The sequence below is a fragment of the Ambystoma mexicanum genome, chromosome 6q (genome assembly GCF_040938575.1).
Source record: "Ambystoma mexicanum isolate Mex_15411 chromosome 6q, UKY_AmexF1_1, whole genome shotgun sequence".
Taxonomy (NCBI): domain Eukaryota; kingdom Metazoa; phylum Chordata; class Amphibia; order Caudata; family Ambystomatidae; genus Ambystoma; species Ambystoma mexicanum.
Window position 1 is genome coordinate 482,918,876 of NC_090937.1, and position 72,089 is coordinate 482,990,964.

Consider the following 72,089-nt stretch of genomic DNA (forward strand, 5'->3'; position numbering starts at 1 on the left):
AAGCACACAAGGGACTACATATCCCTACCACGGATTCCCCAGGAGATATTTGATACAAAAGTTGGCTTCCTTGCACTGGCAGGCATGCCAAATTGTATAGGTGCCCCCGACTGCACCCACGTGGAGTTGGTGGTCCCGCATGCCATGGAGGTGGTGTACCGCAACCGCACGCAATACCACTCCATCAATGTACAGATGGTATGTGATGCCAGCAAGATCATCACACATTGTTGTGCCCAATACCCTGGATCAACACACGACTCAATGGTCCTGCGTAACGCCATGATACCTCGCTACATGGCGAGACATTCAGGACGACATGCCTGGCTGCTTGGTAAGTTGCATTACAGGCACATGGCAGTGAAATGGGGAGATAGAGGCACACACCACCATGGTGTCATTGTTGATGTGACAGCACAATGTGCACATCACAAAACACTGTGGCCCAAGGCATCCCAAACTGAACATGACTTCCAAATCCCACAGCAATGAAGTAAGCTGGACACCTATCACAACATGCCAAACTTAAAAACAGCCCACATCCCACAACACGTCCACCAACCATCATCGTACCCCACCCTCCGTAACACAATCCAGCAACAAGCTGTGAATATTTCTATGTAAATGTCTGCAGCAAATCACTACACAGGTCAGGCATTCATGAGAGTGCACTGAGCAAAATCACCAAGGGAATCCACAGCCTGTCACAGGGCCGCCACCACCACAGAAGTGCAGCATGTCACCATCGTAATAATCAGCAATGAATGCCTAATATTGCAGAGCCTACTGCCAAGGCCGCCAGTTAGAAAATCATACAGAACACAACACATCACAAATTTGACACAAACACAGTGGTATGCACCCACAATGCATGAGCAACATCAAGGCAGTGTACACCGTGTATCACCTTGGAGATGCAACCCACACCATAAGTCCATGGCACAGAACACATTGAGGGCATTAAAATTGTGTGCATGCAACCACGGACATGTGCATGTGACCAACGATAATCTGCAGGCATGTGTGACTAGTACAGCTGTCCATCATGATTCAACTGACATATACCTTTTATTGCCTCTCATGCAAGTGATAGTGGCTATCCCTTGAAGCCGTGGCTCCTCACCACTCTCTGAAACCCACAGAACAGGCACGAGGAGGACTACAATCGTTCCCATACCCGTACCCGTGTGGTCATCGAGCAGACCTTTGGTCTGTTGAATGCACAGTTTCGCTGCCTTAGCTGGTCGGGTGGGGCACTAAACTATAGGCATGAGAAGGTGGCCAAGATCATCATGGCATGCGTCATGCTGCACAACATGTGTATCCGACGGAATGTGCTCCTCCCCCCTGACATTGGACTGCAACCACCTGGTGATGATGAAGGGGATGAAGAAGATGTGGGTGCACATCATCACGGTGCCGATGCACAGGAGGGACGTGCTGTGCCTCAGTCAGTGATTGCACAATATTTCGAACACACATGGGTGCAGAGGCTGACATGAAAGTTGGACAGAGGGCACTGGGTGTGGGAGTACATGTACAATATGCACTGTATATCAATAAATGACACATATGCAATAAGGACTGTCCACTCAAGAATACAACGGTGTATTTAACTGTCCAAAAAAGATTAAAGTGCTTAAACCCTCCACCTCACACACCCTCACCCTCCTCCCTCTCCCCCCACAACTCCCCAACACACCCTCACCACCCCCATCCCTCCCCCCACAACTCCCCCACACACCCGGACCACCCTCTCCCTCCCCCCACAACTCCCCAACACACCTTCATCCCCCTCCCCCTCCCCCACAACTCCCCCACAGACCCTGACCCCGCTCCCTGTCCCCTCACAGATCCCTACACACACTCTCCCCTCCCCCCACAACTCCCCCACACACCCTCACACCCTCCCCCACCCCCCACAACTCCCCCACACACCCTCACCCCCTTCCACATCCCCCCACAACTCCCCCACACATGGTGTCCAAGCAAATGCTTCATGTGTCATTCGCCTTCATCTACATCCTTCCACTTGGTGGTGGCATGTCCAAGCGGTGCAGGGTGCAAACTGACCTGCGTAGGGGACTGGTTTGGGTGGAGCTTGACAAAGAAGGGGTGGCCGCTTGCTCGATTCTGGGGGCTGGGCCCTCAACCTCCATGGAATCTGCAATGTGGGAGAGCACCTGCCTCAGGGCAGACACCTCCTTGCATAACCTATTGGTGCTTTCCACAATGACCTGCCTCAGGGACGCAGTGTTGTCATGTCCCTCCTGCCTTGCTTGGGCACAGTCTGCCACAAATTGCCTCACTATGGAAGTGAGCACCTCCTGACACTGTGCTGCGTGTTCTGCCTGCTGCACCCCCACCTGTACACCAGTGGAGGTGGAGGGTGCATGGGTGACATGGGCAAATCCATTTGGGTCCTCCGTGGGACTCATGCTCCCTTGCACGGACTCCCACACAGACTGCTCTGAGGTGGTGTCGTGGTTGGAGTCAACAGGTGTGAATGGGGTGGGACTTGGTGTTGCAGGTAGGTCGAGGAGTGGTCCTCGACAGGCACACACACCTGGCCCTGCACGTCATCATCTTCCAGGGTTGCCGTAGCTGCCGTCTCCCCAACAGAGCTATTTTCTGCAGATTGTGCCCCCATCGACTGTCTCCTGTGCAGGTGTCGCAGGTGTTGTGGGGACTGTGGTGATGGGCATCACCGGCACCAGTGCCGTGGCATCCTGGGCTGTATTGCTCTTCATTGCCTGTCGTGGCTTGTCTGGGCCTTTGGAAGTGGAAGGCATGTTGCCTTCATCCCTGGCCCTCTTCCGGGGTGTAGTCGCCTGTAGGGGTGAGTGATGGGCCTCACTGTCAGTATCTGAGCCTGTGGGGGACCAAGAGAGGAACGGCATGAGTGATGGTTTGACAAGCATCATGCATACACTTGCATCATTGCTTTTCTACACATTAGAGGGGATTAGGCAGTGCAGTTTTGATGATCACGTTGCTTGCTATATGGGTGGAGCATGCAGGAATCCGTCGGGGTCGCTCATGTTGGGGCGGGAGTATGCTATGTGACATGCATTTCTGTTGTGGTCTGCTTGCAGTGCGACTTATGCCATTTTCATATATGTGTGGTGTGTGTCAGGTATGGCATTGCCATGCTGCATGCATGTGCATGTGTCTAAGCTGCGGACAACATCTAGGCAGGGAATGTGAATGTATTGAGCCATGCATTGCCTCTTTAGACAGACAAATTGTTGGACTATCATCATACTTTGCATTACAGTGTTTTTTTAGAACACTCACCTCCTTCCGCCAATGAGGTGGCGCCACACTCCATCTCGCCAACACCTTCGATGGCCTCTATGCCAATCGTGCTGGCGCAGATCTCCTCCCGCCGGCTTAGCTTTATTGGTGAGCTTGGTCGACCACCAGTTGCATGGCCTGGCTCTTGTTTTCGGACAGGATGTTCCTAACTCGCAGGCGCAGGTCATCCCATCTCTTCCGGACATCCTTTATTGTGCGGGGGTGTTGCCTACAGCGCTGACTCTTTGGGCAACAAGTTCTGCAATTTCTTTTTTCTTTAGCACTGCCTCTCTCTTGGGGCTGGTTGCGTAAACAACCTTGGCTTGGCATTGTCAGCCAGGGTCTCAGCCAACATTGTTAGTTCATCTTCATTAAAGTGCTCTTTGTGCTGGCGTGAGGTGCCTTTTTTACTGCCTTGGACATGATTTTCTTGTGGGAGGTTAATGTCTGCAGTCCGCAATATGCTCCAGGTCCTGAGTGCTGAGGATGGCAATGGATTGTGTTTTTAAAGATGGCCGATGTGCCCTTTCCCGTTCCTGTGCGATGACACTACTTCCGGTTCCACTTATTTACAGTCACCGCTAATAGCGGTCACCGCTATTGGCGTTTCCATTGATGCCGGTAGTGCTGTCTGCGCTTTCCACGATGCCGCTAAGGGCCATTTTTGGAACTGTAACGGCATGACGATAATGTTGTTACCGGCATGGCGCAAAGCTGGTGCACGCAAACTCGTAATAGCCCTCTATTAGCGGGCTCTTTACTACACGGACCGAGTATTTGCTCTATGCCGGTAAGGACTGTTACTTACCTCCAAACTCGTAATCCCCCCCAATGTATTTAAAAAAAAACACAGGAAAATATGAATATGTTTTTATGCCACTGTGCCAACATGCACTTCGACCACTGGTCTTTTTCGAGAAAATTATATTCAATTGATAATAAATATGAACACTCCTGTTAGCAGTACATGTCCAACTTGCACACACAATTTGTTGAAAACCCTGCAATCTAATGTTCCAAATCAGATACATGTAACCCTTCGAACTCAATATAAACATAATGCAATTTTTGCTTATTATATTCATGATTTCTTTTATTCAAGCATGATTGTTCCATTAATCATAAAAAAGGGCAGAGAAGGACCAATAACAGCCTTGAGTCCTCAGTAAGGATTTTGGTCAGGTCTCTTACTATTCTTGTCCACCCCCAAAACACGTGCGATGTTGCTATAATGATAAAAAGCAAAGAAAGTGTAAGACCAGCTCATGGAAACAGCTGACATCTACTCTGAGTTGTTTGTCTCATGTATGTTAACAGTTACTTATCCTTGGTGATGACAGCTGATTTTTTTATTTTTTTTTATTTTTATTGAATTTAGCTGAGAAACTCAACTTTTATCAAATTTAACAATTAATTTACATTTTGCAGAAATAAAAGCAAGATATATAAAACATTTTTTTTTTTTGAGGGGAAAACAGATGCCAAGTGTACAAGTGTACAAAGTTCCAAAGAGGTACAAACAACAATAAATCTCACATCGAAAGATGATCACACACCTTAACCTAAGAATAGGAATAATCAATAATCAATTAATACACTCAAAATAAAAAGAGGTGCTCTAGGTAAAATTAGCAGACACCTACATGCACAGAAAATATTTACATTTAGATTAAAAATGCATCATTAGAAAACATTCCTATACCTGAAAAAATCCATATTAAAAGTCTGAAAGGTGTATGAACTCTCAGCACATAATAACACTTGGTAGCTTGATATGAATCTGGGACCATTCACGTTAGTCTTATTAGAACTTACACCTCTTATAAACTTAAAGTATTAGTTTGTCATTGAATCCACACATAAATTTAGCGCATTCACAAAGTTATATGTTGCAATGCGGATAATAATAACTTTTGTAGCTACAATAGTAGGCCATCTGTGCTCTGGGGCCATCCAGCCAAAGAAAGTCAGATGTTTCCAAAAGAATTTTATTCTTAGATTTATCAATGCTGGACATTCCACTATGAGATGCTTTAAAGTTTCCTTAATGTTCGGATCTGCACAAAATCTACAAAGGTTCACTTCTCCACCAAGGAGATGTCTTCTGGATAGCACATCCCTCGTGGGGATTAAATTAAAGCGAAGACGCAGAATGCAAGATCGTATCTGAGGTGAGGGAGCTCTATACAAATAGCTTTCCAGATCTCCTAGTTTCTTATGTACAAATGCATTTGCATCAAAATCTTTATAGCCAAGACACAGGTTTCTAGTTATGATCCAATCCCTCTTGAAGATTTTGTCTTTCGCTTTGGTCGGATTTGTGACAAGAGTTTCTATACTCACATCTGCATTAGCGAGAGTTTTCATAATATGCGTTGACCAAATCCTCACAAATCTGTGAGACGATGATAACATATAGACAGAAAGAGTTGTCAGAATATTATCTGTCCGTATATATGTTAAGCATTTGCGGAAAAGAGCGCGTAGCCGCCATTCATATTCTGTCATCATAGAGGTAAGGCCCAACTCATGTCTCAACCATGGTCCTGGTACGCACTGCGGCACATGCAAAACTGCCTGCCAAAATTTAGCTTCTAGTTTGTTTAGAATAGATGTTTTGATTTTATTTTTCATCTCCAAAACATAGAGTAATTTTGGCAGCACTTTCTGTCGCCAATATACAATTGCACAACTAATTGAAAATTTACCATACTTAAATAGTATCAATCTTGTCTGTGAAATTGCTGAAACTAATTTGCAATCAAGAGACCTCAACTGCGAATTCGTTTGTGCAGATCCGTCAACCAGAATTCCCAAATATAAGTAGTTCTCAACCACCTTCACACTAACATTTTTGATCTTCCAATCCATCTTTGCCCTTCTGGTCATTTTCGGGGCAAAATCCACTATCTGAGTTTTTTTCATATTTATCACTAACTCATTAGCATCCAAATATGAACTCAGAGAGGACAACAGAAGTTGGAGACCTATAGGAGTTTAGAGATTAACACTAGATCATCAGCATACCACAATGCCTTGATTGTTACACCATTCATCTTTGGAGAATCTGATGATATCTGAATAAAAGCCTGCATCACATCGTGTATAAAGAAATTAAAGAGGGCCGACGCAAGGATACATTCCTGTTTTAGCCCTCTTGAAGTGCAGATGGCTGCTGACAAAAGACCCAACACCGATAACCTCACTTTAATTGATGTCAATGAATGCAGGCCAAAGATAATATCGCACAGGGTGGCAGGACAATTTGCAGCTTGAAGTTTATCAAATAGCTTTACATGAGAGACAGAGTCAAAAGCTGAGTGGAGATCAACAAACGCAAGATAAATCGGTTGTCTTAGGGTCTGAGCCTGTGCTTTTAAGGCATTGAGAGTTAACAAACTAACCACCGTGCCCAACCCTGCGACAAATCCTGTCTGGTTCGGATCGCGCTGATTAGAGGCTAATGACCACTTCACAAAGTCTCTCAAGACTAGTCTTGAGAAAATCTTGCCTGGTGCATAAAGTAATGCAATCGGACGATAACTAGATGGTAAGGTTCTATCTCCATTTTTAAAGATGGGAACAATCTGGGAGGATCTCCAAGACGTTGGTATGGTCTTGGAGATCAAAATCTGTTAAAAGATTTTATACAAGATAGAGGCCCATCTAGATGGATTTTGCTTAAACGTAGCATTACTTAGGCCATCCGGCCCCGCCGCTCTAGAGGAAGAGGATTTTATTATGAGTTTTTCTATTATTTCCTCAGAACACTCTAGGCTCCAGGTATCTAAACTCTGTTTCTCGTACTTATAGCTATCAAACTTTGTATCTGCAAAAAAAGATTCGAGAAGTGTGCAAGCCAGGAGGCTTCAGTCACCCCACTCAATTGGTCACACGCTTGTATTGGGTTAACTGTTTTGTTCAATAGAGCCCATACTTGTCCAGAATCCATATTCTGTATCGTTTGCATGAAGATTTTGCTGTCGGACTGGAAGAGCCTCGCCTTCCTCGCCCGAGTCCAGTTGCGATATCGACACCTAATTCTTCTGCGAATTACGTTGCGCTCACTTATTGGCAATCTAGCAATAGCTTTTAGATCTCTCCTATACATAGCTCTGGCTTGTTGCACAACAGCATCAACGGTATGCCTATGGGACTGATGTGGTTTCCTATCAATATAGATGTTATGCAAAGTAGATAATCATCCACATATGATCCAGTCGTCATGCCAGAAAGCTGCCGCGTGCCCTCCTCAAAGTCATCAAGTGATTTCTTTGACCACCTAAGGCAAGTTTTTTTAGAGTTAACATCAAGATTTTGTGTATACCAATGTTTATTAAGCTCATGCACATAGCGATTCCATTGCCAAACCACTGTTAGTGGTTGATGATCGCTTGCAGGCTGATTATCAACCTCAAAATTAACCACCTTGGAGAACAGGTCTGCGGTCATGAATAAATAATCAATGATTGATTTGGAGGTCCCCTTTTCCATGTATAATGGGGAGGGGTATCTCCCAAAAAGGCTCCATTTGCCATGAAAAGATTATGATCTAAAGTGAATCTAAGCCACCGTTCTTGGACAATAGGAGTCTTTTTTGGGCAGAAGCAATCAAGGTTTAAATCACCAACCACAACCGTTGCAACAGCACTTTGATTTTGGGCAACCTTTTCCAAGACACTTGCCAAGTCTCTATAAAACATATCATCAGAAATGCCCATTGGATTACGATACAAATTTATCAGGGCCAGCAAGCCATTAGTGTCACTTATTTTAACCAATTGAATAAAATTATTGGGGGCAGCCCATCTGGTCATGCTCAAACCTCTGCTTGTTTTTACGGCCACCATAATGCCAGAAGTTGGTCTCCCCTTAGTTCCCACCAAAGCTGGCAGCAAGATTATGTCATGATCATCCCACAAAGGTGGCCGTTGTAACCACGTTTCCTGAAGGACCACTATATCAAATTGGTTTAAAAATTGACTAGAGGACCATTGCAAATGGGTATGTCCCCTAGTATTCCAACTCACTAGTGATAATGAACTTTTACTAGCCTCAGTTAATGGTTATGTCCTTGAGGGGGTCAAGTCTGCCTGGGGCGGCATATCAATGGGACCCAATGTGAGCATGAGCAAATGGGCAAACACCCATCAACATTGTGTTCCCCAAAGCCCTTTCGTTCTTCTGTCATGCGTTCAGAATCCTGCGCAATCATAAAGCCCATTTTGAAGAACTCCATTTTGGCTTTCCAGATTGAGTTCAATACCAAACCTGACTTTATCCATAAACGTACAATGGACAAATTCTGATCACATACAAACTCGACCTGGTCAATATCACTGGACGATATATCTTGCAGATCATGTACATCACCAAACACATTGAGGACGCTTGTTCTACATAAATCGTATTTCTCAAGGGGTCATCTCGACACTTCAAAACCAAGGAGTGACAGTTTGCAAAAGTGTTTTTGTGTTGTAGTCGACCATGTTTACCGGAATTGCTATTATTGACCGGTATTTTTTTTTTGCACAAACGACATCTCAGTTTTACCTTTTGTGTCAAAGGGTCCTTGGGGATGTGTGCTATCGGACAAATCCTTATTACCACTCAAAGTCGGCTTGGACCACCGACAGCTTGACTACTCTGCAAAACGTGTATCCTTTCTCACCAGCGATGAGATACATTTAGAGCTAATAATTTCACAATTTTCATTAACATAACAATCATCTTGTTTACTCGGTAGAATCGCAGGTTTGGCCAAAATTGCTTCCGACACTCGTTGGTTTAAATAGACATAAACCGCTGCTTTGATCGTATTCATTTGATCCTGCAAGTCTGATTCTTCCGCATGGTCATTTAGTGCTAATTTTCTCTCACAGGATTTTAATTGCGATTGAGTCTGAGTAATTTTAGTGGGGGCAAAGGCTCATGCTGCTATTCCACCACAATCCTCTGAAGCTGTTTCGATTAACTGCACAATTTCTCTGAGCGGGGCATAATTCATGTTATTTTATTACTGATCTGGAGGGAACTCGGTCTAGTGTCCCCTATAACAGATACAGGTTGTGCCACCACCGGTTTCAGAGGATGTAATGTGGAGGCTTGAGAGAGTTCTCTTCCAAGACTCATATCGATTGTGGGAGAAAGTGAAGTCAATTGTGTGCTTCGCTGATCTTGAGACACAGGTTTTGTCAGTTTTTTGTAGACCACCTTTGATTTAGGTGCAGCTCTCTTTATTCGGGTCAGGCAAATTATTTTTTGAGTATCACTCCCGAGGGACACTTGCATTCATACGATTTTTTTTCTTCGCACTTCTGTCTAGACTGATCCAAGAGTCATTTACAGTAATGACTTCAGGAACTGAGTGTTCAACAGGGCATATGATATGTGAGAACAGGGGTACGGCTGATGTATGCCGTTCTTGGTTTGTCAGTTTCTCTGTTTCTTGTGGTGGAATACTTGTATTGCCACTGTTCATAGAGAGAAGTATATCAATTGGCATTCCAGTTGTCCAATCAAGAATTTGGTGTATTTGATTTGCTTGAGATGTAATTTTAGCATCCAAGCCTTCAAATAGTTTAAAGAGGCTTGCTACTGTGGTATTTACAGCGGCCAAAGTAATTTCTATGAGAGCCAAGTTCTCTGTCGGATTATCCAGATGACTCATATGGATGCGTCGCCACGGCGTAGGCTGTAGAAAGGAGTCAATCATGGATTTTGCCGATATATCTAAGATATCCGCAGGACCATCATTTAGGCAAGAATCCCCATGTATGGTGCTTAACTTTCCAGCGCTCGCATGAATGTAGATATTGGACAAGTCCAGCACTGAATCCCTAATTTCGTTTACAGGCGAGAGTGTTTTAGTCTTAGTTTTGTGCTTACTTGGTGTTTGAGTTGATGCTAAGAGCGTGTTATCCGAAAGGATGGGGATACTGATGTTAGGTAGCCCCCCCACCACTTCAAAAGAAATGGGATGTTGTAGTGCAGACTCACTCGGGGTACAAAGGGGAACACAGTTTTCAGAACAGGATTTTCCAAAGTACATGGAGCATTAGCCGGTGGTATCAAAGACAATGACTTTGCTTTGACAGCAGAGGACAACATTGCATCAGAGAGTGGTTCAGAGAGTGACTCATCTAGCATGCACTCCTTCCGTTTTCCACAGAATGTGCGAATATCTCTATTTGAGAGTGGAGTTTGTAAAACTGGGGTCAATACAATTGATTTCCTCGACATGCAGGATTGGGGAATAAGCTTTCTAACTGCCCCAACCGGTGTATGTAACACGCCAGCTAACTCTAGCATATTAGATTTCAAGGTATATGTGTGCAAGCTCATACCGCACTGGTAGAGTCACAAGCTCCTTTAAATTTCCTTAAAAACAAAAAGAAAAAGCTGGAAAGCAAAACAAAACAAAGGAAAAGCAATGCTGAGTTTACCCTTTCGCTAGTAAATGTAAATGTGAGCTACAACAGGTCACATATGATTCACAAATAATAACAAGGGGAAACACTTAGAACACAAACCAGCAATCAGGGGTATTACAATCCTCAGCAAGCAGCCCCGCAGCAAAGCGGACAAGCGGGACTTCCTGGGTCTTGCTTGGGTGCGCCCGCGGTGCGCGCACCTGCCAGATTATATAGACACCCCCCCTAATTATGTTGCAAAGCCTGAAATAAAGATGAAACACAACAGTAAGCTGCCAGCAAAAGTCTCTAAAGTCTCTTATTATAGAGCTTTCAATTGTCTGTGATTTTTCACCTTCTGGAATCTGTAGTTCAAATGCAGTGAAGGTTTAAAGTCTTTTTCAAAAACGATCCAAACGGAGTAACGCGGACAAGCGGGACTTCCTGGGACTTGCTTGGGTGCACTCACGCGGTGCACGCGCCTGCCAGATTATATAGACACGCCCCCTAATTATGTTGCAAAGCCTTCTGGAAGCTGTAGTTCAAATGCAGTGAAGGTTTAAAGTATTTTTCAAAAACGATCCAAACGGAGTAACGCGGACAAGCGGGACTTCCTGGGACTTGCTGGGAGCTTCCTGGGAGCTGACTTCATGGAACCGTTGTTTAATGTGCTGAATGACCAGCTTATTAAAAATGTAAGGTTGTTACCATAGCCTCTTAAAGTTAATGGAGCAAAGGCTTGGATGGGCACAATCTCAAAGTTTGTGTCTTTGTGTTCTTAATTTCTGGAACCTAAAATGATATCTAAACTAATCGCCATGTCATCCTCTGTCTCCCCTGGAGTGTTACTTTAAGAGAGCAACTTTTAGTTCCTATGTCCAAATGTACTTACGTCACAATATTATCTTCTCTTATGATGGCTAATCATAGGTGGCACATATTGAAACTGTCCACATATACACCCAGGAACCTTCAGGCTCCTGCAAAATGTAGCAAATCTTTTCATTAACAAGGCCTGGTAAGGAGTTATTTGAAAGGTTATAGGCAATGGTGAAAATCACTATCAACGGTACTTAATGTAGATGCATTTAAATAATGAGGATACGTTATTCCGAATCTAGGCTTTTAAGCTCTGGAAACTTGAATTTAGGACTATGTGCAGGCTGGCCCTTATAGTTGGTAACTTATTCTACTGTGTATGCCCTTAACAACATAAAGATATGCTGTCATCTCATGAAAGTAATTTTAAATTGAAATTCTGGTAATGAGGGGTGCATAGAATGACCACTGTTGGGACATGTGTCATAAAGTGATTTTAAATTGTATTTATTGCGTTGAAGTATTAGATTCAGAATTATTGCGATTAAACCTTTAACATAATTGAAATGCATTGTAGTTTTATACTGGAAAATTCTAGTCCTGGAAAACTATGAATATACTATTAGGAACCTTGAAATGTATGGGGTTATTTTCTTGTTTGCCTTATCTTAATGGTGATTAGCGAGTTGGTCATTTGCCTGGAAGTGTGTTTACAATTATTTTATTATTTGCTACTATTATGGTCAGACTGTAGGTAATAGAAACCAGGCCAGGCTTCAGAAACATACATGGGTGAGGGAACATGACACCAAATCTTAGATGTCGAAGCTCCAATGAATAGCACTCATTATCAAGCATGAGCCATGCTGGCGAACAGGGCACATTGCCCCATTCTCACAGCGGTATTGTCATATGACCACTTTGTATGAAAGCCAGTAAGGTACTTTTGGGCATGGGGGACGATAGGGTGAAATAGGTCATTGCACCATTTAAACTCTGTGAACATTTCTATATTTTGGTTCCATCATCTGCAGACTGGTGGGTGTGACTCTGGTTGCCCTACAGTGCCACCATGGTACAGAATAGAGACTGCAAAAACATGCACTTGACTCTGACAATGCTACAGTTTCAAAACATTGGTCCGTTGTGCGGTTCACAGGCCGGTTTGGGCATTGCAATCACGGCAGGTAATTGAATTGGCGTGGATGCCAGGGAGATGCACCCAAACATTGTATATGAAAAAACTGGAGGCTGGTTGAAGCCATGGCGGTATAAGCTTACAACCTGCAAACACGTTTAGACTGTGTGAGGAAGGTGTGAAACAACAAATCCTTTTTTCAAGTTGCATGTTTTTGAATCTTGCATTTCAGGATTTCTCTAATATAGCATGGATGTGTTTTCATGCTTAATTACTGCCCCCCACCCACTTATTAGACTTGTTGTGCTTAAGCATTTGGACACATTACCATCACATGTAACACATTGGGTGAATAGCATTGTCCTGGTGAAAATGTATTTTGTGAACATTTTGCTGGAATTTGGAACTGTTTAGCAAAGGGCGCACACACATGTGTGTTCTTTTCCAAAATATGTCGCCTTGAAGATAAGGGGGAGCATTGAGGACTGATTTCCTTGCATACTTGTTCTTGCTAAAAGGGTGAGTTTAAAGTGAATGCTTTTCTCTTCTGTTTTTTCGGTGTAGAAAATATGTCCAGCTCTTTGTTGATTTGTTTCTCATTTTATTGCGTGTCCACCATCTGAAGAAGTCCATGGGACTACAAAATCTTGTGCATTTTACCACTGTAGCATATGATATGATGTGGCATGCATAACGCGCCTGTATTTATAAGGCGCAAATAGCTTCAGTTAGTCTGAGAAAAGGTATAAAAACAGGGATGTGTGTGTGTGTGTGATTTAGAGAAGTTCATGTTAGAACAATACATATAATCTAGAGCACAAGAAACGTCAAATTCGCATGGCAACAGCAGTCGCCATAATAAAAACATATCCTGGAAGATGCTATTCACTCACAACACAAGCCCTTCTGACAAAGGCTGACACTTCTGTGATCCCTCCACAACAAAGCAACTCTCACTGATTTCCAAAAATAAGCCCTGGGACAAATGAGAAGATGCCCATAACCATCTCAGGTGTGCACCTGTTGTATTACACCTGATCCACAAAGCTCAACAATGGAGAAGACCTTGAGATGCCAGGTGGCATCTCTCAGATGCAATTGAGCAAATCCTTGTGAATCGCATTTGCACACAAGCCTCTCAAAGATGCTCCAGGCATCCCCATGGTTGCTCCTGTTTTAGAATCAGTTATGAGGTCGCAGGTGCATGCCAGAGAGGATCTCCTAATGTGTTACAGTGCAAATATGTGTGCATCACACCCTGTGCATACAGCTCTCTAACAGATCATGATGGAGTGCACTATTTGGAATTTGCACTGAACAAATCCAGCAGACCAACGCGCAGCGTCTACACGCACCTCCTCTCTATTCCCAATTTCTAACATCAGAAAACAGTTTTCCAGTGCTTGCAGCGAAACCCTGGAATGCCTTACCACCTTCTCCCAGGTCCGAGGCGTCATTCTGGACTGTCCACCAACGCCTGAAAACTCGACTTTTCACACCAGAGTAACATACTGAGCCCTACTAAACTCTGTGACAGGCCACACATCCTTCCTGTGACCTCATATGCTGACACGTGTAATGTCCTCTTTGAATGTAATCCATGAACTGCATGCAAATCCTACTGCTCCCTATAACATGTCATATGTATGTAACCAGTAACCTGTATTCTTGTAACATGTAACCATTACGTATGTTCCTGCCACATGTAACCTTCTAAGAATATCAGCGCCCAGAAGCCCCACGGTTAGGCACGTTCTACAAATGCCAAAATAAATACAATAAATAAATACATTTGTAAAACTGTAGTTTGGGAGGATTCAAGAAGAGTGCATTATGAAGTGGCGTATTTAGCCTAACCCGTCGATTCCCACTAGGCTCTCATTATGTTCAGCATAAAAGCAGAATTGATCTTCCTGTGTAAGTAACTGTACACACTCCAGCGAGGAATGATGAAATGGTGCCATGCCATGGAAGCATTCCTGCTGTGATGCTAATGCTCAGACTATTAGATCTGTATCGTAATCCTTTGCATAATGCGGACCCCATGAACGCCTAATATATCGCACCGCAGAGAGCTTTTGCTATGCCTTTGTCATGGGCTGAGGACGTCCGTCGAAAGCAGCAAAGATATGGCTTAATCCGATTTTTCACAAACTGTGTGTACAAAGGAAATTGCAAGTAAAATAATCATTCTACCATAGAAACAACACTGTCTCGCAGTGAGGAGTTACTCTAATTGGAAACATTTATTCACATTGCTTTCTCCTCGTAGCATGGCTCCCCCAAGTAGCTAAGTGCATCGCCACCATGCAAAGGTCTTCCGTGAGAAGAGAGAAGCTAATTCTCTCTACGTCAGGGCTACTCTCTTCATCAGGGTAGCCATGTTAGCGCTTAGTGTACTAAGGAGCTTAAGCATTGCACAGGAAGAAAATAAGGACATAACCCGCTGTGTTTATAAGATGGAAAGAGGGGAGGAATGTAGAAAACATTAAGCCACATTAAAAGCAGTGAATCATGTATTCAATAGGTGCAGCTGTTGTAATAATATTTTACATCACAGGTTGGTTGCCAGCTGTTAATATGTATACACTGGCTTTGGAACATGGGATCTGAGTGTGGTGAGAAAGCTGGAGACAATCTGTCATTCAGGGCAGAATGAACTTTGTCACAGAGTGACCTATTGAAAAGAAAACTTTGAAAACTCATATTGTATCCATTACATTTGAACATTTACAGTGAATAGGGTATGAAATGGTTCATGCATGCCCATGCATGACTATTTTGATTGTTGTTTTACTTTGCCCTAGATAGGCCTGGGCAAGCCTATACAAAATTCACCTGCAGGCACCTTAAATCTTTTTGGCGTGATTCAGCCTATGCCGCAAGTGTATATGTTTTTTTTAATGCAGGTCAATTTGCAGTGGGTTCCCTGGTCTCTCACGTGACTCATGGTTCAGTCAAGAGCCTTGGTTCCTCAGTCTCATATCAGCTTTATTTGTGGGCTGCACTCGGCCAATCAGAACCCTCAATTTTCCTAAAGTAACCTCAAACCTCTATAAAAGGGCTAACTCACTTCCTGATCTTGTGTGGGCTTTGCTAGGCTGTGAAGGAAGGGGTAAACAGGGCAAGATCATAAATGGAGGGTTGTATCAGTGTTTTGAAGAGTTTTTGGCAGATGTAGTTGTGTGTAGTTTGTTCAATTCAGGAATGTTTTTGTTGTCCATTGTCCACGAAAGAAAATCTACGAAAACGTTGTGCACAACGTTTTCGTAGATTTTAAGTGTTTTGCTAGTTTCCCACATATGAAAAATCGGTGCCATTTTCTCATGTCCATTTGCCCTTTTCTCCCCTAAAATGTTCCTGTCCTAGGCCTTACTGGAAAAAAGTCATAAAAAACAAAAACGGGAATCTACCATTATACAGTTGTCACCTGCATGTTTGTTGTTGTCTTGTCTCGCACATGCTGTCCTGGTGGTTGTGTTGGTTTGTCATTGTGTATTGTTTTGTAGTTTTGGGTAGTGTTGCCTTACGAGTTAACTGGTTCTTGGGGTGTTTTGGTTCTCAGGTGAGCAGTCTCTGTTTTGGGTTCTCATTCCCTCACAGGGAGACTCCCCCATGAGTGTCCAGCAGGCCATGGGATAGCTTGATACATTTAGCTTGAGGCATTGCTATGTGGGAGACCTTGTGAATTTTAGAAGGTGACTTCATTCTCTTCCATAGCTCGCAACGCTTAAGAGCTGGTTGCTCCCAGTGAGAGAGCCTGTGAACTTTAAAGGTTGTAGGATAGGCTGAGAATTTTAAGTGGCGGCTTTGCCCTGCAAAATAAGCCTGTGAACCTGTGCACTATAAGCGGAACAGTGTTCCGTGGGTGAGCCGAAGAACCTTAAGGAGCTTTGGCAAGTTTTGCACGTGATCCTAAATGACCTGCATATCAGCCAATGGCATGTGTAAGTTAGAAATGGGTTGGAGTCCCGCAGTCACTGCCACAGCTACGCCTCTCCTAGTCACTCATGCCAGGAAACAACCGCGCTGACCTTTTCACTATTTGACATGTAGCAGGTAACGCATGATCATCATTTCCTGAGCTGATCTGTTGTCTATTGTGCATCGTGATACAAATATGAAAACGATGGAGTGGGCACCACCAAGTATAATGAGGATACTATAGTGTTCTAGTCATTTAAAAACAGTTATTGGTGCACATCAGTCAATCATATTTGCACCATGTGGAATCATTCAATACCCAGGTACAGAATTAGTACTGGATGCTTCCGACTAGTGGCAAACACTGAAGACATTACAACATATGTAATATGGTGTTATTGTTCCAACACCTAATCACTCAATTTACAAAGAGGAATTATCAACGTCATTAATACAACAGCCATCTTGTCTTGAAATGGGCACAGACGATATTGTCCAGTGCATTTCAGACCCCCCTGGTCCTCCCTCAGAGCGATGACTGAAAACAACAAACAATTCATAGAATTGTGTGTGCAACGTGGGATGATGTACCTGTTCACACTAGCATAGTTGCTTGATTAACGGAGTAGAAAAACATACCTGCCTTAAGGGGTTTCATAAAAACAAGCATTGTAGAAAATAAATAATAGGTAAAGAGCCAGCATACCAAATAGTATAGCTATAAAGTAGCCAATCTACTTAAAAATATATATATATAACATAATGCGTTCAAATTCAAAGGCATCATAGAACACAAACAATGTCAAAAACATATATTTGATGGTATGTACTGGAGGCTCACAGAAATTAAGCCAAGTGCGAGTGATCAAAAACAGCTCTGTGGAATTTATTGGAAAATATTGTCTGTCTCTATTTCGTCTAAGACAAGGATGGCCTTATATCGAAGAATTTGACAATTACTTTTTCAATATTTTGTGTTGGAACAATAACACTATGTTACACATTTTGAAACAGCTGTAGCGTGTGTCAACTCGAGAGCACCCAGTACTGAGGAGGTTTTCTTTAGTCTTTATTTGGGAATTGTGCAATATTTGTCACTGTGACGCTTCTCTTGCCGTCTGTGGAAATACCTCGGCTGCACTAACTACTCTCTCAGAAATCCCGCTTTCGGAAAGGGTGTGTTTTAACAATTCAACAGCAACTTGCGCAAGTGCTGCTTGCCAGATTGACCACTTGCTGTGTCAGTACTATACCGGGTCATCATACCTTCAAAGTGTCCAGTAGAGAGGCATCAGGCATTTGTGTGACAAATAGTCTGCTGTCTGTTCCTATTGATGGCCAATCAACAATCAAAATGCCCGAGTAACCGAGTGGGATGTTCTTTGGCATTTTGCTGAATGCAGACTGCACTTGCACTTTTCGCAAGGCTTTCCCCAGGTGTCAGTGATCTACTGCCCATTGAAGTTATCCTTCCTGAGCTTGACAATCCCATTGTAGTTGGCAACATATGGGCTGCTTGGTGTTCTTCATGCTGTCTGCCTTCTTTATTGAACTGATGCTGGGAAAGCTGCAGCGAAGTGTCTTTGTTCATTTGCTAGGTGTCGCCTAATTGTGATGTCTGATGCAATTCCTATTCCCTACGCATATTCATATGAAAAGTGGATGTTTTCACTTTGAAACTTGGATCCTTAAAGAAAGCCAGCAGGCATTCAGCATTACCTTTAAAGCCAAATACCTGTGGAAGGGAAGGTTGAAAGCAGGTCCCTCACCTGTTCTGCCTCATCAGCATCATCCCACAAGAAGCGCTCGCCTGTTGTTCAGGTTCAACTCAAGCAGGCTGAGTGTACTCACTGCTGCCCACGTTCTTTATTGCTGAAAGATCCGCGGCAAAGCATACCAGTGGAACGCCATTTAATGTTAAAAAGAGGTCCATCATCAGCCTTTCTGTAATTATCACCAACTGCCAAGGCACCCACAGACCCTAGTCATGTGGCTCAGATTAAGCTCAAGCAGGTGGACCAGAGGGAGAGACTGACTGAGGGATGCATTGTGGTTGCTCGCCCACTTGGAGGATGCCTTGAACGGTCATAGCGCAGAAGAAACATTAGACATCAGCTTCCATTGATGAAAGTTCCTGACCTGGAGCTCTTCTGTGAGTGTTGCAGTTCTATTTGATGACATTGTACCACTACTGGGGCCTTTCCAACATGTGCAAATGAGTGTTCCAATGGTTGGCCGCTGAGATCTTCTGGTTGGGCACCGTTTAGTGTACCTGCAGTTGATGCAGTGCATTTTTCTCATGGGTAGCCCAACTGAAAAATGAGATGATCTTCTGGGTCATAGCGACTAGTTCCTTTCACAGGCTGACCACTGCTGATAAAGTGTGTGACCATGAGGTGACAGACATGCGCAAATCAAGCAACATGCACAGTCTTAAATTCATAAATCAGCAATGATCCTTAATCCATTGTCTGCTGCAACAAAGCGAAAGTGTGAATATGAAGGCCATGGCGACTGTGCCTCCATCCCCTCTACTTTCTCCTAGATGTCAATTCCTTTGTGGCTTCTGCCCTGAAGCCCCTACATGTACAACATGTGTTGGTACATCTGTTTTCCCTGGCATCAGTATAGAGCCCTTTTAGGCTACTAGAGGAAAGAAAGGCCACCCACTGTGCTTTGACAGCCATTTAGTCATTGCTCTGGAAACTGGCCCACGTGTCCATGGTAAAGTGGATTTTTAGTCCAATGGGTTGATTTAGTGCCACCCCCAATGTAGCCATGACCATGCTGCTCAATCTAGGGTTTTGAAGAAACAGTAAGGAGAGAGGTTTACTGTGGACATCATAGCCAGGTTAGCATCAAGCGGGCACTCTATGCCATGTGACTTGTGATATTTGTGGCAAAGCTCCAGCGCTTCCACAGCCTTGGGCTGATGCAACGGTGGATCACTGCTGTGCATCGTTGAGGTACAGGGGTAGAATTTGGTGTACCACTCCAAAGCAATGGCATGGCTGCGCTATGTACAGAGGGACCTGTGTATAATTGTGGGGTGAATTGCTTGTCTCATAATATGGGGAGGGATATGCTTCACATTTTTTGACTTTTTACCATGTCTGCACATGATGCTGTGCCATATGTGACCTCATAGATGCGGCATCTTGGTTGGTCTTTGCAATCCTTGAACACACCATTCATTGTTCTAGAAAGTGTGCAAGTGGCATGATTCAGCAGCTGTGTATTCTGTTTGAGGTACTGCCACATTTTAGACTTTTCGTTGTGGGCTGACAACATACACGCCTTTCTCATGTGTGTGCAATGGATCTGGCGGTGGTGCGTGTGATGTTCTAATTGCCACGTAATTTGATGCGCTTTCTGAACTGTGACAGGAAAGACGTTTTTCGAAACACGTGGGGAGAATCTTGTGTTCCCATTCCTGCTTGAATATCTGTGATGGTATTCTCTCCAGCTCAGTATCACTGCTTCCCAGCCGCATTGGTCGTGCTGCTCTGCTCTCTGATGGATCATAATTGTTGTCTTGATCATCATATATGTTGTCAGCATCAGCAATCCTATTAGTGGGTTGTGGCAGTGGTGGCTGTGATCTGCAATTTTTAATCTCCTTCTGCTGTTCAATTACACAGTGTGTTATTCTTCCACTCATTTTCAGAAGATAAAATCTGTATTACTACGGCCTTGAAATATTGGCAGGAACTAAAAGTGCAACCTAATCTCTTAGTTTCAGGTAAAGTGCATTATCATGGTGCAATGCCTGTGCCTGTGTGTGTACTGGGGTATGCACTCCAGAGCAACTGGTGTCACAGGTGCAGAACTTTAGTTGGATAATAGCTTGAATTGACTGTGAGCATCTCTGCCATCGCCAGTGCACACTGAGAGTGCTGTTTCAAAAGTGAAAAAGCCCCAAACTGCAAGAATGTTCTCCCCACTTCAAGCTTTTTTGGGTGTTGACATGTTGTCCAACTGTGTTGTTCACTCACGGTCTGGTACCTGACTCCCTGAATCTGCTACTTCCTTCCTCAAAAATTACGTGAGCATATGTATAGCCCTAGCGTCTTCTCCACTCAATACACACGGTGTACAACCCAGCCCTGCTATCTGCTCCGTCACAAATTGGGCACGCATGAGTGCAGCACTGGCCTCCTTGAGGAATTCTCTGCTCCTCCCCCCAAGTGTCACCTGAGGGCATACATCTTGCGAAGAGTGTAAAGTGTTGTGTGTCTGCAATGATTGCAGCGCTTTGGTGTTCTGGAGGACTACTACTGCTTTGAGGAAGCTGCATTGCCGAGCCCAACCTCCAATGGGTGTGAATACACTTTTTCCGTGCAAAGCGTGCGCAAAGAATGCAAAGTGTTGGTGGCTGTGTTTGGGTTTCGGCTGTCCGGCAGAGGAGTGTTAGCGTTTTCAGAGGAACAAGTTGTACAGTGATGGTAAACAAAGTTTTCAATTACTAATCCTCCGGCCACTCGGATATGATACCCTTTGGGCATAATAGCAATATAATACTAGTAATTGAAAACAGACACCGATGCTTGGTTTGACCGCAGTCTATCGCCTGGCATTTGCTTACCATGCAATCTACGGAGCAAGTCCACCCTAGATGACATACTGTGCGGTCCTCTGGGGGACAGAGAATTGAGGGCCGACGTGAGTCACGCAGAAATAAAAGACTCAGAGGCAATTACCCCATTGGTTCCTAGTTAGCAACTCCCCAGTTGAGCGGCACAATGGCTCTGCCAGTCAGATGCGACATGCTACGGGGTACTGCAGGCTGCATGGGATGCACAAGTTACTCAGGAGGTACAGGAGGAACTTCAGGCTTCAGAAGAACAGCACGATGATTTTCCCACTGTGCTTGTCAAAGGCAACATGGACATTTAGGAGGGATGGGGAGTTTCCTCTGGTGAGGAGGCAAACGAGCATACAGACATAATACCGGTGTCAGAATCTCATGTGATGTGCAAGGCAGCTGCTGACCTCAAGGAAGATATTCCCTGGGATGCGATAAATAAATCCCTGCAGGGGTGCGGGGCAGTTACATCTGATGTAGTGAAAGAGAGGAGGTTCCCAAGGGTAGCGGCACCTCTTAAAACAATGGAACCATTCAACAGCCAAAAGAAAACAGAAGACTTTTATGCAACGGCCACTTTGAGCACAAATACTGATGCAAGAAGCAGAATCTCTCTCAAAGTAGCATCCCAAGCGGACAAGATGATGCTAGACCCCTCCCGGTAGAACATAAGAAAGGTCCAGGACGTATTAACTGCTCCAAGTTCTCATAACATGGGCAGTGATTGTATCCCAGTCCACCCTGGAGTCAAATCATACGCTAAGATTGTACACTCCGCAGGTTTAATAAAGATACAAATGGAAAAGGGGGGCCAGTGCGACATTGTACTACTTGAACCTCTTTGAGCTCCACCCAAAGATATTCTACAAATGACAAACATCTCTACCAATACATCTTTGGGGATGTCTCATTTTAAGACTGTGGGCCCAGTGGGCACATCAATGCTGAGAATGGAGAGAAGGAATCAGAGTGATCCTGTGATGACAAGGTTTATCAGTCCCTCGTCCTCAGTCTTTTTGCATATTGTTAGCTCCAATGATATTGAGCCTCAGGCGCACACTACATGGGAGCCTTGGACAAGATTTGTATTAGTACAGATCGTACAATCTGAAAACGATTGCACTTTAAATTGTACTTTTATATATTGTATTGCCAGGTAATACAATTTTGATGTATTCTAGTGTATTTGCAATGGCTTAGATTGTACATAATGTGATTTTATGCTGATGGATGTATGACTTGCGATATTACTGACTCATGTGCTTAGTTTTTATATAATAAAACCTTTTTTAGTAGGTTTATTGTATCTCATTTTGTTTTTATATATTGAAGACGTAATTATGGTGCTGTTGCTTTTATGATACAATGTATCAAAATGAAGCTAAACTGAACTGAACTGGAAGGTCAGTACATTCTCCTAGCTGGGAGCCTTAGTGTGAGAATGACTGCCCAATATATTGGGTAGTCTAAACTATGGGGGAAAACAGATTAAAGTTAAGAAAAGAAAATACATTGATGGACGAAGGTGGGAGGATTTCTTTGACAAGTGGAACTGAAAGTGATCCAATGGGTGTGTTGAAGGGGATGTGCATGCCAGACCCACTTGAAAAGTGGGGAAAGGAACTCCTGAATAGATTTCTTAGCTTTAATCACAACATATTTAGATCTTTGTGGACAGTTTATGATTACAGATACACCATTGAGTGACCATAACATGCTCTCGTCAACATTTAGAATTAGGGTTCTGGTTGTAATGGATAGAGATTTTAGTAATCTAATGGTGTGGGAGGAAGAAATAGGATCATGCGAAGGATATGTAGCATGCAGGGGTTCAACCATGGAGTACAATGGTTTTATTTAAACACACCTTTGGAGAAGATAAAGCATATCTATATGATCAGCTTTTCAGTGTTTTCAGAAACTAATGTAAATTCAAATGGTATATGCATTGAGGTTCCTAGAGCATTTGCCCATCCTTATGAGGTAGTGGTGCAGGCTAGGAAAATAGAGCTGCAAAGAGATATTTGGGCACTAGCTAAATCATGAGAAAGCAGAAGCGATCGTCTAGAAAAGCCAAGGGAAATTAAGACAATGGGCCTCATTACGACCCAGGCGCTAAGTGGTTAACAGCGCCGTAAAAGGCTGCAGCGCCGTTAACCAGTTAGCGCCTTACTACGAGGTCCCCTTTCGGGACCCGACCTGAATGGCTGGTCTGGACCAGCTGTTAAAGTAGGGACCCGCAAAGGGACCTTGCAGGCAATTACGGTACCGCAATTTGCGGTACCGTAATTGCTGCCTTCCCCATTCCCATTAAGCCCTATGGGGCAAACATGGGAATGGGGAAGGGCCATGGGGAAATGGGGAAATACCGCCCCGCCAACCTTGGAATGGGGCGTTATTTCTCCATTTCACCATGGCGGACTCGTTACAACACCGGCACCAACCATGGTGCTAATAGCGCCATGGTTTAGCACCGGTGTTGTAATGAGGGCCAATCACATAAAAAAAAATGCATCAAATCCTACAGACAAAAGGAGGTTGAAGAAATGCTACAGGCAGTACTGGCAACAAATTCTCATAATTTTTGGGCCATGATTAATGAAGTGATAAATCCCCAGGACTCCTTACAAAATAACCCAAATGCGGAAAGAGTTTGGGATTTATTTTTGATTTTGTTTTGATTGTGTCATAGTTTAATTTAAATTTTAACACATTTACTAAAGAAAAGAAAACTAGCAGTAACATGTCATCATATCACCCTTAACATTCATACATTTTCTATAATAAAAAACATAATAAAAGACATAATTCTTCTATGTCAATTGAAATAACTCTCTGATTTCCTATTTGGTCATTTGGATGTCTAGTCTGAAGATAGAGCAACAAATCTCCTGTTTGCCTCTTTCCAGATGCCCAGGCTGCAGCCGAGATAACTAGATTTTACTCTCACAAGTGTAGCCCAAAATTGATCTTCAATAGCATCTTCTAAATGAGCTACAAACTTGCCATAATGTTTGCAGTAGCAATCAGTGAGGGAATCACATGCCGTTAATACACGTCTGCTGCTTTCCACTTCGGCTGGCATAATGGGTAGATGTTGTCTGTATCTTCCATTTTTTTTCCAATTTGTGCAGTGTTCTCTAGTAGGTAGCAAAATGAGACTCAAAAAGATTATAAAGCATTTTAATTCTCGAGAACATCACTTAGTCAAGTAACTCTGTGGTTTGTATATAGGAAATCTTGGTGGGAATATTCCTTATATCTTTGTTTTGTATGAAGGGTATCAATGTTACTTATCCTATCCCAAATTCTTGCCTTCATTTTTAATTTTTTCTCAAAGTTTGGGTCGGTTTTAATCATATTTTAATTTATGCCCACTTCTTCGACAAAAGGTTTATGTAAAATGTTTCATATCTATTAAAAAGGCATTTTTGTTTACCAAGCTATTGGTTTCCCCTAATAGTGTTTACAGCTGATTGGAATTTGAATTTGTTTGCCAAAGTCTCATATATAACATTGCCCTCTGTACTTGCAAGGATGGTCTTGATGACAACACTCTAAATTCAAGACATAAAGCCTCCACCGGACTGGCGTTTGGCAGATTCATAACTGTTCGCAATATCTTCCTTTGTAGTCCATTTAGCCATTTCGTCATTCTGTGTGGTAGAGATTCCAATGCATTCATGATCCCTAGTATTATCGCCATCCGATAGATTTCTATGAGACCCTGAATGTTATGTCCGCCATGGTGGATTATATATTGACGTACAGCTATCCACTTTTTCAAAGATTTTGCTGTTATGTGGATTTTATAGTATTTCTCATCTGGATTGTTCTTTATTGTGAAACCTAAGTAGACATATTCATCTACATTTTCCATCCTTCCGTCCTTTAGTTTCCACCTCTTTATGTTAGATCTTTTGCCACTTTTTCCAAGATCATGATTTTAGATTTTGATGTATTTATGATCATGGAATTTCTGTCGGCATAAGCAACTAATGCATCCAATGATCGCTGAAGGCCGAGCAGGGATTTATCTAACAGGATAATATCATCCACATAGGACAGTCATGTCACATGGGTTCCATTTATCTTGGGTGGGTAGTTGTTTATTGAGTAAAACATCTGCTGTATATCGGCCGTATAAAGGTTTTACAGTATGGGTGAAAAAACACATCCTTGTTTCAGACCACAGTTTGTGTTAACATAGTTGGTATGGTGGCCTGTCTGATTTAATAAAACAGTCATGGAAGTATCTGTACAGAGTTGCTGTATATAATATAGAATAGATTGATTTATTCCCCAAGCTGTTAATTTCTTCCATAGTATTGGACGTGAGATAAGGTCAAAAGCTTCAGAGAAGTCTATATAACAGCAATATAGATTTGGTCTACTGCTTTTATCTGTACCTGTGAAGGTATTGAAGGGCACATATATTTGTAAGCAAACTATGAGCTTTTCGGATTCCTGAATGGAAAGGGCTTAGCAAATTCTTTTTTTCCATCCATATGGTAGGCTCTTTCAATGCCGCTGTTGCAGATATCTTATAGGTAGTATCATTCATAGCCATCAATCGGTAATTTGCAGGTTCAGACCTATCCCCTCTTTTAAAGACAGGTACTAATACCGATGTGCACCAGCAGTCCGGTATTTTTGCCAATGGAATAATCAGCTGGTATAATCATGTTAGTATTTTTGCCCATAACAGCGGATTTGCTTTCGTAACTATGCTAGGCATCCCATCTGGTGGGGGTGCGCATGAACCTTTTAGTTTGACAATGATGTTTTCTATGTTGTCTTCTTTAATTTCTATATTTAGCACAGTCAGGTCTTCAAATTTCACAAGATCCTGTTGGTCATTGTGAGTGGGCTAATGACATAAGTCCCCAATATATTTCTGCCATATTGATTCCGAGACCAGATTTATGTTTGTAGGAGTCTCACTTTTCCTGAAAGCAATAAAATGTGCCCAACATTTCTGGGTGTCATAATGTTTTAGCCATTCAAAGAGGTGAGACCAGTTTGTTGTATTCACTGACAATTTGTGTTGTCGTACGTTTGGGAATTACATTTTACGAATGTATATGAAGAATCTGAGAATTTGATTCCCCTCCTGGAGTCTGACAGTAACTGGTCTCTTGATTTTACTATTGCAGATATTGCGGAAATTATTTGAAAGGCTTCTAATTCTCATGCTCCTGGCCCCAACGGTCTGAGCAACGTAATATTACAAAAAAACACACACATTTTTATGGGCTAATATTGTTTTCCTTCTTTTTACTTCAGTTTTCGAATCAAAATCTATCTTGTAACCTGGAAAAATGTAATTCGTGATTCCAATTTACAAAAATGGACACATGATTGAGCCTTTAAATTATTGAACAATCTCACTCTTACATTGTGATGGTAAGGTTTTTGCAGTGATGTTCCATAGGGAAGTGGAGTTTCTGGCCTCTCTGTTGGGCGCTTACAAAAGTTCCACATTTGTTTAAGAAAGACGCTGTCCACAACATTAAATGGCTTTGTACTTAGTTGTCTGCAGCTACATAAACCTTTCTTCCAAGCGTTTGACTCAGTCAATCGCTTATTATTATGGGCAAATCTGAGGGGCTGGAATTTACCACGTTATTTGTTGTCAATTCTGGTTTACCTACAATAGAGTAGTTTGTTACAGGTTAGATTGAACAGGTATGGGGCATTAACTGATAAGATTCCAACATTTAGATGACTCACGCAATGCTGTATCCTCGCTCCATGCCTTTTCAATCTGTACCTGTCAGACTTGGGGGGATCACCTGCAGCAGGCTATTTTTGCTCCATCTAACTTCATACATTGCCCGTGATGTGGTTCACGTATGCAGATGACGTAATACTTCCAGACCAAACTCAGATCAGTCTATAGTGTCTTTTAAATTTCATCAGGTTGTAGGCCTTAAAGAATGAATTGCTGATAAATGGTTAAAAGTACAACATAATACGCTTCTGCAAAAATCATAAGAAACCAATGGGCTTTGCATGAGTAATAAATAGACAGGTGATTAATCCAGTGATTAATATTACATATTTGGGTTTCATCATGGACTGTCCCTCTAATGAAAGTCAAGCCCTTTTCAGAATTTTGGAAAAGGCAGATTAGCTAGCAGCAGAGAGGAAAATAATCAATGCCTAATTATGCAGATTTTCTTTAATCCCATTAACAGACTTTTATCAACATTAATGTAATTCTTGCTCTACTATATGGGATGGAGATCAGCTCCATAACCAGAGCCACAGATTGAGAAAGGGAGGAGTCTAGGTTATGTTAGAGAGTCCTAGGCCTGCCAGATTGTCTCTCAATTTCAGCACTTCGCTTTGAATTGGGTATTTTATCAATGGATTGTTGGGTTAAATGGAATACTCCTGTTGTTTACAGATCTTTATTGGATCCTCTGGAGAAATCACTATTTGTGGGTCTTTTTTAATATTCTGATGTCCATGTTTTATGGTCTGATGAATAATTTAAAAATAATTGCTGAATCTATTCTCTTGGATAGTAGTCAATCCGTGGGGATTTCATTACTAAACCAGGATGAGTAAAAAAAAAGGCTTGTTTGAAATAGATTGGATAAACACTATCTGGAAAGTTAGGACTTATACATTGTATGATAGTTTATCTACCTCGGACAACCCCCTGGTAACTTGCCATCAGATTTAAAGAAGTTCCCGAATGCCTACTGGCATGATCAATGTATATGATATAGATTGAATCTTCTCCTTGTGTGGGAAATATGCCAGAGTAGGTTTGGGTTGTAAAATGGAGAATTTGGAACTGCGGCATGTGTAAAACGAGGGCTTGGTACAAATGAGAGAACGCATACTAATTCATTACATTCACCTTCAGAACTATATATACATTTCATTTGGAAAATACGTGGACAATGGTTTAATTTTAAACACGCTAGAATTTGATGAAATACTCTTGAGTGGTGAGCAGATGGTTTTAACAATTGCCATGGTGAAAGTCCTCAGTTATGGTGGTCTGTTAAAAATTAACTGTGAAAATCTTCTGTTGGTGCACACTCAAAATCAAATACGTATTAGATACATGTATGTGTTACTTATGATATTTTTACTTCTGAAGAATGTTGTATTAGTGTTGTGGACTAACAATTTCTATGTGTTTTTGATTTATGAGGAATATTGTTCACTTTGTGTAAGGTTGTCTTTGCACAACCAATATCACAATAAAAAAAATATAAATCTTGCCCACTCACTTTATGAGATGGACAATGGCTGGTGTATCACCTGCCTTACAGAGTGTTTGCTTCTTTTGCCCTCTAATGTTTGGTGCCCATGAGTCTTGCACTAGTTTCCCTCAAGGATTTTCTACTCCTTTTTGCAGGTGTCATCTGATGGTACGTGTCACATCCATTCACTACAAGAGGCAGGATCTGATTCCTTGCTCTAAAAAATCATGGAATGGTGAGTCTTACCGCTAACTGCCCTCAGGGATTCTCTGCTCCTATACCAAAGTGACCCGTGATATGTGTCTCATCAACTTGCTTTACATGATGTCATGAATCGGCCATATCAACCCTTCTGGTCTGCCTGGTCCTTAAGCCAATAACCACTACTCCGTTCACCTTCAACATGGCTGACGCCATGTCTTTGGTGCGGTCTAGTCTTCTGTGTGGATCACATGCTCCCTTGAAAACAGACATACCCCCGTGCCTACTCGCGTCTCAATGCTTAGCTTGCCTGTGCCTCGCCCGGCATGTTGTGTTCTAGTACCTAGCCTGCTTTTCTTAACCATCCATACTTCCTTCTTGGTTGCCCCTTCCTATTCCTCTCGTGTGCTCTATTCGGAACCTAGTTGCCCTGTCCTCCTTATACTGGTTCCGTCCTGTATCCTTCCTGGAACATTGAACGTATTCCGAGCCCCGGTGCCGCCGCGACCGGGAGTCACTGACCTGTGCGCTCACCGAAGCCCAGCAGACTGGATTCAGAAGACTCTAGAGATTACCTTTATAAGGCATGCTCGTCCAGGAAATAGAAACCCGCGAACACAAAGAAGAAATCCTCAAGAAGCATACAGGTGAGTTACGAATCCGAGGACTCAGATTATGACACATGATGGACAATGACTGATATGTCACCTTCCTCCTGAATCTCTGCTGCTTTTATCCTCAATAATCTCAAGAGTGTGAGTATTGAACAAGCTGCCTCCAGGCATTACCTCCTCCTTCTCGCAGGTGTCACCTGATGGCATGTTTTGCTTTCATTCAGTTAATGTGTCTGACACTTAATGTTGTATTATCAGTCTCCCTGAATATCTGTTGCTTCCTCCCTCAAAAACAGCATGAGCCTGAGTCTTGCACTAGCTGCCTTCATGGGCCTCTACCTCATAGGTGTCAACTAATGGCACATGTTGCATCTACTCACCACAAGAGAGAGACACTGATTGTTGTATCACCTGGCTCTCTGAATGTCTGCTGCTAACTCCCTCTAAAATCATGCAAGAGTGAGTGTTACAGTTGTTGCCCTCAGGGATTTTCTTCTCCTCTTCCCAAGTGTCACCAATAACATGTGACTCATCCACTTACTTCAAGGGATGAACACTGACTGATGTATCATCTGCCTCCCCGAATCTCTGTTGCTTCCACCTTCAGAAATCACAAGAGCATGAGTTTTGCACTGGCTGCATTCAGGATTCTCTTCTCCTCCTCCCAGGTGTCTGTCTACTGATGGCACATGTTGCATACATTAACCATAATAGATGGACACCGACTGTGTATCACTCGCCTCTTTGAATCTCTGCTATGTCCTACCTCAAAATCAGGCATGCATGCGTGTCACACTAGCTGATGTTGGAAACTGTTGTAGCTTGTGTACTCCCAGTAGAACACAACAATCCCCATCCCATTCAGCTAATTCCAATGCTCGGTACACAAGAGTGTCATGAACATTGCGTACAACTATATAAGGTTTTGGCTCACAGGTGTCACTTTAGTTGAGAAGAAACTATTGAATGTTTAGTGATAGGTGGCAAATGTATATGCAAACACATCCACCCTAGTGATGTGTCATTATTCCCTACTTGTGTATGTCTCCAGCATTGTGAGTTGATTGGTGTATGTCTTAGCTGTAAAATGTTTCCCCTGCTGCCAATTGAATGGGAAGAATTTCAGGTGCCCAGGGATTGACATACTAGTGTTTGTTTTGTTTTAGTTTTTTAAAGCTTGTTGCTGTTTTGTGTTAAGGACTCCAATAATTGTTCTCACTTCCAAAAGTGCTGCCCCTTTGTCACGACTTGAATGGTAATAGGGCATTTGATGCTGCACTTGACATTATCATCCAATCGTTAGGCTTTGCCAACGCTTGTTTTCAATGTGTTCCAGATGCTTACAGTTGACATGTGCAAAGTATGATGCTAATCAGTGATTATTATTAGAAAATGTGCTGTGCCAGTGCACCTTTGCGGGGGTGCTTACTATATAGTAATTTCCATTTTCAGGCCTACATTCGCTTATTTATTTCACTAGGCAAAGCAGCAGAATTATACACACATTTTAATAAAAACAATATAACAAAAAGCTGTTAGTATCTTACAGTCAAGGGAAAATATTCAAAGCAAACTAGTAATTAAGAATAAAAAACAGAGTGGCTAAAATAATCACAAGTATAATTAATGTATCTTTTTATTGCAATCCAAGCTCTCATTAAATATCTAGTAACAGCAAATACAACGATACGTTAATCTGTCTTTTTGCAATATGCTAGTGCTTTAGACCATTCAGTACTTCATACTCCATAAAACAAGATTTAAATGTAACCCCCTGAATCTTTTATACAGTTGGCAAAATAAAAGAAAGCGTATTTGTTTTTCTTTCTCACTTACACAACAAAGGCACTTCTCTGTTCTAAAGCCACCCCAGTGCTTTGTTCTTCTAATTCTAAAATGCCCAGCCTGAATGTAACGAACAATGAGCACGCAAACTGCACCACAATAAAGACCAAACATTCCTCTTATCCAAAAAGTAATCTTAGATGTACAATACCTTGAAGTTAAAGTCAGACTGCCCAATTTGCCTAGAGTGTGCACTTCTTTCTTCCTCTGTTAAAAAGCTGTTTTAACAAAGGATTTGTTAGTTATGATACATTAGATCCGTTCTAGGACAGAACACTGGGTGACCAACATGCTGAAACATATTCTTAACGTCTAAACATTAAGGTACTGTAAGGGCACCCTCTTGCATTAATAGATCCATAACAGCACATTTAAAGATGGCTACTCCATTTTGTATTCGATAAAGAAGTGGTTTCAGTGCAATTGCAATATATATATATATGTTATGTTATTGTGATGTATAACCTGCACCGCTGCCACATTCATGGTCTCCAGGATGCTGTGGCAGATCAGAAAAGGAAGGAGGGCTGGGAGGGCTTAGGGGGATAGCAAGGGAAAGCGTTAGAGAGCTTTAGTGTGCTGTTGATAGCTTCAGTTCAGAAAAACCGGTCACTGTGTGCTGGGTTTGTTTTCAGTTGATAAGGGTTAGGTGGTGGTTGTTGTATGAGTGTATGGGGGATGATTTATCCGTAATTAGTTTACTTATCTGTAGAGTGTTGTGTTTAGCTGGGTGTTGCTGAGTGCATACATTTAGTGGTGGTTGTAGGTTTCCGCTGAGAGAATATTGGAAAGCTTTTAGTAGGATTAGTTAGTGATGTTAGCAGTCTGTGCATTTCTGTGCAGTGGTTATGTTGTGTCTTGCAGGGTTCATAATCTTCTATGGTGTTTTGTGTAAAAATGCTTTATTTCGTTGGGGCATCCAGGTTTTCGGATTGTTAGGTTTTGGTTGTTTTCGGATGTTTCTCTAGTATTGCATTGGCTTTTTCCCTTCAACAGTGTTTCCTGTTTACCTTGGTGAGTTAAAGAGCAATGTTTTTAGCAATCTTTTAAATTCGAGGTGGTCTTCTGTTGTTCCAATTTCCTTCAGGACTGAGTTCCAAAGTATTGCTGAGATGCAGGAGAATGCTGATCCACCAAATTTCTGCTTTCAGTATTGCTTTGGTTTGGGGTGAATTTCCTTGCTGGACCTTAGTGTACAGTTTGATTAGTAGATGGAGATGTTTCCCTGCTCCTTGGCCGTGGAATGCTCTGTGGATTATGCAGGGTGTTCTGAAGAAAATTAATTTTTTGGTTGGTAGCCAATGTAGGGTTCTCAGGCTTAGGGTTGTAGACTGAGCTTCTCTGCCCTCTCTGAACTCGCTGGTACCAGGCACCTGGGCGTAGCCCAACTCAATACATTTTCACTACTTGAACGTGACATAATTTAATTTATTTTGAAACACACTGGTTAAAGAGTGCAGGACCCCGTCATTCAAACCTGGTTTGCTGCATTGTCTTGCTTCAAAGACAAACACATGGCCTCTGAGCTATGCTTCCGGCCCCTGGTTTAGTCTCTCTCTTAACTGTGCTGCTGGAGGAGGCAAGCACAATCACAAGTGAAGAAGGGAATGAGGCGGCATGCAAGGAGAAGACATGTAAGTGGGCTGTCGTGCTCAAGTCTCGGGTAAGTCGCCATGTTACATCACACTGTGTAGAAGGTGTTCTCTATAAGGGAAAAGGTTGGATTTAAACATACATGGGAGATGGAGAAATTGGATTCAATACAGGGATTGTGTGAGACGGAAAGGACTTAAAAGGAGCCCTGTGAAATTAATACATGCACTATGAAAGATGCTGGATTTATTACTGGGGGCTGACTCAGCACTAAGTTTTCACTTGCAATTGGAATCATACATAATGATATGTATTTGATATTTTCCTAGTAATAATATTTATTTTGAATGAAAAAAACAGCTGGGCACCACACGGTTGCTGCACACAGGATTTCCCATCCTAGGCAGTAGGGCCCAAAACATCATTTTCAAATGGGCCCGCACAAATCTAATGCTGGCCCTAAACGCTGCAGTAAAATTAACACTCTGTGATTTTAATTGGGTAGAATACTGAAATACGTTAGCGGAGTAAATGAAACAGCAAATACGTTATTTGACCAATTTGGCCTTCAAGGGCATCCATAGAAAAGTGACATCATTGAACGTGGTTGTACCCCTGTGTCTTGCTCAACTAAAGAGTGCTTTTAACTTGACTGTTGGTAAGAGAGCGGGAGGACTGGAGATGGGTTTAGCTCACTGTTGTCAAAAGTAAATTAGAGGAAAAATCTATATTTGACACAAAAAGGCAATCAAGTGTTGCCAATGTTTAAAAATCCCAGCGTTGTGTATTAAGGAGGTACGTCCTTAAGCACCAGTAATGAGGTGTCCGTGTGCGGGAGTGAGCTGCTACTCTGCGGTGGAGCGCCAATGCTCAGATACACCGAGGACTGCTGTACAAAGCATATACAGCAGTTTGCAGGATCCCCTTCACGCCACTCCCCCAGTCCATCATTACTCTCCTTTCCCCATGCACCGGTAATCTCAGTTAATGTGTACTTTGCCTGCAGATGCTTAAGAAATGTTCACATGGCGGGTGATGGCTTGCTTTTCTTGCACTGTGGGTTGGGGGTGTTCCCCAGGTGGCATTCAAGAGTGAACCACGTTTTCCCATGCCCCCCAGATCCTATATAGATCCTCTGCCTATCTTCCCAGTGGCACAAACAAAATTATAGATGGCAATGCATGTACACCTGTGATGACTTATGCACATTTGACACCATAGCACAGCGTACTGTTCTTAGCCAGCAATCCCCTCGCTCGTGTGCACTGAAGCTTTTAAATTGACTCTGTTTTGCAACCCAATATATGTTCTCACTATGAGCCGATTGTCCATTGCTGTGTAATGCTTTGCTTTCATTGCCCAAGGCATCCAAATTTGCTTATAAAAAAAGATTATTGCAAACCTGTCGAAATACATACCCTTTAACCGTGAGCTTGTAGGTTACTTAATGTGTTTATGCAGCTTAGTATAGAATGCAGGTCTGGCCCCTAAAGGAGCTGGCAGAGCAGATTGGCAGAAATAATAGAGTGTGCAGGTGGTGCAGTGCCATATCCGGAGTTAGTGGCACGTGTGGACATGATGATGGGGCACCAGTCCTCAATCATGGCATTTGGGCCATGGATCAATCTGACAGGGCCATCCAGGAAGTGGTGACCAATATTAATCTGCTGACGTGACCACTGGCTGCCCCGGGGCTGAAGGAAGGACACCCACCACGTTTCCTACGACAGCAACAAACCTATCATTCTTTCATTAGTGTGTTTCAAATCCTTTATCCATCAGTAGTTACAGTAACATCTCTTTGGAAGGTGACCTAGGCTTCAGAAGGTTAACTCGTATTACTTATCCCTTTCCAATCCATAGCTCTCATCATCCAGTATTGCAGTACCAGTGTCCTCCCACTTTTTCTGCCCCCTACTTGTTGGCAATGGAGTCAAAGTTACATGTGCCAGCATGTCCTCCGTCACATAAAAGCTCATTTACACTGTCTTGAACCGTGAGATGTTATTATTAGCAACATGACAACTTTGAATAAACTTTGGCAAAATACCTACCCTCAAGTCATTATGGGTCTGTTGTGGAAGTTGGTAGGAAGGTCATGTCTTGGAGCCTTAGTTGATCAAATGCATTTGATATAGCCAGAGAAGCTAAGAACGGCTGTGGACTAATTAATCAACACTCAAGGTTGGCTAGTGTATCCTAGGGTGCTATTGCATAGCACAATGGTCTGGTAATAGCATGCCATGCTTCTGGTGTGCTTTGTGATGAGCGGGTCGTTTTTCTGCTCCTCTATCAAAGCCAAAACTTTAACCCCTCATAGCTTTTCCGTCAGACTAGATGCAAACATCATAATAAGATGGCCTAAAGCAATCACTTACATTGATAGCCGGATAATCGTGATCTGTTCAGTCCAAATGACTTGGTACTACTAGGTGGCCCTACGGGCAAAAGCGTGCATGTTGTTCATGTAGCATCTAAAAGGTTATATTCATCCTGAATAGAGCAATGAACACTGGCATGTGGTGTGTTCTTGAAAGCACTATATTCCACAAGGCTTTCAAATAGGATTTGTAGTGTTTGAGCTTTCGGGGAGCATGTGCGTCACTTTGACTGGTGTGAGGATGTGGGCATCCGCGTCAGGGCCCTGTGTGACCTCAACACACAATTCAGTGTTTGAGTAGCATATGGTGGTCTAGAAAAGGCTCCACTTCAGCAAATGGACAGTAAAGTTATTCACTATTTTATATGAAAGAAATTCACTTTATATTTCCATATTAACTTTGAGATTTTTTCTGTTTGGGTAAAAAAACCTGTTTACGAGATCAGTTCTTGGCCTGAAGGCAATTGGCAGGCACTGGATGTCTGCGCTTTTGGATTTAGGCCTCTTTGCAATACTTTTTGGAGTTTAGCCCGAGTGATGCACAGTAGTCCAGGTTGTTGTGTTGGACGTCTGCTTACATTCCCAGTAATGTGGTAATATGGGCCTATACACACTGATATTAACGCTACATATCGTGATCCATTCTTCTATGAAATGTAAATCATATTACAGTGCTATCGTAACCATATTTTTCTTAGTGTGCTGAGGACGAATGCTATGTGATGCCCCTTCCTGTTTTGTCAAGGGGTGAAAGGTTGTGTGCCATCACTTCCTGTGATGTCAGTTCGGGTGGGGTCAAATGACATAACTTGTAATCAGAGGTCATGTGATGTCACTTCCGCTACCCCTGGCCTTTTGGTGAAATGACGTCCCTGTGAGAGGGGTCATGTAAATGTTGTACAGCAGTGGTTAGAGTGATGAGCCTTGTGGAACTCTGCAGGTTTTTGTGCGAGGTGCTGCGTTGAAGGGATTGTTATGGAGAATTCTCAGAAATGTGCTAATGCCTCTCAGCCCCTGATCTTTTGCTGGACTGTAGGACTTTTTTAATTTTCAACCTGGAGAGAGTAAGACCTTTTACCACTCTCTCATGTAATTTTCTGTGAATAAACACTGTGTTTCTTTTTGATTTTGGAGTCTGACAAAATCCATAGGCATCATCTTTGCATTGTGACACACAGCACCTTAGGTGCAGTGGCACAGGGAAGTCTCTTAGATTTTCCAAAGGTTTAAATACCTTCTCTTGGATAAGCTACTGTTTCCAAGAGCCGTAAAGGGAAATTGGCTTTACTTACAATTTGTTACTTTGTAGACCCAGCACACACTATCTTACCATAGGGTGCTGGAGGGGTTACTTAGTATCCCCTTTGTCTAGTTTCTCAAGTAACATTTTTATGTTATCCTTTCCACAATTAATGGCTGATGGCAGTGGTTTACTTTTTATTACCATTTTGTGTTTTTGCAGCGGACTGCGTTCGCAGCTACAGTAATGCAGCCATGGTGGCCCATTTTGTCAAAATTGCCCCGGTCTTCTTTTTTTGCCATTTCGTGTTGGAAAGGTCCTTCTTGAGATTTACTCTGTGTGCCAAACCAGGTTTGGTCCCTTTGTTCGTTTTGTCTTTGGCGAGATTCACAAGTGAATCCTGCCTCTGGCTACAGTATATCTGGCAGGGACAGGAAGTGAGGGAGGTTCCTGAAACTGCCTGTGCTTAATCCCATTGGTTACAGGAATGCACCCAAAGGTGATTGGCTGGCTGGCCGTCCGGCAAGGACAGCCACCCTGCTGTGTGATTGACAGCTAAGCTGGAATGAATGGGAGAAACCTGCATAAAAGGTGAGGCTTTTTGGCTTGGAAGGAAGAGTCGACCACTGGACGAAGGAATCCAAAGAAGAACTTGGAAGAGATGCCTGCTGCAACTCCTGGACCATTGGTTTGCCCGGTGAAGCCCTGCTGCTGTGCTGAAGCTCCGAATTCGCCTCGACTAGCGAAGCCCTGCAAGGACGACTTCTCCCCTTGAGTTGGTATGGCCAATCAACTCCAAAGTGAACTTGTTTGGACATCCTCTTGGAACTGGCTGTACTTCCACTGCTGCTGCTGCTGGAACTGAAGTGCCAGGGAGAGGAACACCAAACGGAGTGCATCACTTTTAAGTTGGACTGAGCTTTTGGAAGATGCTTTGGACTCCCAGTTAGCAGGACTGACCAAGCCTGAGCAACCTCAACAGAGTGCTGGACCACAGATGCGAGAAAAGTCCAGAGTGGTATCCGAGAGTCCGCAGTAGTGCCATTTGCTGAGACGCGACAACCATAAAGTGCTGCTTAATAGAAGTTGGTCCTTTTCTGCCACTGACCACCCATTGTGTTGTAGGAGTCCCCAGAAGTCCTCCCAGAAGTCCTCCCTCTTGTCCACATGACTGGGGCCCAGGAACAATAGGTTCTACAGAGCCACACACGAAAAGAAGCCAGCAGGAACAATTTCTTCTAACCAAAGGTACTGTACAGTCCAAGAGAACTTACCTTTTGTCTTTTAGCCTTACTTGATCTCAGTTGAGACTTGTCTTGGTTACTTCTGTAGAGTTGCTTGCATCTTCTACCTCTCACAAGCCTCCCAGCTTGTGACCCATCTTTGAGTTTTCTTTTTTCTACAAAGACTTCTAAAACATTGTGCAAGTCAGGAATCTCCCTGTTTAAGGAAAGAAACATGAATTGATTACAAGATTGTTGAATCATCAGAGTATGGGTAGTAGGCCTGTCACACCTACTATCCCAGGAAATGTGGAAATTGATAATGAGGATGATAATTCAGAGTCCAACTCTAATGTCTTAGAAGAGCCAGTGGAGGGAGAGGAGTCCCAGGATAAAAAAAAACCTCTATGCCTCAGCCAGCCCTTTTGCCTCAACCTTTAGCCACTGGGACCCACAAGGCCCATCACTGAGTCCAGGATATGTGTATCATGAGAAAATGGGAATTGAATTGGATTTTAAAAGGTTACAAGACCAAGACCTGAAGCCAAACATCAGGACATCCAACTCAGGGAATTGCAAATACAACATGCTCTTGAAATGAAAAGATTGTCTCTTGAAAATGTTTCCCTCCCAGAGTTCTCTAGGTCTTCCAGTGCAAAGAGGCCTCACCTGGCCAAAGAAGCAGTGAGTATGTATCATTTGAAACTTGATATGTTTGATTGGTTGGGTGCTTTTGAATTCAATCATGGGATTCAAGGTCTCACAGGGAATTCGTTGATTCCTTGGCTTTTGTCTACGCTCCCCCAGGTTACAACTGATGCTGTATTGGAGGTGGGGGAACCTGAAACATTGGAGTATGATAATTTGAAGCTAACTTTGATAGTTAGATTTGGGAAAACTCCTTCCCAGTACCTTAAGAGGTTTAGGGCCCTTAAAAAGACTGATGGTAAACCTTGGGCTACCTGGGCATGTGAATGTTTGATAAAACGTAGATGGTTGGATTAAGGGTTACAGAGTGAACTCCATTGAAGGAATGAGAAATCTATTTTTTTTTAACCTATTTTTGATGCCTTTTCTCCTGAGGTGAGACAACACTTGGCTGACTCAAAAGAGATTGATCCCAAGAAGCTAGCTAAGGCTGCTGACTTGTGGGTTGCCAACAGGGCCCCTCACAAGGATTCTGGAGCCATTCGCAAAAAGGTTGAGGGGAAGCAGCACAAGAAAGATGACAAAGATAATTCTTAATCCTCCCACCCAAAAGAGGGCCACAAACATAAGAAGGGTAAGCCACATGGGAAACCAAATCAGTCTAGTGAAACCTCTAGTGCTAAACCAGAGGGAGGTCAGCAGAAACCCCCATTTGTCAAAACATTTGGAAAATGTTATGCTAGTGGGTCTACTGACCATGTGAAAGGGGATCCCAGATGCAAGGGTAAACCTTCAGGGGCCACACTGCCTCCTTAGACTTCATCCCTGAGGGAGAAGTACTTATGGCAAGTGGAAACTTTCATCTATTGGCTGAAGACCCCATTGGAGTCTCAGCCAGTGTTTCTTTAGTATCCCTGGGTCTGTGGGAACAGCAGAATGTACACGTGTATAACTCTATTCCACATAATACCAAAGAATATTACAAGGACAGTGTAATGAAATGCACAATTCACTGTTTAATATGCGCATCTTCATTACCAGTTGGCTCTAAATGTGCAGCATACAAGCATGATGCAGCCCAGTCCACGGCTCGCTGCAACATGGCGGCAGAAGGTTTGGTTACCATTCTAGTGGCTCAGTTTCTGTGTACTTTTCAAGCCACGCCCCCAGCTCCAGGACTACTTTTCTGCTGCGAGATCCAACGTGCCTATGCGTTGCTATTTTCCAAGTTTCCCAGGCTAAGTAAGTGTCCTTTGCTATACTAGCATTTCCTAAACCGCTTCCAGATTTAGAAGTACTTTGCTTCAATATTGATTCTCTTTTCTCTCAATACTTTCCCACTCCGTCTTCTTCTATCGTTGGCAGCGCTAATCCATATTCTGCATTGCTTGCAACTCATATGTGGCTTGAAGGCACACCTCTCTCTGTTGGCGGCTGCCTGGCAGTCTCGGGTAGGTTAACATCCAGTCCACGGGGTGGAAGACATATGAGCTTTCTTGTGAACATTTTCTTGTAACATTCCTTCACATCTAAGCCTGCATTTTTGACTATTGACTAGTTGCTTTTATTTGTGTACTTCAACCAATCCTGACATAACAGATAGCAATGCTTGAAAAGAATACAGAGGACTATTGGTCAGTAGTTGGGTGTTGACAGCCATTAAAATGGATCAGCAGGTGCAGCAGTTGTTTTCAGCTGTTCAGTCCCTTACTGCTGAAGTACAGCACCTCAAGCAGGAGAACACTGACCTAAAACAAAAGGTTGGCAGATTGCCTGACTGTTCAGAGGTTCCTCCTGGGCCTTTACCCAGAGTCCACTTTGACAGTAACCCACACAAGGTTAAGGAATTTATAGACTCCTGCACAGTGCAATTGGCTTTTAAAGGAGCTTATTTTCATATTGACAGAGACTGAGTTGGTTACATGATTTCACAAATCTCTGGCCCGGCTCTCAGATGGGTCACCCCTCTAGTAACCACCAATAATCCTATCCTAGACTCTCACCAAGCTTTCTGTAACAGCAAAAACACAATGGGCCTCATTACGACCCAGGCGGTAAGGGGTTTACGGCAGCGTTAACAGCGCCGACCCTTACCGCCTGAGTACGAGGTCCCTTAGCGCCATGGCGCTTTTAACACCTGCTTTTAGCAGGTGTTAAAATTCATGGCGCTAAGGGACCATGGAGTTAATTACACCACCGTAATTTACGCCCTATGGGGCAAAAATGGGAATGGGGAAGGGTAAATGGGGATTGGGGACTTACCGCCCCGCCTAGGTCGGAATGGGGCGGTAAGTCCGCCAACCACCATGGCGTAAACGTAGTTTACGCCATGGTGGTAAAGTCACGGCCCAGGCGGTAACTTACCGCCTGGGTCGTAATGAGGCCCAATGTTTGGAAGACAAGAACTCACATTGGCATCACAGGAACATCGTTTAGACCTGAGAAAAGGAAATCAAGATGTTCTCTCTTACTTCACCCGTTTCAAGCAGATGGCCAGTGAGACTGCCTGGCCAGATGATGCCTTAGTAACAATCTTCAGGAGATGTCTCTCAGAAGATCTTAAGGACGAGGTATCCTGGGTACCCCATCCCCCTAACCTCTCTGAACTCATTGCTCTGGTTATGCAGCTAGATTACAGAATGAAGGCGAGACAGTTTGAGAAATGGAAAGTTAGAACTACAAGGTCTATGGCTACCCCTGAAGCCTAATCGACGCCGTTTCGGTCCACAGCGGTAGATGAACCTATGCAGTTAGGGACTGCACACAAACCCCTGTCCCCAGAAGAGCGCACCAGACGTAGGATGCTAGGGGTGTGAATGTATTGCAGCACCATTGCACACACAGTCAGGGGATGTCCCATTGCCCCTCCACGTAGGTTGGGAAACGCCAGTTCCCGACCGTAGGGGGAACCATGGTTTGGAAATCCACACAAGAAAATGGTTCCTCAACAATCTCTCATTCATCTATGAGCACTAATCACTCAGAAATCACCATAGAATTTCTTTTAGTGTTTTTCACTATAGGTGCCTCACACATACAAAACATCCCAGCACTTATTGACAGCAGAGCAGCAGGGAACTTCGTTGACGACCAGTGGGCCTGCTCACATGGCATTCCTCGTCAGACTAAGTCCTTCTCAGTACATGTAGAGAGTGTCGACAGCAGCCCATTGGTTTCAGGACCAATAAGTGACCAGACAGGTCCACTGGGTATGAGTATAGGTACACATCACGAGACAGTGGTTTTGGACATTATCAAGGCTGGACACTACCCTGTGATCCTCGGGTTGCCCTGGTTAAGGATACATAATCCTTTCATCAATTGGTCGGCAGGTTCTTTTTTCTTGGGCTCTGAGCATTGTCTGAAGCATTGCATAGGAAACAGTGGGTAGATTCCTTCATGTATAAGCGTTTCCACTCCTAAAGCAGTTACCACTCTCAATTCCATAACAGAACTACCTGTTCCTTATCAGCAATTTCGGGAGGAGTTTGCCACTGCTGAATACATCGAGTTGACACCCATAGGCGGGACGATTGTACCAAGGAGTCCCTGACCAACCACCGCGTTCGGACGGATGTACATTCTGTCCGCCAAGGAGAAAGACGTGCTTAAAGACTACCTACAGACTAATCTGAAGAACAGTCTGATAACAGAATCAACCTACCCAGCCACTGCATCACTTTTTTTTGTCCCCAATCAGAACACCTTGGAGCTTCGACCATGCATAGACTTCCGCGGGTTGAATAAGATCACTATCCCGGACTGGTACCCTATGCCACTAATGCCAGACATCCTAGAAGCCGTGAATCGTGCCAAGATATATACCAAGTTGGATCTCTGTGGGGCTTATCACCTGATCAGAATAAGACAAGGCGATGAGTGGAAGACAGCGTTCCGCACCCCTTTTGGGCACTACCAATACCGGATCATGCTGTTTGGTTAATCGAACGCATCCCCTGTCTTCCAACATTTTATGGATCATCTATTCGCGGACATCTTACTTCATTACATCAACGTGTATCTTGATGACATTTTAGTATTCTCCTCTTCATCCAAGGATCACATACAACATGTCAAAGAGGTGCACCGATGGTTACAGCTAAACTATCTCTTTTGCAAATTGAAGAAATGCGTGTTTGACCATGCTAGGGTGGTTTATCTTGGATACGTGCTGTCTGCCGACGGTATCGCCATGGACCCGGAGAAGATCACAGCTCTCTTAGATTGGCTTATTCCTTCGTCGGTGAAAGACATTCAACGCTTCATAGGGTTCGCCAATTTCTACCGTTGATTTAGACCACATTTTTCCACACTTATCGAACCCATGACATCGCTATTGAATGAAGGAGCTACATTCCACTGGTCAGCAGATACTCAGTTAGCCTTTAAGAAGCTTAAGGCATTATTCACCAGCACTCCTATTCTTATGACTCCCGATCAGAACCGCAGGTTCATCATTGAATCTGACGCATCCCACCACGCTTTAGGAACAGTTCTTTTGCAATTAGGCACTCAAGATCACGAACGTCCAGTGGCATATCTTTCAAAGACACTCTCCCCTGCAGAGTTAAACTACAGAGTTTTAGAAAAAGAACTTTTGGCCATTAAAATGGCATTTGAGGAATGGGGTCACCTATTACTGGGAGCTAAATTCCCTATAGAAGTAAGAACAGATCATCACAATGTTCGTGCCCTACAATATGCCCAAACGCCTGTGCCATATTGGAGAATGCTCACTGCATTCAACGGTAAGCGGAAAGACACGAACGTTCCCGTCCCTCTTGACGTCCCATTCTTCTTTCTCTCGCTACTTGCTACTTTCCCTTACCAAACTCTATTTAACAAAAGGGACCCCTCTTACCTCAACAGTTCCCACACAAAGCATTATCAGCATTTCCTCTTCTGAGACCACAGGCATAAGCTCATAGGGTAAGAATCTTAATTACATTTTCCAATAGGATTATTTATAGACTTAAAGTAACCTAGCTCCTTTCTTGCAGCTGGTGTTTGTGTAAACTGCAGGGAAACTACCAACCAAACAAAAGTTGTTAGTCTTTCCTTGAGTTCAGGCCAGACTCTCCTCTCCTAGCAGCCCACCAAGAGTTTTCTTCCCCACAAGGGTTTCCCTGGAGACCAGTCCTCACTCCCATCAGTAACGGCAGCACGGAGTGGCGAATAGGTGGATTTTCCATTCATCTAGCAGACATCATCCCGGATCCAGGTTGGGGGCTGTCTGCATTTTTGACTATTGGCTAGTTACTTTTGTTTGTGTACTTCAACCAATCCAGGCATAACATAAGGATAAGCCACATGGGAAACCAAATCAGTCTAGTCAAACCTCTGGTGCTAAACCAGAGGGAGGTCAGCAGAAACCCCAATTTGTCAAAACATTTGGAAAACCTTATGCTTGGGGGTCAAATGACCAGGTGAAAGGGGATCCCAGATGCAAGGATAAACCTTCAAGGGTCTAAGCTGCCTCCTTAGCCTTCATGCCTGAGGGAGATGTACTTATGGCAAGTGTAGACTTTCAAATTTTGGCTGAAGACCACATTGGAGTCTCTGCCTGTGTTTCTTTAGTATCCCTGGGTCTGTGGGAACAGCAGAATGTACATGTGTATAACTCTATTCCAGATAATACCAAAGAATATTACAAGTACAGTTTACTTGTGAATGATCAGTAGACCCCTGCCATTAGAGACACTGGGGCCAACATGACAGTGGTGGATGAAACCTTTTTCAAACCTGAGGATGTTGCGAAGCCACCAACAGGCCCTACTGGGCTTGCTGGAGGCTCTGTCCAGATGGTTCCAATACTACCAGCTCTCACCCAGTGTAACAATCTGCTTTAGGAATACCTGTCAGCGTACAAAATGAGGTGCATGGGAGAGTCCTGTTGGGGAATGACTTAAAGACTCTTGGGGTTATATCAAGCACTCTGGGGCCTCCCAGTAAAAGGAAGGAGGAGCAGACTAGAATAGCCAAGAGCAAACATTGAAAGACTCTCAATGGGAAATTACAGAAGTACCTACAAATCCCAGTCCACAGGAAGAACAAACTTCTGATTCCAGGAAGAAAGGTACAAAGGGGAAACCCAAGGTCTGAGGAAGAAAGAAAAGTATCACCCCTGTGCACAAAACAAGGATATCCCAGAGAGGACAGTCCAAGGTCACACCAGTGACCCCTCCACCAGAATAAGCTGAGTGGGAGGACCAACCAGCGGATGGTGAAACAGCTACTGGTGAAACAGAGTTGGAAGAAATCCTTCCCCCTGTTGAAGATCTGGATCCTAAAGACCATCCAGAACTGCAGATGTTGCTTGCAGAAGGTGGCCCCTGTAAGGCAGACTTCAGGTGAGGTCAAAGAGAGTGTTCTACACTTGAAGGACTTCGCCAACGGGCAGCTTCCCAGCTGGATCGGCGAGAGCCAGGGAAGCACAGTGAACTGGATGATCTCCAAACAGCCCTTTAAGATGTGTAGCAGTACCCTCAAGATAGATGGGGATGCAGATTCATAATCATGCATCAAATAATTAAGAAAACTCAATAGTTTGGCAAAGGGAGTCCATTTTATTGACAAGTTCATAAAACGGGGAGTACAACGAACATCAACAACCGCTCGATCTTCTCGCTCTCTTTACTTTTAGAAAAAATACAATATTTATAGCAAAAACTCGTCATTGCTGAGGTGCAACTTGCGCACGTACTAACGTCATCCTACGTGGCAATCTTAAAAACCTAACATGCAATGCGATTGGCTATAGGAAGGTAACTTAACATAGGTACTATATCTGTAGATGGTAACGGGGAGAGGGGATTGGATACTCAATGTCAGGTGGGGCAACTAAGCCTTCCCTTCAAAATGGCCCCTATGAACGCCACTAAAAGTATGACATCCCATTGGCTCTACTCACTATAGGACCTTAGATTACGTGGTCCACTATGTTTGGGTTGGCATCAACCCCACTCATACTTTTCCACCTACATCTAGCAGCATCCAAAAAGAACATCCAGGTGCAGAGAAGCTCGTCTGCACCCCAGCTTCCCATCATTTTTGCTGCACTCAATCATCGCCTCAGTGGTCATGTGTCAATTACTGCTTTGTAGTTTGGCCTTGTGTCTGTTCTGTACTCTGAGAACTTTCAAGCAGCATGGGCAAGGCAGGGATCCATGCGTAGGTGTGATAGTTTCACCCTTCCAGCCTGCATCTGGACACCGTAAAATCGTTTTTTTTCTGTGTCTTTTCGTATATTTGATTTAATTCTACCAGTCTTCTGACGTTTGTGGCTTATGTTGACTTTTATGAACAGTATCCTCTGTTTTCTTCTCTCCTTAATTGTATCCAATGCTGGCCCATTCCAGCCAGATAAGACCTTGGTTTCTTGGCATGGTCATCCTAAGCTGAGTTTTGTTCTGTCTTGATTCTCGAGTTTCTTGCTGCGACACACACCATCTGAGGCCTTTTGTAACCTTTGTTCAATTCTGCTTATTTGCGTAGTGGACTTACATTTATACCTAGCGTGCTTCTTGAGGTATATACTTGTAAACGGTGGTGCTTGCCGCAATCTATCAACTATAAAGCATAAGCAAGTTTCACACTTTCTTTGCCTCTTGCAGTTACTTGCATCTGTACATGTTTAAACTAAGTAAGTATCTTCATCCTGTATGTGGCATAGGTTTCTTCATCTTGACATCAACTACTTTACCTTAGGCTCAAGATGTCACTTATCCATGGGATTTCATTTCTTGTCAGTATTCTCAGGTCATTATATCTTCTATATGTGTGTCAGTCGGATTTCTTATGACATTACCATTCATCTTCCTTTTTAAAGGATACCTTACTGTCCAGGTTTTCTTAGGTGTTGGTATATTAATAGGTGTTGTTATCCTGATAAGTACTGGGCAGAGCCCATGTGCTGCTCTCTGCTGATTTAACTGCTCGTCATACGTCACATACTTTGGTGTCAACTCAATAGGTAATGGGAGGGAGCAACTGGAGTGGGGATGATATTCAACACTTCCTCTTCACTCCCCCCTCTGGACGATTTATCGACCACTCTCACTTCTTTCTTTGCATTCACTTTTTCTTCATCCTTCACTTTTATTTCATCCTCTGGATCCAGACATTTTGGTCTGAAGAGATGCTTCCTGGGGGTCTATATCTTTATGACCCTTTTCAAGCATCCTGTTGTTCTCACATGCTTATCCTTGTTCCATGTCATCAGTTGTCATTCTCCACTTGGACTGCAATAGATCCATCTTCCCAAATATTTGCTATGTTTTCTTGGATACAGGAACTTGGTTCCCTCTGGTGCATAAATGCTGGTTTTCACAAAGTCTCATATTTCTTCATCAGTTAGGTCTTTGGGCTTCCATCCTGACTCAACATCAATCATGATCTTCATCCCTATGGCTTTCTTTGCAGTCATCTGGCATTGTGAGATTATTAATTTGATCACACAGAATCCAAGTAATATCATCAGCAACAGGGCTCCTAGGAACTTGAATGCGTCTTCCATGCATTGTGGAATCCATGAAAACAGTGTTCCAAACCAACTGTCATCGTCAACTTCGTCAGCTTCATCTATCATCTGATTCTGTAGTTTTTTCTGCATGTCTATGGCCTCTGTCAAGGTTCCATTCTCATCGTCGTGCGAAGGTATAAATGTGCAACATGATTCTCCGATTTTTCCACAAACACCTCCATCCATAGCTGTGATCATGTCTAAGACATATCTGTTCTGGAGTGTCATTAGTCTGATTGCTCTCAACTCTTCTCTGATTGCATTAAATCCTTTTATGGTTGTGTTAATGGGCTGCAGTAACTCCCATCTGGTTATCTGCAACCATTTAGCATTTGCTCCAACCTGAATTCTTGGCATCCGGATTGACGTAAACACTGATGAGGTCAGGCTGAACAACCTGTGTTTGTATGGTATAGCATCGAAAGCTTCTATGGATTTTGCAGATAAATAATTTTGCCTCTTTGTTCTCCTTATATGCTCCAGAGATCTCTTCTTTCTCAGGTGAGCATCTGCTTTTGGGAAACTGTCAATGTTCACATCACTTTTTGGAATCACCAACTCAGGAACATGGACATTCACCAATGTACATATGCCCCTCCAATCTTTTGTCAATCTCATGTATGTCTGGGATCAACACACACCCAATAGGGATCCATGATCACTGCAGTACCATGCACCATATCTGGAATATCAAAGACTTGACTACAATTGTGATTCTCTCCTATTTTTCTTGTGCCAATATTTCTGAAACAGAATTTTGGGCTCTCCAATGGTATTATCTGCAAACGGTCCTCCTCTGTCCTCGACCCATGTCAGTAGTTTAGCAAGCTTTGGCCACAATGGTTTGCATCCATTTTGCACTATGTCAATGATAGCCTGGTAACAACCAATTACTACCCATGCTTGGCAGATCACTACTCCTTTCTTCCATCCTTCTGGTGAAAGCACTGTTCCCCAGATTTGCATTTGACCTCTGTTCTTCCATCTGCGAGATTCTTCTGGAGTCTTTCGTGTAGTTTCCAATTTCTTGTTAACTTCTCTTATGATCTCTGCTCCTTTTATTCCAGGTTTTTCATATCTGATCCCAATATTCTTCATTTTGCCATTGTTTCTTGTCTTTATGTCTTGAACATAATCATATTCATCTGGATCTGTTTTTTTTCAGTCTCCCATTTGAGAGAAGCATCACTTTCCATGAACTGATCTCTGGTTTTGCACATTTCTATATGTGACAGACAGTGTGCTGTTGATAGCTACAAAGATTGTTGACTTTCCCATGCAGTAAGGCAGAAGTGCACATACAAAGCATTCCTCATCCGAAGTTTGTCTTCCCACTTCCTTCATATGTTGGTACCATATGTTGTTTCCCAAATGTGCTGTGCAATCCAGGTAATCATTCAATTCATTATTGTCATGTTGTGTGCTTCTTTTGACTCTTATTCTTTTGATATGAGCTTTCACAAGCATGTCACGTAATACTTCTGTATAGCTCCTTTTACTGGAGGATTCTCAGGCATCTCAGGCATCTCCATCAGTGATCCGGTCGTTTCCATTTGTACTGTTTGAGTAGGCGGTTGTGCAATATGCTTCATCCTTTCAATATACCAATTAGGCATGAAAATGTCTCTTATCATTTCTGTCTGTGTCTTACCTCCAGGCAGTGCCATGATATCATGTCTTGCAGGATCAGGTGTGCGTCCAGGTGTTGCCTCTCTTTGCTTACTCTCTAAAGCCTTTTGTGTCCTTAAAATTTCAGCTTTCTCCATTTGTCTCTCAACTTCTCTTGGTGTGAAACTTCTCATTGTTGTTTGTCAAAGCTTCCCTTTTCTCTGGAATGTGATTCTGAATTCATTGACACTAGACCAGGTGTGTTCGTACTCATTATCTGTGTAGGTGTAACTTTCATCGATCTCTTGTCTGCTCTACTTTGCCTACCCTGTCTCTGGCATTTCAGCTCATTTGCTGAAACAAGTGTTGTGTGTGTGTCATTGCTTACCACATCCATTTCAAGCTCAGTCACTCTGTCATTTCTTCTTGGAATAGGAATGACTATATAAGGTCTGGGCGCTCTTGTGGGTATCAAGCATGCATTTTCAGGTGGCTGCACGGGGACCACACTTTGTGGACCTATAAAAAATGCAGTTCTGATCGTTAATGACAGTAATAGGATTATGAATATAATGCATGCATAAACAATGCATTGGTAGGTTATCTAAAGGCATTTGTTTCTGAGGGAGAACACTGCTGCTGCTCTGGCGTCCCATCTCGATCATCGAAGGAAGCAAAAACGGGTTGTTTAATACATTTTCATTATTATCACTTTTTCTGGATTCTACTGTCTCTGCTTCATGGATCAATAGTTCTGGACCAGTTGTCCTCTGATTCTGGATAATGGACTGTCTCTTGTCTCTGGAAACAGTTCTGTTTGCAATGTTGTGTTCCAACAATGACGATGACATCGGCAAGTCTATAATACATGTTCCATTTAGACTAGTTCCCAGTTTATACCTCAAATCTGCTTAACTCCACATGACATGTTGCTTCCCTGTTAGCAAACATTTTTTTTGTCAATACTTCCACGATCTGTCCCTCTAATGAAAGTCTATACACTGTTCTGTGATTTTGATGAGAAGAAAGTGCAACCTGTATTTTTATGCTATGTAGAAGCGTAATCAAGTTAGTAATGTTGGCTGGATCACGGATGAATGTGAGCACATCAACATTGGCATGTCTCCCAACAAGGTCTGGAAAGTCTTCAATTAAATGAAAAAACACTGCATTTGCCAGTTTATGATTCTCTGGCGATAGGGACATTTGTCTTGTCCTCCCTGAACTCTGGAAGTAAAAGAAACTGTTCTGCAATCACTGGGAGCAGTCTTCTTATTGTCTTTTCGTTAGCAGGTTCTTGCAAAAACTCTGTTATACTCGTAAGTCTCTCCACCAACGACGGATAGGACCTCAATACCAAATAGGTCATAAGAGAGTCCAAACAAACAAAGACTGTGTGGAAGGACTCAGGATATTGTATTCTTTTCCAGTTTATATATTCTTGATCAAAAGTTGGCATAGCTTTTCTTATCAAGGCTTTAGTGTGCCTCAGTCCAAAGTCGACAAGCTACTTGTGGCTCAATAAATGCAATTCGTCTTCTGTTACCCTGCAACTGTGATGCACAGAGTGCTCGTATTTGTGTCCTTTTTTTTCCTTTATTTTGCTGAAAGGAAATGTCTTACAACTAGGCCAAAACCTTATCACAAAGGTGTCCTTGCTTTTTTCACTTGACTGGCCATGCGTCTTTCTTCCTCGTCATAGATCTCGTTTGCACGTGCTGTTGTTCTTCACCGTTGTCTGTAGTTTCTCCGGGACGGTGTGCGGGCAGAGGGGTCTCTCCAATATATGGTTTGATGTCACCAAAGAAGATCCAAGCCCTTCTTCCCTGTAACTTGACTGCAGATGGCGTAATATCCTCTACAATGAAAGGGCCATAGAACCTTGGCTTGTCCCACCTTTTCCTTGTGTAATTCCGAACTAACACAGCATCCCCAGGGTATAGTTGAGGTACATGTAACTCTGGAATCTTGTTAGCTGTAGTATCTCCTTCTGTGTTCTGTACTGCCCTACACCCTCTTTGTCGTCGCTGCAGCTGTCCTGAAATTACAGAAAAACTGGAAGTCATACAGTTCAGGTAGTTTTGCATTTCCAATCCTAGTACTTCTCCTGTTGGCTGAGCATCACATCTAGCTCTAGTTTGAATTATTAACGGCGTCTGCATTCTCCTGCCCCTCACAATTTCATGTGGCGTAAGATGGTGGTCAGAACCAGGCTGGTTTCTGAGTGCATACTATGCCAGTGGAAGGCAGTGCAACCATCCTTTCTTCAGAGTAAGCTTCAACTTGGCTATCCTTTCTTTTAACAAGCCATTGAGCTTCTCGCATATCCCATTCCCTTGTGGATGATACGCTGACAAAAACTTGTGCTTTATACCAAGCAACAAGCTGATCTGTTCAAATACTAGGTTAACAAAATGAGGACCGTTATTTGACCTCATCACGTCACAAACTCCCCATCTGGGAAACACCTCCCTCAACAAGACTTTGGCCACACAGGTAGAGTCTGGGTGTGTACATGGGCCATCTAGAGAATGGACATACCGCAACAATTAGATACCTGTACCAGTTACATACTTGAGTCATATCGACATAGTCGAGGTGCAAGTATTGAAAAGTACCATTAGGCCTTGGGATGACTCCTCTGATCACACGTAGTGTATGCCCAGCCGTATATTTCTGACAGATTATGCAATTTATCATAACAAATGCAACATGCTCCGCTAGGTTTGGTACAAACCAGTCTTCGGCAAGGGTTGCTGCTAGATTTCCTCTTGTTATATGCGCTGGATAGTGCAACTGTTCCAGTGCTATTTTCAGTAGGGCTATAGGCATTATTGGTTTACCAGTGCTGTCCTGTCGTCATAAAGCCTCAGAGGGGTTTAAAGAACACCCTCTTCTCTTTCAAAGGTTCTTTTCTTCCTGTGATGCCTCCCATTGGAGCTCCATTAACTGAGTATTCGACATATTACTGGAGCCCTCCGGCTCACTTCTCACAACAATCATTTTCTCATATACATCAGATATTTCCACATTCATCATTATTTCATCTTCAGTTGCCACATGCTTGGCTTCAGCATCTGCTGCTTGATTTCCGCGTGAGATAAAATCTGTCCCTTTTGTATGGGCTGTGCATTTCACGACTGCTATGCCCACAGGGAGTTGTAGTGCCTAATAAGGCAACGTGTTGCACAGGCGTGCCATCTGCTCAGAGGAAGCCCCTCCTTTTCCAGCACACTAAGCCTGAGTGCACTGTCGAGGTCACATAGGCAGAGTCAATGTACGCAGTTACTTCCCCGTTTGAATGATTCTCATGCGCGACTATCAATGCCAATAATTCTGCAGCCTGTGCTGAATAATGAGAGGGCACTAATAAGTACTCAAAATTCCCCATTTGCCGTGTGCTTCACCACAGTGGCACCAGTATATCTTTGTCCGTGATTTTGATCGATCCTTGAAGAATCGTCAATGAAGACGATTTCTCCTTCTGCCAATGCATTTTCCTTTACTCTTGGGATCTCATCATAGAACTCTTCATAGTTCGCGCAATCATGTATTGGCTCTCCTTCAGTAACTGTCACTGCTATAAACATAGCTGGGTTCACTATTTTGCATCAAATTATTTTAATCGCTGGATTTGATGTGACCACTTCATAAGCAGAAGCTTTTTGTGATGTCGATGTACCTTTTGGTTTCTCTAAAATGGCAAATAATGCATGCTCAACAAATAACGTCATCGGGAACGCCATTACAATGGTTGTAGCTTTCTCTATGCCGAACGTGTCGGCAGCCAAACTTTGTTCGCACGGGAAATGACCTCTCATTACTGGGTCTAAAATCCCACAGTAGTATGCCAGGGGCTGGTACCCCAATGTGCTTTTATTTTGTATAAGGACTGCTATCATAACAGTACCATCTGTGTGTGAAAACAAGTAGAATTCCTCTGCATAATTGGGAATCCCTAAAACTGGTGCCTTGCAAATGGCCTTTTTTAGTTCATCAAACCCTTCCTCCATGGCCTTAGTCTAACGCTCACCTGACTCCCACGGGGGCGCTGGCCTGGTTCGCGCTGCTGTGACCTCGTCTAAGGTGATGCGCAGGGTTCGGAAGACGGACTGGACCGGGCCCCAGATCTGGCTTGTCTGACTCGCAGAAGTATCCTTCTGTAGGTGAGAATAGGGGGTTAACTGTCTGCGGGGTAATGCAATCGGCCTCCCACTTACCCCTCTCACCCTCCTCAAAACCCTTCTGTGCTTCCCCGTAGCATCTCACCTTAGGGTCTGGAAGGACGAGCTCTCCATCCTGCTTCTGATGCAGGGGCGCGTTGGTATCCAGGTACGTCACTGGATTTTCGGATGGGTGAGAACCAAACTTGCTTGGCTTCCAGGTAAGTTTTTCTATAAGTGGTTCCCTGTGTGTCCATGCATTAATGTTCTAATGCTAGTGTCTTTTTCCCCATAGGGGCCGGGGTACGGAATGCCGGGGAACAGGCACCGACCCGAGGTGAGCGGTGAAATCCTTGTGGAAATCAGGTAAGTCTTTAATGAGTGTTTTGGTAATGTCTTTTCATTCACTCATTAACGCTGATGTCTTTTTCCCCTTAAGGGCCGAGGTCTGAAAATGCCTGGATGCGGCGCGGACCCGAAACGAAAAGGGAATGACCCAACAGGTAAGTCTTGACATGGAGTTTTAGCTTCCCTTTTCCCTTCTTTCTCCCACCTTTGTTCTTGTCTTTTTCTCCCTAGGCGCGGGGGCGCGACTGCGAATCCGGATGGTCGCTGCTGAACATGAAGGCGCCCTGTAAAGGTGAGTAGAATGCGGCGCTGCAGCGATCGATGCGATGTGCTTTTAAAAATAAATGTCTTCCTTTTCAGGATTGTCGGCGAAATGTCTCTGGGATGCAGATTTAGCAGGTGAGGCCTTTTCCTTCTTCTGTTCTCTTGTTCCCTTCCTTTGCAGGTGATTCAGGATGCTGGCAGGTGTGGCAGAAGTCAAGATGCAGGAGCAGACACGGTGAGCGTCCAGCTGCTAGATGCAGAACAACGCGAAGCACGTGTGGCTGATCGGGTGTGGTTTAAATAGCCTTGGAAGAAGTTCCTAGAATGTGTCCTTCCTCCAATCAGGTATGTATCCTTCCCCGACCACGCCCGGGTGGTAAATGAGTCGCACAGGTAAAGTAGCTCCTTTCAGGCCTCAAGGAGGCCGGGGTTCTGCAGCATGGTCTGCATCAGGTAAGTGCACCCAAACACTTTCATAATGAGCCTGGCGCCTATGGCGCCAGGACTGACGTTTTCTATGAGCCTGGCGCCATAGGCGCCAGGATGCTGTCCAAAGGGCCCCTATAAGGGGTTGCTGGGACCTTCCCCGGGGACTTGATGTCCGCTTTCGGGGATGCAGGGCCTGAGCCGGCTCCCTGAGAGCGGGCATCGTGACAGCACTCCCCCCCAAGGCCCCTCCCAAGGTTGTTCCCTCCGGGGGTTTTGGTTTGTTTGGGAAGAGTCGGTGGAATTTCCTGACTAATCGAGGTGCATGCACATGGTCACTGGGTTCCCACGACCTCACCTGAGGTCCGTACCCCTTCCAATCAATTAGGTAGAAAAGCTTTGACCTAAACATTTTTGAATCTAAAATGTTCTTCACTTCGAATTCGGGTTCCCCATCTATTTGAATAGGTTCTGGAGGTTTGAGTAGTCGGGTTCCGGGTACCACTGGTTTCAGAAGTGACACATGAAAAACAGGGTGAATTCGCATATTAGCTGGTAAATCAAGTTTAACCGCTACTGGGTTAATTATTGCCGTAATAGAATAAGGTCCCAGATATTTTGGGTTAAAAGTTCGAGGCCCTTTGAGCGGTAAATGTCTGATAGCTAACCACACTTGATCCCCAATCTGATACGGAGGTGCTTCTCTCCGATGTAGGTCAGCATTCTCCTTGTATTTTCTCTTGGCTTGTTGTAAATGCGTGGTTGCCTCTTTGAAGGCTCGGGTAATGGTAGAATGCAGATGTTCTACTGCGGGCACTCCGAGGTTCTGAGGTGAGTCGAGGTTTGAGGTTCGAGGGTGATGTCCAAACAAGGTATAAAAAGGACTATGGCCAGTTCCAGAGTGTACCGAATTATTATATGCGTATTCGGCTATCCAAAGAATGTCTTTCCAGTTGCTTTCAGATTGCTGTAACATACACCGTAAGTACTGCTCAAGGGTCTGATTTGTCCTCTCGGTCTGACCATCGGTCTGAGGGTGGTGACTGGTCGATAATCTTATGTCGATTTGTGCCATTTGACAACATTTGCGCCAGAAGTGGGAAATTAATTGGCTTCCCCGGTCAGAGATTAGTATAGATGGGAATCCATGTAGCCGAACAATATTTTCGAGGAATTCTTTGGCTAGGACAGAAGCTGAAGGTAAACCTTTCAAAGGAATGAAGTGGGCCATTTTTGGAAAACAAATCCACAATTACCAGAATGTGCCGAACAAGGAGGCAAGTCCGTAATAAAATCCATTGATAGGGTGTGCCAGGGTGCTGGCGGTATGTCTAGAGGTTGAAGGAGACCGGCTGGTCTTTTCTTTTGACCTTTATTTTGGGCGCAAACACCACAGGACATCACAAAAGATTTAACATCTTTTCGGCAAGAGGGCCACCAGAATTGTCGTTTCACCTTTTCCATTGTCTTGGCAATACCGGGGTGTCCCTCTATTAATGTATCATGATAACCTGAAATAACTAGTTTGTGTAAATCCTTGTGCGGCAGGAACAAGCGTCCTTGGTAATAAGGTAAACCATTATCTATGGTAAAGTCTGATCCCTTTTGTATCCAATCCTGTAGGACTGTAGGGTCCAGGAGTTGTTTCACTCTGACTTGAATGTCTTCAAGCGTCTGTAACGAAGTCATGCCTAGAATTCTCTGTTCGGGAATTATTGGTACTGGTTCTGAGTTTGTATCAGATTCTCCCATTCCAATTCGGGATAAGGCGTCTGCTTTGCCGTTCTTGCAGCCAGGTCGATAGGTAATCACGAAATCAAATTCAGCGAAAAACAAAGCCCATCGGAGCTGCCGTGATGACTGAGCCTTGGCGGTTTTCAAATACTGTAAATTCCGGTGATCAGTGATCACTGTGATGGTATGTCGAGCGCCAAGCAGGTAATGCCGGCAGGCTTTAAAAGCGGACTTTATGGCTAACAGTTCTTTGTCAGTGAGTGCGTAATTAATCTCTGATGCCGAGAATTTTCTGGACCAAAATGCTACGGGATGCAGTTGGTTGGTTTCAGGATCTCTTTGAGACAGAACTGCTCCCATGGCTAGGCTGGATGCGTCAGTTTCGACGACATACGGGAGATCTGGACGTGGGTGTTTCAATATAGGTGCGGAGGTAAACTTAGCTTTTAAATCCTGGAAGGCCTGCTCGGCTTCTTCAGACCATTCAAAACGTTTATTTTTCCTCACGAGTGCAGTAATGGGTTGTACTATGCGTGAAAATTCCGGGATAAACCTGCGATAGAAATTGGCAAAGCCGAGCATGCTTTGAACCCCTTTTACAGAGCTAGGTGATGGCCATTTGAGGATGGCATCCACTTTTCTTGAGTCCATTCGGACTCCTTTGGGTGTCAGGATGAAACCGAGAAACTCAACTTCTGTGGTATGGAAAACACATTTCTCCAGTTTAGCAAATAGTTTGTGTTGGCGCAGTTTTTCCAGAACTGCCCTAACGTGTTTTCTGTGATCAGATTCCGAAGAGGAGTACACTAGAATGTCATCAATATAGACGACAACACAAACATGGATGAGTTCCCGAAGGACATCATTCATGAAGAATTGGAAGGCAGCAGGCGCATTGCACAACCCGAAAGGCATTACCTGGTATTCGAATAATCCATATTTTGTACGGAAGGCTGTTTTCCATTCGTTGCCTTCTTTTACTCGCACCAGATGATATGCCCACCGGAGATCTAACTTGGTGTATATGCAAGCGTCCTTCACCTGGTCAAGGAGTTCAGGAATCAGAGGCAGAGGATAACGGTTTTTAACCGTTATCTGGTTCAATGCGCGGTAATCGATACAAGTTCTAAGGTTGCCTTCTTTTTTAGGCACGAAGAACAAAGCCGAGGATGCCGGGGACTTTGACGGGCGAATAAAACCATTGGCGAGGTATTGATCCAAATATTGTCTCAAATGCAGGTTCTCAGGTTCGGTAAGGGCATAAATCCTGCTACAAGGGGGTTGTGCACCGGGCACCAGATCGATTTGGCAATCGTACGATCGGTGAGGAGGTAACGTGTTGGCCTGTTCCTTTTGGAAGACGTCCTGAAAGTCCTGGTATTCCGGAGGTAATTGCATGGAGGCAGAGGTTACAGATGCTAGATTAATCTTCAGGTTTTCTGGGTAGCAGGTTTGTGCACAATCTGGGAAGGTTATTCTCTTAGCTCGCCAATCAATTCGAGGATTATGTGTCTCTAACCAAGGAATTCCAAGAATAACCTGAAACTGTGGAGCCTTGATTACATCAAACACAACTGCCTCCCGATGGCCGTCAGGACCAATAAGAGTCACCTCAGTAGTGGAATGTGTTACCGGTCCAGAGGCAATTTCAGTTCCATCGACTGTGGTAATGACATCTTTGCTGGTTTTAGGACGGAGAGGGCGGTTAATCCTAGAGACCAATTCACAATCCACATAGTTTCCAATAGCCCCACTATCGATGTATGCCTTTATTGCATGCAACCGCTTAGGCTTTTCTGGATCTACGAGAACCATTGGCACAATGAAATGCGAGGTCTGAGAGTTAGTTTTCAAGCTCGGCAAGCAGACCCCTACGCTTGTCAGGCTGAGTCGTTTCCCGAAACAGAGTCTTCATGGTTTTTATCAGCGGCTCCTACCGCTTTTCGGGGCGGTTTTGCCGGGCAATCTCGTAGAAAGTGTCCAGAGTTCCCACAATAAAGACATAATTTTAACTGCCGCCTCCTTTCACGTTCCTTTTGAGTTAAGGGTTCTTTAACCCCTCCAATATGCATAGGCTCAGAGACATCAACTCCCTTGGGGTTAGCGTGGGTCTTGACCAACACCCGGGTCTCAAACCTGGACCGATCTGTTTTTCTGTTTTGAAGTCTGTGATCCAATTGGACCACTAAGTCTATATATTCTGTGCATTCTTGGGGCGGATTTACAACTTGGGCCAAGACATCTTTAAGTTCTCCGCATAGACCTTGATAAAATAACGTGACTCTTTTATCCTCTGGCCATCCCGTTTCCACAATTAGTCTATTAAAGGTTGCAATATAGGATACGAGGTCCTGATTGCCCTGTCGCAGGGATAGAAGTTCGTCATCCAGAGCCTGCCCCTGAGAGTGTCGAGCAAATAACCTTTCCATGCTTGCTTGAAATCCTTGAAAATCACGGAGAATCGGGTCATCTTGAGTAACCAGTGGAACTGACCAATCGGCAGCGCAGCCGCTGAGATATGACAATACAAAGGCTACTTTGGTCTGATCATTAGGGAAGGCCCCAGGTCTGCATAGGAAGTGCAAACGACACTGATTCATGAATACGGCGAATCGTTTGGGGTCCCCAGCAAAGCGTTCAGGTGGGGCCAGCGGCATGTTTCCAGGTAGATTAATCTGCACAGGGTTACTGGGAACCACAGGAGCGGGGTTCCCTCCGGAACAGGGTAGAGGAATTTGTCCAGCTTGACCTTGCAAAAGCTGTCTGGCCAGGTCAGCAGTTCTTTCCTTTGATATTATTAATTCCCTCTTGAGGGCATTAGTCTCTTGACGAGCGGCATGTACTTCGGCCCGTAATTCCCCCAGTAATTGGGCCAACTGATCAGTCTCAGAAGTTTCCATAGCGCCTGGGTGGGAATTTGTAGGAAGGCTTTGCGTTCTGTAACGCTCACCTGACTCCCACGGGGGCGCTGGCCTGGTTCGCGCTGCTGTGACCTCATCTAAGGTGATGCGCAGGGTTCGGAAGACGGACTGGACCGGGCCCCAGATCTGGCTTGTCTGACTCGCAGAAGTATCCTTCTGTAGGTGAGAATAGGGGGTTAACTGTCTGCGGGGTAATGCAATCGGCCTCCACTTACCCCTCTTACCCTCCTCAAAACCCTTCTGTGCGTCCCCGTAGCGTCTCACCTTAGGGTCTGGAAGGACAAGCTATCCATCCTGCTTCTGATGCAGGGGCGCGTTGGTATCCAGTTACGTCACTGGATTTTCGGATGGGTGAGAACCAAACTTGCTTGGCTTCCAGGTAAGTTTTTCTATAAGTGGTTCCCCGTGTGTCCATGCATTAATGTTCTAATGCTAGTGTCTTTTTCCCCATAGGGGCCGGGGTATGGAATGCCGGGGAACAGGCACCGACCCGAGGTGAGCGGTGAAATCCTTGTGGAAATCAGGTAAGTCTTTAATGAGTGTTTTGGTAATGTCTTTTCATTCACTCATTAACGCTGATGTCTTTTTCCCCTTAGGGGCCGGGGTCCGAAAATGCCTGGATGCAGCGCGGACCCGAAATGAAAAGGGAATGACCCAACAGGTAAGTCTTGACATGGAGTTTTAGCTTCCCTTTTCCCTTCTTTCTCTCACCTTTGTTCTTGTCTTTTTCTCCCTAGGCGCGGGGGCGCGACTGCGAATCCGGATGGTCGCTGCTGAACATGAAGGCGCCCTGTAAAGGTGAGTAGAATGCGGCGCTGCAGCGATCGATGCGATGTGCTTTTAAAAATAAATGTCTTCCTTTTCAGGATTGTCGGCGAAATGTCTCTGGGATGCAAATTTAGCAGGTGAGGCCTTTTCCTTCTTCTGTTCTCTTGTTCCCTTCCTTTGCAGGTGATTCAGGATGCTGGCAGGTGTGGCATAAGTCAAGATGCAGGAGCAGACACGGTGAGCGTCCAGCTGCTAGATGCAGAACAACGCGAAGCACGTGTGGCTGATCGGGTGTGGTTTAAATAGCCTTTGAAGAAGTTCCTAGAATGTGTCCTTCCTCCAATCAGGTATGTATCATTCCCCGACCACGCCCGGGTGGTAAATGAGTCCCACAGGTAAAGTAGTTCCTTTCAGGCCTCAAGGAGGCCGGGGTTCTGCAGCATGGTCTGCATCAGCTAAATGCACCCAAACACTTTCATAATGAGCCTGGCGCCTATGGCGCCAGGACTGACGTTTTCTATGAGCCTGGCGCCATAGGCGCCAGGACGCTGTCCAAAGGGCCCCTATAAGGGGTTGCTGGGACCTTCCCCGGGGACTTGATGTCCGCTTTCGCGGACGCAGGGCCTGAGCCGGCTCCCCGGGAGCAGGCATCGTGACACTTAGGCCACACATTTTTTGTTTGTTGTATGTGCTTTCTTTAAGGCTTGTAATAAGGTCCTAGTATAAGAGCTGTAGTCATAGACCCATGCCGTGACATAATTACATAATCCTAGAAAACTTTGCATTTATTTTACCGTGTGTGGCTTAGCTGTTCTCAAAATAGCTTCAGCTCTTGCTGGAGTAACCTTTTTTCCTCATGTGAAATCAATTGGCCTATATACGACGTCTCTTGTTGACAATACTGTAACTTCTCCTTGTCAACTTTACATCCTTTCTCAGCAAGTATAATCAATAACTGAATGGAATCGCATCCGCACTCTTCCTCTGTTGTGCTGCAGACTAAAATGTCATCCACGTATTGCAAAACAACACACTTGAATGCAATGTTGCTCAAGTCCATCTGCAGGACTCTATTGAAAATCGAAGGAGACTCACAATAACCTTGGGGCAACCTTGTGCTTTTCAGAAGAACTTGCCTGAACGTGAAAGATGTCAAATCTTGTGAGTCTTTGTGCAATGGGATTAAGAAAATGAATTTTTCAAGTCAATCACTGTGAAATAACATGCCTCAACAGGTATGTTACATAGGATTGTAGATGGGTTAGGTACTAGCAGGGAAGCCGGCCTCTACCATCTGGTTTATCAGTCTTAAATCTTATATTAAATGCCAAGACCCTCCCTTTGATTTTTTGATCCGATAAACTAAAGTATTGCATGACGACTCTGACGTCACTAAGATACCTTGATCCATCATGGCAGAAATTGTCTTGAAAATCCCTTCATCTGCCTCCCCAGACATGGGATATTGTCGTGCTCTTGGTAAAATTGCTCCTGGTTTCAATGTAATCTTCACTTCTCCAACTCCCTTTAGTAGGCCTATGTCATAAGGGCCTGTAGTCCATACTGAGACAGGCACCTTTGCCATGTCGTCATCAAAATATTCAGGACGTTTTTGTGCCAGCATCATCCTCTGGTCCACCTCTCTTTTAATCATGTTCACCCAATAAATGAGATTAACCTCAAATGTCATATCATCCTCACCTATTTGTTCTTCAAATAGATAATCATCAGTGATGTCAGTCAATCTGTAACCTTCCCCAATGGCGATTATGGCGCACCATTGTCTGCCTTCATCATCACAGCCATCAAGCAAAGCCATCTCTCCTCAAACTATGGCTGCATGTATTGTCAAGGTAAACACTTGTCCCTTTTCTTCATGCATAGGTATTCTTGGTCTGAACAGAAACTCATCTGGTGTTCTCATTGTTCTGTCTGCAAGGCCTGGTAGCCATGACATTAATATGCGCACTCCATATGCAAATATCTCAGGTTCTAATGGAATATCTCTCATAGCCACTCGCCCTGCGTATGCTTTGATCATTTTGCACACGTTTAAATAATGCATTCCTGGAGTCAAACACACCATGCCTTCCTCAGTGAATGAGAGTGTCATATTTAGCTTTGTCATCAAATCTTGTCCCCATATATTGACAGGCGTCTGTCTCGAATATAACAGTGGCACTTTCATGTCACATTTGCCTATAGAAACTGGAAGTTCTTTTGTGAAAGGAACACGGCTTGTGGCTCCTGTAAAACCTTGGGTATTCATGGCGTTGCCAGATAAAGAAAACTTGCCTTCACGTATACACGAGCGTGTCGCACCCGTGTCCACTAGGAAAAAATATTCTTTATTCCCTATAGTGACATCTACCCTTGGTTCCTCTTGAGGGTTTGGTGTCACTGATAGGATGGAACACATCAGGTCTCCCAGTGAGCTGTCCTAGTCCATTTACAATTTCATCCCAAAGTTAGTGAATGGATTTCCTCCATCACCCGTGGCATTTCCTGCTATAGAGTTCAATACCTGTCCTGTGCCTGTAGTCTGTAGAAGTTTCATCGGAGACTGTTGAGACTGCCCTTGCAGGGAATTGGTCTTAAGCTGGTCACTTAAGATTTAAGAAGACCAAGGAAAGGATTTCTCTGTATTTCTAATGGCCTAAAATGGGGTCTGATGAAGATACATTCTGTAGAAGCTGTCCCTCTTGGCAGACCTCTGGCAAGAGTGGAACCAAGGATGTGGAACCCTTGGTGCCTCTCCCAATGGTGGGAGTACCTTTTGAGAGGGTAGGGATTGACATTGCTGGTCCCTTAGACCCTTCCACATCTTCAGGCAACCGATATATTGATTGTGGTAGGCCATGCTACCAGGTATCCTGAAGCCATACCTATGAGGACTGTTAATGCTCAGGCAGTGGCTAAGGCCTTCCTTGATATTTTTACCAGGGTTGCTGTTCCTAAGGAGGTTATCTCAGACAGGGGGAACAATCTTATGTCCCACTACAGGCAGACCATGTGGAGAAACTGTGCAGTAACCTAAAAGTTCTGAACAGTCTACCATGCCCAAACCGATGGGTTGGTGGAGAGGTTTAATAGAACTATGAAGATCATGATAGATGCTTTAGAAGAACCCCTTAGAAGAAAGTGGGACCTTCTACTGACATGCCTTCTCTTTGCTTATAGAGATGTCCCTCAGGAAGGGGTTGGCTTCAGCCCCTTTGAACCTCTCTATGGTCATCCGGTTAGAGGTGCATTGGCCCAAATCAAGGAAGGGTTGGAGAGTGCTACACACTTGATGATAGAAGCTTCAGATAACTTGAAAGCAGGTCAGGCTCTGGTTAAACATCGGCATGACCAGAAGGCCAACATGGTTGAGTTTACTCAAGACCAGCTAGTTCTATTTATGGTACCTACAAAGCAGAGAGCCTTACAGGACAAATGGATTGGACCCTTCAAGGTTGTGGGCAAACTTGGAGAGGTCAATTATTTGGTGGACATGGGCAATCCCAAGGAGGCCCCCATGGTCTTTCACACCAACCGATTAAAATCATATGTCTCTAGACCTGAACTGGGAGATTTGCTTCTAGCCTCTGATCAAACGGAGGAGGAGAGAGAGCCTCTACATGACCTCCTCAGGGGACAACCTTTAGATGGAAATATAGAAGGAGTTAATCTCTCTTCTGATCTGACTTTGCAAAAACAGGAGGAGTGCAACATTCTGTTGAATCAGTTTGCCTCCCTGATTTCACTGACACCAGGATTGACCCCTTGAGTACAGCATGATATACTCACTGGTGACTGTCTCCCTGTTAAGAGCAGGGGTTACACAATGTCAGACCATGTAAGAACCCACATAAATGAAGAGGTCCGGAAGATGCTTGATCTTGGGGTAATAGAGCCAACTACAAGTCCATAGGCTAGCCCAGTTGTACTAGTGCCAAAGGCAGGATCCAAGGAGTTGAGATTCTGTGTGGACTATAGAGCTCTTAATGCAGTCACCACGACTGATGCCCATCCTTTACCTAGGACAGATGAGCTGGTGGACAAACTTGGTTCAGCCAAGTTCCTCAGTACATTTGACCTCACTTCCAGCTATTGGAAAATAGCTCTGACAGACCATGCCAAGGAGAAAACTGTAACCCCAGGAGGCCTCTACCAGTTTAAGGTTGTGCCTTTTGGACTAAAGAATGCAGCTGCTGCATTCCAAAGGATGATAAATCATGTTCTGAATGGGATAGAGGACTTCTGCGTGGCATACTTGGATGACATTGCAGTGTTCAGCCCTACTTGGAAAGAACATCTTGAGCACCTAGGATATGTTTTGCTGGCTCTTGAGCAGGCCCATCTGACCATAAAGGCAAGCAAATGTCAAATTGGTCAGAGTAAAGTGGTCTACCTTGGACATGAGGTGAAATAAGGCCATATCCCAGCAAAGTACAAGCTGTACAAGACTGGGCCACCCCTACTACTCAAACCCAAGTGAGAACCTTTCTAGATCTCACAGGTTACTATAGGAACTTCATTGAGAACTATGGGAGCATAGCTTCTCCCTTGAATGTGATCTCCTCACCCAAATTCCCCCAGGAAGTTCAGTTGGAATGAGGAGTGCACTAAGGCATTTGAAGAACTTAAGAAAACCATTTGTCAATCTCCAGTCTTAAGAGCTTCTAACTACAACCAATCCTTTATTGTACAAATGGATGCTTCAAATACAGGAATAGGTGCAGTTCTGAGTCAGCTGGATGAGAAAGGCAGGGAATACCCAATCTGCTTCATCAGTAGGAAACTGAAGGACCCTGAGACAAAGTGGGCAACCATAGAACTTGAATGTCACATCAGCCGTGACATATGGTGCTGAAGCCATGTTACATATTCCAGAGCCACTGTCGACCCGATTTAAGGGGGTCTTTTGGAAGAAGATTGTGGATTGTGGTGCCACAATCCACCCCGATGGCGATCCTCCGTCGAGAGTTGGGTCTCACTTCTCTGAGGTGTTTAGTCAAATGGAACAGACAGGCCCTATATGGGAAATTCTCTTCCTCCCTGAGACCAGTAACTTTGGAGATGATCCACTGCAAAATGATGTCGGGAAACAACACATTGTTGCAGGGATGGCGCTCACAAATGACAACATGCCTTGCAGAAATTGGAAGCTAGCTGGATCAACTAGTGACAAACCCAACGCGAGTTAAATCAAAATTGAAACCCTATGATTGGATTCAAACTTTGGAAATTGCCAACAACCATCATTCCGTAGCACACTTACCAACTGGCTGTAAATTGAATACTGTATAAGTCTATCTGACACAATTTCCGGACAAAAGGATTGGAGACCAATTAATGAGGGCCCGATAGAATCTTCATTTAACAAACGAGATTCAGGCAATAAGGAGCATGTCATAGGAAAACCATTGTCGATACTGTAAAACTCCCTCTGAAACTGAATCTCTAACTCATTTGGTCACGGTGGGGCCCATCCCTGAAATATCTCCATACAAAACATTGGCGACTACTCTTTTCTGATTTTGCAATCTCTGACTCTTCATTGTGGTGGAACCTGTTAACTCAGGGCCACAGAACAAAACACATAATGGCACTTGTCCGATTCCTTGCAGATGTTTGTGTGGAGACAGGCCTTGTCTCAGGAACCTTATTTTTATTTCAGGATTACTTTTTATTTCAGGACTAACATTTAGGATTACTTTTTCTCTTTTTAAAACGTTTGCGTCTTCTCTTTTTCTTTTGAAGTATATGGTGACTGTTTTATTTATATTTATTTTATTTTACATTAACTGTTCTTTTCTTTGCTAAAAAATTGTTGATCCATTTTAATGCAATAAACACATATAAAAAAAGGATGTTTTGTTGTGTGGTCTTTGAAGAAGTTTAGACCATACTTTTATGGATCTACTTTTGTCATTCAAACAGACCACCAACCCTTGAAATGGTTAATGCAGATGAAGGGGGAAAACCCTAAATTGTTAAAATGGTCTATCATCCTGCAGAGGTTTGATTTTACCATAGAGCACAGGTCATGGTCTCTCCAGGAAGTATTACCGACTGGAGTAAGGAGATTCATCCAGTGGTGGATTAAATCGTCCTGTCCCTTAGTCTGGGGGGACGAGTATTAGGGTGAATTTTCAGAGGTTTGCTAAGTCCTCTCTACCTTGGAGATTCCGAACACTTTCGTTGGACTCTAGGACTTTTCATTTATTTTCAACCTGGAGAGAGTGAGACCTTTTTTCCACTCTCTACTGTAATTATCTGTGATTTAAACACAGCATTTCTTTTGGGTTTTGGAGTCTGACAAAACGCAACAGGGTCAAGGGTATCATAATCAAAGGTATCTACATGACCCAAAACATATAAAAAGCAGCCTCAAGTATCTGACATACAAGTGCAGCACCCGTCAGAGCAACAGCAGGGCGGTGTTGCCCTGGTCAATAGGATAGCAAGCAGGACCACCGGAGGAGCAACAGTGATGGGGGATAACCCCTTCTCGTTCCACGGAACAAATACATATTCTAATTAGGACAGCCCAAAGAGAGCACTCAATGTCCGTCTTTTCAATGAACATCCACCCTGAGGAGGAACCCTTGGTGGGGGCGGAGACAGTAAACAAGCAGTTCATATTTATGGTGGACTCATGTGCAACAAAATCATGCATCATGGAGGGGAATTTCTGATTACCAGGCAAATACCTTGACACACAGGGTGTCTCTGGGGCTATTTCTATGGTTCCATACACTGAGGAACTGGGCGTAAAGGTGGGAGGGAAGGCAGTGCGGGCTCCCTTACTATATTCTGAAGGTTCCCCTGTCAATTATGTGGGTAGGGACCTGCTTAGCAAATTAAACATAATATAATTTACAGACCGCAGTACAGTTTGCTCCATGCCTGGGATGTGCCCAATACGGGCAATGCTGCTAATGTACACAATGACAAGGGAGGTGGTGGTTCGCAGGACTCCTGTGGACCCGGACATGTTCATTTAGTATTACTGTGCTCGTGGAGGCGGTGCTGTAGATCAATAAACAGTGTTGGCGAGTGCCCACAGATTTTATCTTTCGTCCAGTTGTGTCGCCTGAGGTTGGTCTCTGACAAGAGGGTTGTCATGCTAGGAATAGACAGGGACTGGTGAGAGTGGTGCACAGTGCTCTGAATAGATCCAACAGTACAGTTAAAGGAAGTCATGGATGATGGGCTGTTTGAGAACAATGACAAAAATGGAGAGATAATATTAGAGATTTGTATCCCCTGTGACATAATGGTACAGTTCCAAAGGGTGCAGTGCCCCTTGATGGCAGTACTAACTCCACCTCTATTTCGTGATGAAGACTTACAACATGTGCCTCCGCATTTGTGGAATACAAATCCACACAATGTGGGACTACTAAAAGACGTGACCCCTGTGCGTATAAAACTGAAGCCAGGTACAGTGCTAGCCACGATAAAACAATATCCGTTATCAGGAAGGTGGAGGAGGGTATCAGAAAAACACTACATACCCTACTAGACCAGGGGATCATTGTGCCATCCATGTCTCATGACGATATGCCTTGTCAAGAAGTCAAGGGGGCAAATGGAGAATGATTCAGGACTCATGCTGCCTCAATGATGTGGTACACAAAGAATGTATAGTCGTTCCTAATCCTTTGACAATTCTATGTGGTATCCCCTAAGAAGCCACATACTTCACCGTAGTGGACTTGAATGCTTTCATCTTGATTCCACTCCATCCTGAGTCAAGGTACCTCACAGCATTTACACAGGACCAAATGCGTTTTGAACATACTAGGTTACCTCAGGGGTACTGTGAGAGCCCGAGCATCTTCAACAGAATACTGCATACAGATTTAGGGAAAATTCAGGTACCCAGCATGATTATCCAGTACCTGGATGATCTGCTAGTGTGTAGTGACAGTGAGCAGCACTGCTGAAGGAATTCCATTATACTCCTAAAATTGCTGGTCCATAAGCGGTACAAGGTTGACAAGGCTAAATTGCAATACTGCCAACAGGTGGTGCTCTGGGGCAGCTCATATCAGCGAATGGTAAAAGAATACTAGCAGATAGGGCAGCATCAGTAAGCGCCATCCTGAGCCGTCTGAGTTAAAGAAATGCTGATGGTTTTGGGGCTGGGCAACTACTGTAAGGCTCTTAGATTACATGGCATACATGAGATCACTTCTTCAGGCCCTAAAGGAAGCACAAAAAGCAAAGGATCATAGAGGACAGCAGATATGATCAAACAGTTCAAAGATCTAAAAGAAGTTATTAGTTCAGCACCCGTACTGGCCACCCAAGACTACACACAGGAGTTTTACTTGTTCTCACATTTAGATGGCCAGCTCATGATCGCAGTGTTGACACAGAAATGCACAATATGGGCCATAGGCCATAGCCTATTACAACGGCACACTGGATTTAGTGATGCAAGGGCAGTGTTTGTGTGTGAACAAGCATTAGCAGCTGCTGCATGTGCTATAGTTTAGTTTCGTTTCTTTATTTGTACCGTGCACTGAACCCTCAGGTAACTGGGCGCCTAAGCTTAAACAAGAGTTGCAGACAGTTTAGACAACAACAAAAGCAATAACAGTAGCAGAAATAAGTGCAGGTTGACCATAGTTACATGGGGGTCGAGACAAGGAAAAATCAGTTACAGTGCCAAGCAGCGAGTTTTACAAAAGAAAATAAGCAGGCCGGGTGAATGCAAGGTGAGATAGTTGATCACTCCTGTTTCTTACTGAAAAGCCAGCCCTTTACTTTGGCTCTAAAGGTCCAAAATGCGGGTCCCATTCTCAGGCTAAAGGGTAGGGCATTCCACTATTTGGCGGCTAACACTCGGAAGCTTGCTCCCTTCGCTCTTTTTAGGAGGAATCTAGGAACAGCAAGGCAGTGTGAGTACACAGCTCTAGTAGGTCTACTTGGTTAGCGTTTGTTGACTTTGTCTGCCAGGAATTTGGGGACAGAATTTGAGAGGCACTTGTGGGTGGTGACGAGTGTGCAGAGGTAATTCTGTACCATCTGGTAGCCAGTGTGTGCCCTGTCTGAAGCTATTAATGTGTGTAGATATGGGTATGCTTAATGCTGATCTTAAGGCATTATTTTGTAGCACCTGCAGTTTGTTGAGGTTCTTTTCTGAGGTACCAAGGAATAGGGTGTTACAGTAGTCAAATGTGGACAATACTATTGCCCTGGCTAAGGTAATGCAACTGCTTGACGATAGGAATGACTTACAGGCATTAATTACCTTGTTGGTGTAGACCATGGAGGAGGCGGTGGCGTTCACTTGCTTTTTGAGAGAGAGAGTAGAGTCTAAGTATACCCTCAAGGTTTTGATTTCTTTGTCCACTTTGATCGGGTTTCCATCGATGTTGATGGATGCATGGCGGGTGTCTAATTTGTTAATGCTTGCTTGGGAGCCAATGATCAAGAGCTCAGTTTTTTTTGTCATTGAGGCAGAGGCTGTGGTTTGTCATCCACCCCTGGATTTCTAAATAATCTTGTTAATCCATTTAGAGTCATCCTCATACCACCCTGAGAGTGTGATGAGAACCTGGGTGTTGTCAGCATAGTTTGTGTATGTGACACCCAGGTTATCAAGACGGTCAAAGAGGAGCTTAGTAAAGATGTTGTTTAGCATTGGCAAGATGCACAAACCTCACGGTACGCCGCAGTGGATGGGGATTGGGTCAGCTGAGGCAGTTGGTGCGAAGTTTCTAGTAGTGCGATTGGACTGGAATGATTGTATCCAGGTAGAGGCGTTGCTGGAGAAGGCAAGTGATCAGTGAGGATCTAATGATCGTTAAGATCGAATGCTGCCAATAGGTCTAACAGCAGGAGCATGGCAAGCTTACCACTTGTCCTTAGCCTCATCCATTTGGATTTTAAGGTCCAGGAGGGCTGTTTCTGTTCCATGTCTTGGCCTAAAGCCCGATTGTCTGAGGTCCAGTAAATTGTAATCCTCAAGGTGTTTCTGGATTTGAAGGTAGGCATATCTCTCTATCTAGAATCTTTAGAATGTAGGGAATGGTAGTGTTGGGCCTATAGTTAGTGGGAATATTGGGGTCTAGGTTAGGTTTTTTCAAGAGGGGCATGACTCATGCCTCCTTAAGGTTGTTAGGTACCGTACTGGTCTAGAAGGAAGAATTGATTAATACTGAGATGAAAGGGGCTAAGTCCTTGGCGCCTTCCTGAATGATTGCCGCTGGGCAAAGATCTCCTTGGCATCTGGAGGGTTTGAGGCTATTTATGATCTTTTCCACTTCTTTGACCGAGACCGATGAGAAGGAGGAGGATGGGCAATCAGAGGTGCTGAGAGTTGGTGTGGGTTTGGCATTCTTGGCCAAGCTGTTCTTTTTTTGCTCAATTTTAGTCTTTCACACAGATATTTGATGGTGGTGCTGGGGACTCAAGTTCCCTAAAAATACTGAATAGCTCTTTAGTTTTGGATTTGGCATTGAGAATTCGGTGTTCATAAATTTCCTTTTTTGGGATTGCTAGTGAAAGTGCTGGGCCTTATGCAGCCAGGTCTCAGTGATTGCCAGGAAGTGGAGATCCTTTCTAGAAATTAAGTTTGCAATGTCTAGCACATGGGTGCCCAGAGAACCGGCATTAATGAGTGTGCCTCTAATAATAGGTTGTTTAGGTTCTTTGGCTAGGCTTGGTGTTTCCGGTGCTTTGGGCGTAGTGGGTGGTCGGGGAGTTAGGCTGGTGAGTGTAGACTCCGGTGGGCGGAGCTGGTGGTTTCTCCTGTGATGTGTCCTACGTAGGAGAATCCGAGAACATAGTCTTAGGATCCTTGCCTTCACTGGACAGGGTGTGTGGGTGGTGATGCAAAGGTATGGATCCATTCCGCTGGGCTGAGAGCAGCGATAGGTGAGGGGACTGTTCTGCCATTGTTACGAGCTGTGGCCTCTCCATGGGTATGTGGTGATTGCAGCATAGAATGTGGATGAAATGAAGGAAGGACATCAGGTGGTTGTGCGTTGAGGAGTGGGAGGAAGGTTGCCATAGTTAAGGTGATACTGCAAAGGTATGTCATATAGTACACAGAAGGCTAGTTCAATTGGTATACAGTAGGCTGTTTCAATTGGTATACAGTAGGCTAGTTCCATTGGTATACAGTAGGCTAGTTCACTTTAGGAGCAGTCGGCTGGTTCCGTTGGTATATAGTGGGCAAGTTCACTTTGGGAGCAGTAAGCTGGTTCAGTTGGTATACAGTAGGCTAGTTCAACTGGTATACAATAGGCTAGTTCACCAGAATACTGTGGGCTAATTCACTTTGGGAGCAGTAGGCTAGTTCAATTGGTATACAGTAGGCTGGTTCAATTGGTATACACAGGCTAGTTCACTTGGTATACAAAAGGCTAGTTCAATTGGTATACATAGGCTAGTTCACTTTAGGAGCAATGGGCTGGTTCAGTTGGTATACAGTAGGCAAGTTCACTTTGGGAGCAGTAGGCTGGCTCAATTGGTATACAGTAGGCTATTTCAATTGGTATACAGTATGCTAGTTCAATTGGTATACAAAGGGCTAGTTCAATTGGTATACAATAGGCTAGTTCATCTGAATACAGTGGGCTAGTTCACTTGGAAGCAGTAGGCTGGTTCAGTTGGTATACAGTAGGCTGGTTCAATTGGTATACAGTAGGCAAGTTCACTTGGTATACAGTGGGCTAGTTCAACTGGTATACAGTAGGCTAGTTAAATTGGCATACAGTGGACTAGTTCACCAGAATACAGTGGGCTTGTTCACTTTGGGAGCAGTAGGAAAGTCTACTTAAAATAAATTTGGTCGGTTCACTAAAATACAGTAGGCTAGTTCCCTTAGGAGACAATGGGTTGGATCAGTACAAGCGTGATGTGCTGGTTTATTTTGAGCAGTGGGCAGGCTCACTAAATGATTAATATAACAGTGTGCTCGAGTGCCAGGATTACTGAGGATAATAACAGTGCAGTTGCACTAGGCACGGCCAGTTGTCATGCATATTGTTGGCACGACCAGAATAGAGTGGTCGAGCTAGGCGGCACACAACGCCAGTGGGTGAGGCATGTTCCAGTTCACATGTATACGATGTATGTGTGGCAGTAGTGGACTTGAATGTAGTAGGTCGGCATCTACGAGTCAATATAATGTCTAGCGAGGGAGTAGTGGATATTTATAATCAGAGTCAAGTTCTTAATTTGTCCGGGCAGGTATAGCAGTACGAATTGCGTGTAAAACTCGAATAAGAACTTACTCCATCAAGGGGGGGCCCGCTGCTCACAGAGGCAAACAGGAAGCCTTAATCCTCAGCCTTGCTCCGCAGGTTGGCTTCCGCCTGTCGGTGGCTAGGATAGGCAAATTAGGCTTCTAGTTGCTCAGCAATGCTCAGCAATGGGATGCCGCCTCGTTTTCAGGCCGCATTGTGACGGCCATTTGGTGCTCAGGCACTGGTGCTCGACATAAAGGGATGCAGCCAGGCACAGGTTGAGTGCCATTAGGAAGCAGCAAATCACACTGCCGGTGTCAGCAAGGGCATGGGGGGCTTCTCAGCCTCCAGATTACCTTGGATGTCATCTTCAGGTTAGGTGGGGACTCACACAGATGGGGGGCAGGTAGCATCAGTGAGCTGCTCCAGCAGTTGGGGAGTATGGGCTCCAGCCCTGTTCGTTGTTGGTGCTGAAGTGGATATGAAGCGCTGAGGCAAGCAGGAAGCCTTAATCCTCAGCCTTGCTCCGCAGGCTGGCTTCCGTCTGTTGGTGTCTAGGATAGGCAGAGTTCTACTATTGTAATGGGGTGCTCAAGTATGTTGTATTTGGAACAATCTCTATTTGCCATCCTGGAAAGGTCAGAATCCACCCTGACTACACAGAGATCTTCGACATACAAGATTATTATTTTAAAGCCCCACATTCATGTAGTTAGATACAAAACAGTGAATCCTGCCACCTTCCTAACAGATATGTCCACTGCTGAAGATCTAACGGTGCATGACGGTGCCACATACGAGGGGGAGGAGGATGACATCCCAAAGTGAAAGGTTGCATATTGACGGAAAGTGGGGTACTGTTCATTGATGGGTCAATCACAATGGACCAGGAGAGTGGGCAGAGACATACAGGGGCAGCGGTGATATAACTTGAGGAAGGGGAGCACGAGACGGTAGTTATGAAAAGATTGCACATGCATTATTCTGTTCAGGTGGC